Below are 72,089 nucleotides of genomic sequence, written 5' to 3' on the forward strand. Positions count from 1 at the left end.
AATATGACACAATTGTGAACTGTTCAAAGGAGAAATGAACAAAATCGTCACTCTGTTCATCAAACTCAACGAGTTGATCTTTGAACTCGACGAGTTGGCATGCAACTCGACGTGGTATTTGCCCAACTCGACGAGTTGCACTGTCAGATCCAATATTTTCGGTTTTGATAATTATCTCATGGATTGATTAGGATAATTACCTAAAATTCATTTTAATTGTTTAAAATTGGTTATTTTAATCATTAATTTGTATCCTTATCATGATTTAACGATTGGGTTAAATTTTTATGATAAAGAAAAAATTAATTTGTTAATTTAAATTATTAAAAAACTTAACCTTGTATTTTTTGAAAAGTTTTAAAAATACATCCTTGAGATATATTGGTTTTAAAATTTAAATTAAATAGTTTAATTTTGAAATCTTAAATTTTAGAACCCTAGTATTTTAAATGTTTAAAATACACTCTTGTATATTGTCAAATTAAAAATTAATATATATATATATATATATATATATATATATATATATATATATATATATATATATATATAAAAGAAAAGTCAGTCTTACCGTTAGTAGGCCTCATTCACGAAGCTGGTCTATAAGGGGAGTTTAAGGAAGCGGCCTATAATATGACCGCCATTGGGTATCCACTCTTACCCACTGGTCCCTTGACTAGTGGAGGGTCGTTAGCCGAACGGGTTTGATAGGACACTAAACTCTCATTAATAAGTATAATGACATATATAAAGTAACTAAACGTTTTGTAAAATTCTCAATCTTAGTTACTTTAGGAAAATGTGAATTTGATGCTAATCAATGAAATGACACATTGCACTTTATAAAAGTCGTTAGTGGAGCGTGTGTGGTAAACCGGCACACTAATAGGGACTAATAAAGGGTGGCAATGGGTAGCTCGTAAATTGTCATTGATTGATGGAGCGTTAGTGGTTAACCGTCACATTAATTAGGTGATAAACAACATCGAGAGTACCAAGCTAATTTGCATGGTTATTCACACCTTGTTTGTGATCGTCGGTATCCTAGTTACAAATGGAAAGGGCATAATCGAGATTAAGCATGCCATTGAATAGTTCGATGAATCTCAAAAGATCTAGGAAATTCATTTAAAAGTTAATTCATTTAAATTTCGTTTTTCGTGGTGGTGAAATTGGTAAATCGTCATTTACTTACATTTAAATAATTTGGAATTAGATTACGGCATCCATCTTTTGAATTGTGAATTATTTAGTTGGATCCTAGCCTTAATATTTCATTTGGGTGTCATGTTAAGGTTTTTCTTATCGAATCAAAACTTGTCTTTCTTTTTTTTGTAGATGACAACTTCCAACAACGCTTCTGGCTCCTCAGATAACAACTCCAACCACTTCTCGCTCTTGAGCATCTGCTCAAAAGTCACTTTCGATGGTATCAATTAGAATGATTAGATACGCAACATCAAGATGGCTTTGCTCTTCGAGGACAAGGAATATTTTCTCGAAAAGGAGCTGAATGAGATCGATGAAACTAAAGCTACTCCTGAAGAAATATCTGAGTATAGGCGAAACTTCAACGATGCGAGCAAAGTGTCATGCATCATGGTTGCCACTATGACTCCTGAGCTACAACGGTTCTATGAGGACTATTGGCCATATGATATGAACAAGGACTTGATGGAAAAGTAGCATCAATGAGCTCTTCAAAAGAGGTATGAAATTGTGAAGTCACTTATTACCAGCAAGATGAAGGACGGAGAGTCTGTCACGGCCCAGTTGCAACGCATGCAACGATATGTTGATTGTCTGTTGAAGCTCAATGTTAACTTCGATTAGGAATTGGCTATTGACATAGTCTTGCACTCATTGCCTAGCTATTATGATCATTTTGTTATGACTTATCATCTAAACAAGGAGGAAAATACATTGAGTTAACTCCAAAGCTTGCTGAGAACCGCCGAAAGTGGGGTGAAGGGAAAGAGTATTGCCTCCACTCCTACTGTTGCTGCTTCTCCCATCTTGGCCATTGGGAAAGGGAAGGGGAAGAAGAGGAAAGCTCCTTCGAAACAGAACTGGAAGGGAAAGTCTCAAGTCGGGTCGTCAAGTAATGACCCTAAAGGCAATTCTAGTTTTGAAGCTCCTCCCGCCTCTGACCTCAAAGAGGCTACTTGCTTCTACTGCCATGACAAGAAGGATTGGAAACGAAGCTGCCCCAAGTACTTGCAAGATATAAAGGATGGCAAGGTTAAACCAACCTCGACAGGTATTTACACTATTCTATCTAAAAACTCATCACATTAGAATTCTTGGGTTCTTGATACAGGGTGTGGTTTTCAAATTTGCTCTGACTTGCAGGGACTAAAAAGAAGTGAAGATGTGGAGCATGGGAAGATGAACCTGATTAAGGGAAATAGGATATCATCACCTGTTACCAAGATTGGTGTTTATTCTTTAGTGCTTAGTAGTGGGTTATGTTTAGATTTAAATAATTGTTGCTACTCGTCAGAAATGACAAGAAATATTATTTCATTTCATGGTTTATATAGACAAGGTTGTAGATATTCTTTTAATAATGAGAATGGTTCTATTCATGCTTATTATAATGGTGTATTTTAATTTGAAGCACTACCTTGTGATGGCGTGTATGAAACTGTGATGGTTGCATACAATTTAGGAAATAGTGTGTTGAAAATTGATTCGTCTAATATTTTATACAAAGCATGCTTGTGGCATTGTAGTCTTGGAAATGTCAACAAGAAATGTATTGCCCAACTCCAAAAGGATGGAGTGTTGGAATCATTTGACTTAAGGTAAGATGATTCATGCAAATCTTGTTTGCTTGGAAAGATGACTAAATCACCTTTCACTGGTTCTTGTGAAAGAGGTGAAGGATTGTTGGATCTCATATACGCGGATGTGTGTGGGCCCTTTAGATCCACCACAAGGGATGCAAATCGATTTTATGTGACTTTTACCGATGATTATAGCAGATATGGATATATCTACTTAATCAAGCATAAGTCAGAAACCTTTGAAAAGTTCAAAGAGTTCAAGCATGAAGTCGATAATCAATTGGGCAGGAATATGAAGATGCTCAGATCTGATAGAGGTGGTGAGTATCTTAGTATCGATTTTCACGACTATCTTAAGCAATGTGTAATTGTTTCACAATTGACTCATCCTAGGACACCACAACTTAATGGTGTGGCTGAGAGGCGTAATCGAACCTTGTTGGACATGGTTCGTTCCATTATGAGTCGGTATTCACTTCCAATCTCATTCTGGGGGTATGCGTTAGAGACTGCCACCCATATTCTTAATCTAGTCCTGTAACATCCCGTTATTTACTGTTTATAAAGTCAACACTAGTCAAACAAAAGTCAAACAGAGGTCAACTAAAACCCTTTTTAGTGTTTGGGTTTCAATTTAGGTTATAATAATAACCTTTATTTGTTAAAATCCTTAAAATATCTACATTTGAAATTGAAAGGAAAAAGGCTTGAAAATCCGAGAAACTTCGCTTCAGACCGCAAACACTTCGGGCCGCAAACAGTTTACGGTCGTACACTCTTCGAACCGTAAACCCCTCGCAGTCGTAAACGAGGCTTCGGCCGTAAACGTTAAACCGACTTCGGACCGTAAACGAAGTTGACGGCCGTAAACCCTCGGACCATGAACCCTCGCATATATATATATATATATATATATATATATATATATATATATATATATATATATATATATATATATATATATATATATATATATATAATTTCTTCATTTTTCCTTCATTTCTCATATCCTCCAGTCAAGAACTCTCAAATTCTCTCAAGTATCATCAAGAACACTTCTAATTCTCACCAAAATTTGTAAGTGATTCTTCCATTTATAAGTTGATATCCTTCTTGATCTAATAAAACCCCTTGATTTCATCCTTGAATTCATCTCTTTTGGGTTAGATCTTCAAGAACATCAAGAACACACTAGTTCTTTAGACTGTGAATACCCCCTTCAAAGCTTCAAAACGTAAGTAATCTTCCATATACTAGTTATCCTATAGAGGCTCTTAACTTACAACCTTGAAAACAACCTTTTCCCAAGAACATAAGAGTTTACGGCCATGAGCATCTCCCTTGGCCGTAAACTCAATATCTTCTTAGGCCATGAACATCTCCCTTGGCCGTAAACTCCTATGAAGAACATCATTGGCCGTAAACTCCCCTTGGTCGTAAACACCAAAGGTGTGGCCGTAAACTCCAAGGAGTGGCCGTAAACTACATTTGATTCAATCACATGTGATTGTAACACTTAAATTCAAGTGTTTCCTAGTCCCTAAAGTGGTTTCCTATCATAATTAGTTGTTATATACACTAATTATATCCATATATGTATCATTATATGTTTAATAGGATCCGTTATGTTCAAGACTTCACTTGACACTTAGCATCCTACACCGACCTTACATTTGAATAACTTAGTACAGGTGAGTTCATACCCCCGTATTTTCATAGTTTTTACTGTTTTAGGGGGGGGGGGGGAATACAAGTCTAACTAAAAGATTTTGTGTTATAAACAAGTGATTTTCAAACATCTTATCAAAATGGATTTCAGTTATTATCAAATCAAATAATTTTATATGCTTGTTTCAAAATGACATCAAGTCACTAAAATGAATTTCAAAATATCAAACTTCTTTTAAATGTTTTTATAAACTTATATTTCTCCCAAAAATCATACTAGTATACATATATTTATATAAATAAGATTTAAAAGGTTTGGGACTGATAACTCACTTTGGTTCCTTTTCCTTGTTTGGATGTGGGATTATAAGTATCAGTTATTTTTCCGAGTGTCATTTAAATTTTACTTATATATAATTGTATATGTATACAAGTATAAAAGTTTGTTCAATTAGTTTCAATTACCCTTTGTAACAAGTTGAGCAAAGGGTTGCATTCATACTAAGTATCAATACAGAAAGTACTTATAAATTATAATAGGTATAATTTATGATTCACAGAATATTAATTCACGATTCAAATATACTAGAATACATTGTTTTACAAGAACAAAGGTTTGATTCAAAACTAGTCAAGACTATACATTCTTTCAGATACATGTTAAGAATACTAATTCAAGAACATACTATCAGTCATTTATTTCAGAATGATTGGATTTTTTTCATAACTATTATACAAGTAACGTTTATATGCTTTTATGAGTCAAGTAGTACAGGTTGTTTAATTCATTTAAACAATATAGTAAAGTCCTGACATTATAATCAGAATCTCCAGCCGGGGATCGAAACAATGTGTGTATAGATCTATATTGGGATTGACAACCCCGCACTCGGACTGCTAGCTACAATCAGGCATACACGCCTGTGAGTGACAAATTGTTATCAACATGTTTTCAGCGCACTAATGGCGTTGGGTCAGGCCATCTAGTCAATATGGTTATAATAACTGATTAAAAGATATTAACAATACGTTAGTGTATAATTAAGTAAACTGATGTACTTTTTTTCAAAGTACTAGTTTACGAGATATAGTTTACAGTAATACATTATAGTTTACAATAACAGTTGATGAAATCAGATATAATCTCAGATACAAGTTTACAAAAGAATTACAAATATAAAACATTGGTTTACAATTAAAACAATTTTATACAACAAAAACTACTTTTCATATACATCAGAAAATATAGGATTTTCTAGAAACAGTTTACATATTCAAGAAACAGAAAACTTTCTTCCAAACATAAATACTTATGCACTCACTCAACTTTATGTTGATACTCTCTTTTCAAATTACTTGTATTCTCAGGGAACCAGTAGACAAGTACATCCCGAGCTTTTGAGAAGATGGAGCTATTTATGTTTTGTCTTATTTTTTCGTACAACTATTTAGTTTCTGTATACAATGTTGAAACACATGTAAATATTTATACTTTTTAAATACAATGGTTGTTTGTACTCTGATTACTATAATGCATGTGTTGTGATACTACAAATGAAGTCCTCCACCCCGGACGTTTCCACCATCTGGTTTGGGGGTGTGATAGATTGGTATCAGAGCATTGTTTATAGTGAACTTAGTATATCAATCCACAAAAGATATACAAACTATAAATATATTTGGGGCTAAGAGCTCTAACTACAAGTATACTTTTAAAAATTTAAGTATTTTTACAAGAAGTATACTAACTCTCATATCTACAAGTACAATATCACAATCATAAGAACTTAAAAGTATTTGGATGTTGAACATTACAGTCAAACCTGGACAGTTATGTAATCATATCTGGGATTAATATAGCCTGATCAACTATATTGATTTGAGATATGACCAACATGTGTTTGGGAGTGATAGTGGTGTTTTGACATGTCTAAAACTTACCATACATATTCAGAAGAACTGTAGAACAAAACATAAAGATTAAAATACTATAGGGGTGTTTTAGGCACTATATACTAAAAACAAACATGTGAAAACAATAGAACAATTAAGGGTAGAACTATAAATATTAAGGGTATATTACAATTATATATAATTAAAGTTATATAGACTTAGAATATGTGATCTAGCTTCATTTCCTGTTCCTTGTTTGGTTGTGGATTTAGAGCAGGGTCATTTAATCAAAGGTCGATTATATCCAAGTTATATATAATTAGTATACACTTTATAGTTATAGTAAGACCTAGAACAAGTTATACATAATACATTACTTGTTAACTATAGGTCTCCCTCGTAGAAACTTGTATTTTAAATCATTCGTTACTAACTATATTCTATATCTCTTATCCCTATTCTCGCTTAGATAACAATGGATGGATTTCACTTACCCAGAGACCTGTACTTTCCCGATCAAGGACAAGATGTAGAGCCAGAAGAAAATCATGAAATTCACTTAGATGATGATTTTGCAGAACATTTTCCTGAAGACAATGATTCCGAATCAGAAGCCTATAATCCACCACCAGTAGCTCAAAATCCTAACACTCGTCCGGTTTTCCAAGGTCCGACACCTCCGTGGGTAGAAAGCTTAGAAATATGGAGTCAAGAACAGGGTCAACCATGTTGGATTAATGTCTAAGTCCATAACTATAATTGGTAAGACTTGACCCGACCCGGCATGGTCCATTTGGGTTGCATGGCATCATGCATTTGGATAGACTATAATGAGAGAAATAACACTTAAGGTTTGTTAATATATTATAAGTTATAATATATTAATAAGATTATTAAATTAGTATTGATCAAGAATTAGTTTGGAATTAATTAAGTGATCAAAAGAAGACTAATTAAATATATAGGTTGATTGTGTAAATCACGCATACTTGTATAGTGGGCTAATGCTTCATGGATTGTCAAGTTGGGCTAAAACCCATAAGATACTCCATGGATGCTCCATGAAGTATTTGAACCCATGGATCCAAGGAAATGGAAAGCCATGACAATTAGGGTTTACCCTAATTGTCACTAACTATATAAGCATCTTATTGTTGACAAAATCGGTCACTAGAGTATGAACATGAGGGCTAGCCGATTTTCATGAAGTGTGTATGTTCTCTCAAGTTATTCCAAGTGTATTTGGTGTTGTGTGAAACATTTGAGGTGTCACACTTGGGGCACTAGGCACTCAAGCTTCATGAAGTCATTCTACATCAAAGAGGTATGTAATTCTAACTTGATATATTCATATGAATCAATGTTATTATGCTAGATAGGATGAATACCTTGGAAAGTTCATATTTGCATGTATAATAGAGAAAACATAGATCCAAGGTATTTAGGGTTGCATGTACACTTAGGAGTGTTAGAATGCTCATAACCCAATAGTGGTATCAGAGCCTAGGCTTGTTTTCTTGTTATACTTGCAAAAATGGCTGAAAAATCGAATTTTGTTGCTGTCTGAACAGCAGACTCACCGAGTCCATGGAGGGACTCGACGAGTCCATGGAAAATTGCATCCAACTCGCCGAGTTGGTTCATGCAGTCGACGAGTTGGACCCCCAGACAGCATATATTCGACTGGTTTGGCTGGAATTGGACTAGGAACATTACCCTAAGCTGTTTTTGACCTTATAAACTTGTTTTTATATGTGGTAATGTTCATACTAATCCAATTTCAAAGATAATTGTCAATAGATTCATGTTTTGTATTAGTTTAAGTGTTATGCTAATTACATGAAAAAGTTTGATTCCAATTATCTAGTTCATATGAGTTGCTTAGATTAATAGAAAAGGTTGATTGATTATGTGTCTTTGATCCATTTTAATCTAAGAGTGGATTCTAAAATGTGTCTGTGTAACTTGTCCTCAAGTTACATGAAAAGTCACATTTAAGGTTCTTAAAACTCATAAAAGTTGGCAATGGTTACAAAAATGAAGAGTCTTGTCCTCATTAAATGGTTTTATGACTCCATAACTTGTCCTCAAGTTATGGAGGTTCAAGAGTCAGTTCATTTAGTAATAAAATGTGTAACCTTAATTAGTTCCATAAGTTACAAAAATAAAGAAAAGTTACATTCTTTTATTAGTTTAAAGTCTTCCATAACTTGTCCTCAAGTTATGGAACTTGAAGAGTTTGTTAATTAAAACTACTTTAAACACATAAGTTATGGAATTAATTAGTTTTGAATATTTTCAAAACTTCCCCTCAAGTTTTGGAATTTGCAAAGTTTTCTCTAATCAATACTTTAATTCCAAGTTAAGCCCTTAGAATTTTAAAAGTTAAAATTCAACCCTTATACTTTATAATATTATAAGTTAATAATAATAATAATATATATATATATATATATATATATATATATATATATATATATATGGGTGTGTGTGTGTATAAGAGCAAGTCAGTCTTACCATTAGTAGGCCTCATTCACGAAGCCGGTCTATAAGGGGGGGTATAAGGTTGTTGCCTATAAAATGGCAGCTTAATGGGTGTCCACTCTCAACCACCGCTTCCTTGACTGGTGGAGGGTCGTTAGCCGAACAGGTAGGACAAGGACTATAATTCTCCCTTCACTAAAAGTATTAATGATAAATACTAAGTAACTAAACCTTTTATTAATTCCCAATCTTAGTTACTTAGGAAAATGTGAATAAGGTGCTAATCCATGAAATTACACTTTGCACTTTGTATAAATCGTTAATGGAGCTCGTGTGGTTAACCGACACACTAACCTGGATTTAACAAGGTGGGCAAATGGTAACTTAATATTTATCATAGTATCGGTGGAGCTCGTGTGGTTAACCGGCACATCGATTGAGGGGTAAATATTAAGGGTACCAAGTATATTTGCATGGTTACTTCACACCTTGTTTTGTGATCCTCGGCATCCCAGTCACAAAACCTGAAGGGCACACCCGAGATTGAAACATGTCATTGAACAGTTCAATGAATCTTAAAAGATATAGGAGTTTCAAATCCAATTAAAAACCTAATAAATTATTTCGTTTATCTTGGTGGAAATTGGTGAATCGTCATTCACCTACCTTGAAATATTGTATAGCTTGGATTGCGGCATCCCTCTTCCAAGTTACAAAAGTATTGTGTTGGGTCCTAGCCTTAATATCTCATATTGGGTGTTATATTAAGGACTTTAAATCAACTATCTTGAATATCTCCCAAAAGATGTCTAGCTCAGACATCTATGATCTTCCCAAATCTCTTGGAACTTTACTTCCTCCACCTCCTCCAATTATTCTCCCTAACCCACAAGTTCAAGGTCACTCAAGCCCTAATGGCAAGCAAGGTCTATGTGTGATCACATCTTAGAGATGAAGTCACATATTGACAAGCCGGGAGAGTTGGGTGTCAAAGTCTTGAGAAAGTTGGATGTTTAATCACTTTCTAAGTCACATAGTGAGTTCCTTTGGGACTACTATGAAACAGACTATGACATGAACCTTAATGATCATATCTATTTGCTTGGTGCTGCTGAATCAGCAATGATTTGGAACGATAGTAAAGCAAATTTGATTAGAAGATCAACTTCCCAAAAACTTTATGGACAGTGACAATGGTGACACTGGAAATCCAGAAAAAGCATTCTCTTCCCAATGGAAAGGGATTGGCCATAGTCAACCCGGTTGACCAAATGGTAAAGAGAAAGGCTAAGTCTGAGATAGTCCCATTACCAAAGGGTCCATATGTTTATTTTGCCAAAGGAAGGGGTGTTGATTGCAAAGCTGCCAAATTTACCTAAGGATGTTAAAGTCAATAAGTTTGACTCTACATCAGGTAGAGCCCATTATCTAACTCTGTTAAGTTTCTATTTTGAGATTCTTATTACATGATGTGACTGGGTCACATGTTGATGTTTTAAGAATCAAAGAAATGTGAAGAAACTTAAAGGAAGTATATGCTGATTCTGATCGTGAAGATAGATTTCAATCGCATGGTTCGATGATCAGAATTTTTGAGCTACTGCTTAAGAGTTGTGATAGATTGCTTAGGATTAGATAACAACATAGTTTTCATATGCATTTGCATTGTAAGGATAAGTTTTCCGCAAAGTTTAAAATAAAAGAAAAAAGTTTTGATTTTATTTATTTTAAGTATCCTTACAATGGCATTTGTGAAAAATTGTTGGTTATATGATTCCAGTAATAGCAATATTGGAAAATGGATTTGATTCTTTCAAATTATGGTAGTGTCTAAATTTACCAAATAAGGAAAGACTCTCATCAACCAAGTTTCAAATTGGACAGAAACTTGGAATCATGCAAGTTGTATAGTATGATGAATGAGAACCTTCAGCTTTGGAAAAATTAAGACTAATTCCTTGTTCACATGTATATGTGATTCAAGTGAAGGACTAAAGGGATCGAGTACACATTCTTGTGCACTGGTCAAGTCCACCACAAAGATTGATAAGACTGTTCGTCATGATTTACTAAAGTTTAGTAAATATGGTTATACTTATAAGTTTAAGGATAATTCTGAAGCATTGGAAAAGTCTCGATGTATGGCAGAACGAATGAGAAGAATCAAATTAGGCAGACAGATAAAAGTTTCTCAAATATGAAAAGATGGGAGAGTACTTTAGTATCATGTTTTGTGATCATCTTAATGATTAAAGAACCACATCACAATTGGTCTTCTAAGGACATCTTAGTGCATTCTTATGACTAAGAAGAGGAGTCATGAATTGGTGAAATGGTTAAATCAAGAAGATGAGTCATACTTCGTTTCAAAAACAAATCTTAGAGTCATACTCCAAGACTGTAAGCTGAGTGACATATCTTAAAGAAAGGTTAAAACACTTGTCAAATGTAAGAGTAAAAGTGTCCTACTCTTGTACATTTGAAATTGGTAAGTTGTGATGTTTTGGATAAAACAAAGACCAACTTAGGCCAATTGTGTGAAGTGTTTGTCTTGATAAAGAATCCACATTATCCCTTGAATATTTGACAAGAGAGTCTTATATGTCAAGAGGACAGTGGGAGTCTTAAAGGTATTGAAAGTCTCAAGAACTAATCAAGAATAAAACTTGAGGTTCTTCACTAGCACACGACTTGAGGTTTATAACCTATCATGTTGACATAATCTGTGCCCATTCCAGTTAAAGTTGTCTTTGCATAGGAGTTATGGAAGTTCTCAATTGGTTGCATAACAACTTGGAAGCAATGGCAGGCCCTTGAGCTGCCAGGTGGTAAGAAATTCAGATTGAGTTCAGTCCATATGAGTTTGGATTTGTCATTAACCGTGTCTTGTGATTATGGTTTTGACAGATTCACATGGATAAGAACACATACACCATAAAATCTAAGGATCATAAGGTTTCCCTCCGATTCATGAAAATGATGGTGAGGAAACACTTCCACCAAGTAGATTTGAAGCAGATGGCAAAAGGTCTAAACAATTGAGACTATGATTACGTCATCCCTTTTCATAGTTCTGATATTGTTTAGACACACATGCATGCTATCTAAGGAAAGGTGTATGAGTTTGATAAAGTTTTATCAAAGCAATCTCGTATCAGAAGTCTGAACTTTGGTAAGAAAGTCAATAAAGTATTGATTTCTAGAAGTCCAGCTGATTTCTGAGTACATGTTAAAGCTAGTGGGAGCATAAGTGTTATGCTAATAATCATCATGTTAGTGGGAGCATGATAATTATTGTTAGTGTTGCAAGTTAGCAATGTTAATTATAGAAAACAAAAGTTTCAATTCGTGAGGCTGCAGGGATAGAAAAAGTTGTTTTGCTATAATTAAGGGAGAGGATATACTTCATTTCAGTTCTAAAGGCTTAGATTGAGACCTTAATCATCTTTAGTCAAATATATATATATATATATATATATATATATATATATATATATATATATATATATATGAATTTCATGTTGGATTGGTTCAACTTAAGGAAATTCTATATATTGCGTTCTCAAAATTCGATTATGATTACGACATCCCTCTTCATAGTCAAATTTTGAAAACATGGCAAATAAAAATATTATAGCAAAAGACTGGTCTAGAATCATGTCTTTATGTGAGACATCATGAATCGTGTACCATTTGCTTTGGGTACAGGATCGATTGCATGTGCTATAATATTTGTCCTTTCTAAAATTTTCCAAATGCCTGGGGCATTAAGAAGGGAAAAGGTCTAGAATTGGATATGACTGAAAGGATTAAGCAATTATCGAGGACAATCTAAGGTTTACCAAAGATTGGTTGCTCAGGGACAGTTAGAAGTATAGTGTTAATTTTGGAAGGACCATATTGACATATTCTGAAAAAAGGCATCTCTTGTTCAGAAGTGATAGTCAAAATGAGAATATGGAGCTGTCTCCATAGGTGGAAGTTATCTGTGTAAGATTAGAAAACTTAATGCAAGAAGCATGTCCAAAGCAATGTACTTTGAATATGAGACTTAGTTTCCATGGAGTTGAACTCCGTTGGAATACCTTATAATGATTGTTGACAAGTCTTTGTGACTTTGTACATATTCATTATAGGAGGGTCAGTGCATATAAGTTTAAAATCTAAACAGATTTCGATAAATGATAGGAATTTGAAATTCTCACATTTTTCGATAAGGATTTGGAAGTGTGAAAAGAGAATCATTGAAAGTATGTTCAATCGATCTAGTTCACAAAGTAAGGATCATAGACAAACATAGAGTGCATACTTGGTGTATGGCAAAGCTATTGTTTAAGAAAAACATAGTGTACATGCTTGGAGCATGGGACAACTAGTGTTTTTAATTCAAGTATAAAGTTGATAAAACTGAAACAATGAATAATGAGTAATCAGTATGGTGATAAATAAAAGTGTTTATTTATATTCATGGGGTTTGATACCATATTTGATTCATTTATTCTTGTGTTTCTGTTTGCATGTTTTGACTTCCAGAATAACTAAGTCGCTCTTCCTGAATGATTAAGTTATTCAAACCATCCACAGTCGGTCATATGTTGGAAGTAGATATGAATCAAGATTGCCATGAGTTGGCTTGTAGAGGTCCAAGTTGGTGGACAAAGTGGTGCTACGACACTCATGAGTGCTCATAAGTTCTGAGTATTGGATTCAACCCACGCTCATTTGAATCACTTCATGGATTTTATCACGAGTGATCATGAGAAGATAATATCTTATATTCTTTAAACCTACAGATATGAGTTGTTACTATGAGTTGGTTATACATTGATTGCACGAAAACGCATTGGTAACTCGATGTTATAAAACGTGTCTTTGTGTATGATTCAACAAGTAGTAGAACAAGCCATATGAGTCGAAGTTTATCCATTCCTTTTACCTTCAGGATAAAAGCGATATCTGTGGGCCCCTCGATGATTTAAAGATGATACATGTGAGTGCTTGGCCAAGCCAGGACTGATTTGATTTGTTCAATCAGTCAGTCATCATAAATCGAAAATCAGGAAACAACAAATGGACAGAGAGAATGATTGATAATACATGTCTCAGTCCATATGATATCTAGAATGGAGGAATATATGATCACTTATCTAATGGACAAGTCATTGACAAAGGTCAGAGATCATCGACAAGGTCAGAGTTCGACGAAACTTTTGAGAGCTACGATTGCCAGTCGGTTCTTGAAGTCATACGCAATAATAGTTTTAGACTTATCCAAGTGGGAGACTGTTGGATTAATGTCTAAGTCCATAACTATAATTGGTAAGACTTGACCCGACCCGGCATGGTCCATTTGGGTTGCATGGCATCATGCATTTGGATAGACTATAATGAGAGAAATAACACTTAAGGTTTGTTAATATATTATAAGTTATAATATATTAATAAGATTATTTAATTAGTATTGATCAAGAATTAGTTTGGAATTAATTAAGTGATCAAAAGAAGACTAATTAAATATATGGGTTGATTGTGTAAATCACCCATACTTGTATAGTGGGCTAATGCTCCATGGATTGTCAAGTTGGGCTAAAACCCATAAGATACTCCATGGATGCTCCATGGATGCTCCATGGAGTATTTGAACCCATGGATCCACGGAAATGGAAAGCCATGACAATTAGGGTTTACCCTAATTGTCACTAACTATAAAAGCATCTTATTGTTGACAAAATCGGTCACCAGAGTATGAACATGAAGGCTAGCCGATTTTCATGAAGTGTGTATGTTCTCTCAAGTTATTCCAAGTGTATTTGGTGTTGTGTGAACCATTTGAGGTGTCACACTTGGGGCACTAGGCACTCAAGCTTCATGAAGTCATTCTACATCAAAGAGGTATGTAATTCTAACTTGATATATTCATATGAATCAATGTTATTATGCTAGTTAGGATGAATACCTTGGAAAGTTCATATTTGCATGTATAATAGAGAAAACATAGATCCAAGGTATTTAGGGTTGCATGTACACCTAGGAGTGTTAGAATGCTCAAAACCCAACAAACCTATCCCATACAATGGAGACAGAAGCTTCTACAACCTGAGCGAAGGAGGCTCAGCAGACAGAGTCCTACCAATTCTAGTTCGCATGGTTGCTCGAAATGAAATTCAGGGTAGAACCGCCATCAACCAAATCAGGGAAGTAGATGAAAATGCAAGAATTAATACAATCCGCATTTGTCGTCTTTAATATGCTGGTGAGAGAGCTACGAGAGACAATAAGTATTTACTGCAAGAGTTAGCTGAAACTCGAGCTGAAGTCATAGAACTCCGAGCACGTCTGATAGTATATGAAAGACATATGCTTGCTATGGAGAGTCAACTGGCTGAGTTGAGGTTTCATCCAAGAGATACCCGTCGCCAGTAGAAGATGCTCTACTCGTTTCCAAATTACTCTTTTGGTTATAGTCAAGTCTACGGATAGGTTCTAGCGTTATTTTTCATGTTTTTTAGTAAGACCACGAAAATTTTATTTTCAGTACGTCTGTATGATGTCGATGTTTTCCCAGAATTTGGTGTATTGTAGACCTGTTTAGGGTCAAGTTTTCCAGACTTTATGTATTCAATATGCCAATTTAAACCGACATGCATTTTCATAACCTTTGAAAAATAATCATTCAATTTCATATCATTCTGTTACAAGTTGTACTTGTCGTAGACTTCTATTTCCATTTCATTTCAACATTCATGTTGAACTATATGTTTTAGTTCAAGAGATATCAAAATTCATATTCACTCTTGATAACTTACCATCTTTGTATCTTTTGACTTTTATAGAAAATAATGCCTCCTCGTAGAAATCCAAGACGTCACAATGTAAATGAACCGCCCGTACCACCTCCGCCACCACCTCCTCAGTTCGACCCCGCTAGGTTCCAAGCGGCGGTCACGGTGGCTGTAGCGGCTGCCATGTCTCATATTAATACTCCAGGTGCTAGTGGGTCTGGAGCTGGTGCAAATCCTTCTAACCATGGCGAGAGTCATGGGCACTCACGAGAGTGCACTTATAAAGATTTTTCTAATGCCAAACCCAAGACCTTGAATGGAACTGGAGGAGTTATGGCATTAAGACAGTGGATAGAAAAGACAGAAGCAATTTTCGAAATCTGCTCCTGTCCTGAGGGCAGCAAGGTCAAGTTCGTTGTTTGTACTTTTTCATATAAAGCTTTAACGTGGTGGAATGGCCATGTTAAGTCACTTACTTTGGTAGTGGCTAATTCTATAAGCTGGGAGAACTTCAAAGCCATGCTTATGTGGGAATATTGTCCGCGAGGAGAAGTTCATAAACTTAACCAGGAGCTCTGGCGTCTTACGATGGTTGGTTCTGATATATCAACCTATACTAGTAGATTCTGTGATCTGGCAATTCTTTGCCCGGATATATGGTTGCTCTGGAGAGCAAGAAGATTGAGAGATATATTTGGGGACTGTCGCCCCAAATTTGGTCAAGTGTTTTAGCTTCGAGGCCTGTTACTTTTGACAGTGCCAAAGAGCTGGCACAATCTCTTATCGACCACGAAGTCCGTTAAAACTCAGTGGTTGCTGTGCCAGAACAACAAAAGGGAAACAACAACAACAACAATGACAACAATAACAGCAAGAAGAAGGGTCGGAACAAGAGGAAGGGCAAGTTTTTACAGGATTCCTCAAAGAAACAACAGCTAGTTACAGTTAATGCCTCTACTGTACCTGCTGCTGTTCCTGTTAATCCAATACCAGCTAAGCCTTATGCTGGTAATCTCCCCAAGTGCAACAAGTGCAATTTTCACCATAATGGAAAATGCAGGGAAATGCAGTGTCGTAACTGCAACAGAAAAGGGCATACTGCCCGATTCTGTAGAGCACCACCCCAACCACTAACCAAGTACCTGCCGTTGGAGTAGGTCAAGCGTGCTACAATTATGGTGAAGTAGGACATTTCAAGAAAGATTGTCCTAAAGCTGGAAATGCTGGTGGAGTTGGGAGAATTTTAGCCTTGGGTCACGAAGAAGCAGTGGCAAACCCAGCTGTAGTCACGGGTACGTTTCTTCTCAAAAATACTTATGCGTGCATTCTATTTGATTGTGGTGCTGAGAAGAGCTTTGTGAGCCATAATTTCAAACACGTACTAAATCAAAACTCCCAACCATTAAAAGAAACATTCACGGTCGAAATGGATAACGGGAAATCCGAATCCACCAACGATATATACATAGGATGTACTCTTACCTTGAATAACTTTTCGTTCTCAATAGACCTTATGCCGGTCTCTATCAAAAGTTTCGACGTCATAATAGGTATGGATTGGTTGTGTCCTAACCATGCAGACATTCTATGCTATGAAAGAGTCATTCGTCTGAACTTGCCAACTAACGAAACTCTTGTTATTTACGGCGAAAAACCCGAAACGAACCTCCAAATCATTTCTTGCATCAAAGCATAGAAGTACCTTCGTAAAGAGTACTGTGATTTCTTAGCTCACGTGGTAGACAAGAAGCAAGAAGTGAAAGACATGGCAAGCATTCCTGAGGTCTGCAATTTTCCTGACATATTTCCCGATGATCTTCCAGGAGTGCCTCCTAAATGACAAGTCGAATTCCGAATCGACTTAATTCTAGGGGCTACCCCAGTAGCCAAATCTCCCTATCGTCTTGCACCTTCTGAAATGCAAGAATTATCCATCCAGCTTAACGAACTCGTTAGCAAAGGTTTTACAAGACCAAGCTTCTCACCCTGGGGAGCACCGGTTTTGTTCGTGAAGAAGAAGGATGGATCATTCTGTATGTGCATAGACTACCGCGAGCTGAATAAACTTACCATTAAGAATCGATACCCTCTGCCTCGTATTGATGATCTGTTCGACCAACTTCAAGGTGCTAGCTACTTTTCCAAAATAGACTTAAGATCTGGGTATCACCATTTACGGATTTTGGAGGATGACATTCCCAAAACCGCGTTCAGAACTCGTTATGGTCATTATGAATTCGTAGTGATGCCATTCGGATTGACGAATGCACCTACTGTGTTCATGGATCTAATGAACAGAGTGTGTCGTCCATTTCTGGATAAATTCGTCATAGTCTTCATTAATGACATCCTTATCTACTCAAGAAGTGAAGAGGAACATGACCAACATCTTCGTTAAGTTTTGCAAACACTTAGAACCGAGAAACTCTATGCGAAGTTTTCAAAGTGTGAATTTTGGATCAGGAAGGTTGAATTCCTAGTCACGTGGTCAGTTCAGAAGGAATACACGTCGACCCTTCCAAAATTAAGGCAATTGAAAACTGGTCAGCACCCAAAACACCTACAGAAATTCGTCAAAACTTAGGTCTTGCTGGCTATTACCGTAGATTCATCCAGAATTTCTCTCGAATAGCTAAACCTCTTACCATCCTGACGCAAAAGGGTGTAACTTTTAGTTGGGGAGAAAAACAAGAAACAACGTTCCAAACGCTGAAGCGAGCTTTGTGTAGTGCACCGATCATGTCTCTCCCTGAAGGGATAGAGCATTTCGTAGTGTACTGTGATGGTTCTAATCAAGGACTTGGATGTGTTCTTATGCAAGGAGGAAAGGTTATTTCCTATGCCTCAAGACAGCTAAAGACACATGAAGTCAATTATACAACACATGACCTTGAACTAGGAGCAGTAGTATTTGCTCTGAAGATCTGGAGACATTATTTATATGGCACGAAATGCACAGTATTCACGGACCATAAAAGTCTCCAGCATATCTTCAATCAGAAAGAGCTGAACATGAGACAACGACGATGGGTGGAGCTACTGAATGACTATGATTGTGAGATTCTTTATCACCCTGGTAAAGCTAACGTAGTAGCTGACGCCCTTAGTAGAAAAGAATACTTGGGACGCCGAGTAAAGTCGTTGATCATGACAATCCATTCACATCAGTCCACACAGATCAGAGAGGCTCAACTTGAGGCCTTAAAACCTGAAAACGTGACAGGAGAAGCCTTGAGAGGAATGGATAAAAACTTCAGAGTCATGGATGATGGAGTCTATTGTTTCAAGAAGCGGATCTGGACACCAAAGTTCGGTGGTTACAGAGACGTAGTCATGAATGAAGCACACAAAACCCGATACTCCATTCATCCAGGTTCAGAAAAGATGTACCTGGACCTCAAGAAACTATACTGGTGGCCAAACATGAAGGCCGAAATTGCTATCTTTGTGGGCAAGTGCCTTACTTGTGCCAAAGTCAAGGTAGAATACCAGAAACCTTCAGGTTTATTGCAACAACCTGAAATCCCCGAATGGAAGTGGGAGCGGATTACAATGGATTTCATAACGAAGTTACCCAAGACATCGGGTGGTTATGATACTATTTGGGTAATCGTCGATAGATTAACCAAATCCACACACTTCTTACCAATCAAAGAGACTGACAAGATGGAGAAGCTAACAAGAACCTATCTCAAGGAAATCGTTAGACTGCAAGGTGTGCCAATATCTATTATTTGACCGAGATAGTAGATTCACTTCTCGTTTCTGACAGTCTTTACAAAAATCTTTGGGAACTAGGCTGGACATGAGTACATCCTACCATCCATAAACTCACGGACAAAGTGAGAGGACGATTCAAACTTTAGAAGATATGTTGCAAGTTTGCATGATAGACTTTGGTAAGGCATGGGATATTCATTTACCCCTTGTCGAATTCTCTTACAACAATAGTTATCACACTAGCATAAAGACTGCTCCTTTCGAAGCTCTCTATGGCCACAAGTGCAGATCACCTTTGTGTTGGGCTGAAGTGGGTGACACACAGCTAGCTAGAAGTCAAGTTCCTGACGGTGCTCTCACTGGTCCAGAAATCATACGCGAAACCACAGAGAAAATCGTGCAAATCCGGGAGCGGCTTAAAGCTTCCAGAGATAGACAGAAAAGCTACGCCGACAAAAGAAGAAAACCTTTGGAGTTCCAGGTTGGTGACCGCGTCATGTTGAAGGTCTCACCTTGGAAGGGCATGATACACTTTGGAAAGCGTGACAAGTTGAATCCAAGGTATATAGGTGTTGGGTTATGAGCATTCTAACACTCCTAAGTGTACATGCAACCCTAAATACCTTGGATCTATGTTTTCTCTATTATACATACAATTACGAACATCCAAGGTATTATCCTAATCTAGCATACAAAATAATAAATATAACAAGATAGAATACATACCTCTTTGATGTAGAATGTCTTCATGAAGCTTGAGTGCCTAGTGCCCCAAGTGTGACACCTCAAATGGTTCACACAACACCAAATACACTTGGAATAACTTGAGAGAAACTTGAACACTCCTTGAAATCGTCTAGCCCTCACACTCACACATTAGTGCATGATTTCTTGAGCCATGGGATTCTTTTATATGGTGGCTATTAGGGTTACACCATGTAACTCATAACTTTACCCATTCCTTATGCTCCATGGATTTTAACCTCCATGGAGTATCCATGGGTCACCCCATGGACTTAGTCCAACATAAGGAATCTTAGATCACAAGCCCACATATATAAGAATGAATGATTTACAGAATCAACCCATATATTTAATTAGTCTCCTTTTGATCACTTAATTAATTCCAAATTAATTCTTGATCAATACTAATTAAATAACCTTATTAATATATTAGAACTTATAATAAATTAACCAACCTTAAGTGTTATTTCTCTCATTATAGTCTATCCAAATGCATGATGCCATGCAACCCAAATGGACCATGCCGGGTCGGGTCAAGTCTTACCAATTATAGTTATGGACTTAGACATTAATCCAACAGTCTCCCACTTAGATAAGTCTAAAACTATTATTGCGTATGACTTCAGGAACCGATCAGCAATCGTAGCTCTCAAAAGCTTCTGTCGAACTCTGACCTTGTCGATGAACTCTGACCTTTGTCAGTGACTTGTCCATTAGATAAGGGATCATATATTCCTCCATTCTAGATATCATATGGACTGAGACATGGATTATCAATCATTCTCTCTGTCCATTTGTTGTTTCCCGATTTCCGATTCATGATGACTGACTGATTGAACAAATCAAATCAGTCCTGGCTTGGCCAAGCACTCACATGTATCATCTTTAAATCATCGAGGGGCCCACAGATATCGTTTTTATCCCGAAGGTAAAAGGAATGGATAAACTTCGACTCATATGGCTTGTTCTACTACTTGTTGAATCATACACAAAGGCACGTTTTATAACATCGAGTTACCAATGCGTTTTCGTGCAATCAATGTATAACCAACTCATAGTAGCAACTTATATCTCTAGGTTTGAAGAATATAAGATATTATCGTCTCATGATCACTCGTGATAAAATCCATGAAGTGATTCAAATGAGCGCGGGTTGAATCCAATACTCAGAACTTATGAGCACTCATGAGTGTTGTAGCACCACTTTGTCCACCAACTTGGACCTCTACAAACCAACCCATGACAGTCTTGATTCATATCTACTTCCAACATATGACCGACTGTGGATGGTTTGAATAACTTAATCATTCAGGAAGAGCGACTTAGTTATTCTGGAAGTCAAAACATGCAAAGTGAAACACAAGAATAAATGAATCAAATATGGTATCAAACCCTATGAATATAAATAAACACTTTTATTTATCACCATACTGATTACTCATTATTCATTGTTTCGGTTTTATCAACTTTATACTTGAATTTAAAACAATAGTTGTCCCATGCTCCAAGCATGTACACTATGTTTTCTAAACACTAGTCATGCCATACACCAAGTATGCATACTATGTTTGTCTATGATCTTTACTTTGTAAAATAGATAAATTGAACATAACTCCAATGATCCTCTTTTCACAGTCCCAAATCCTTACTGCAAATGCAAGAATTCGAAATTCATGCCATTTACTGAAATCTGTTAGATTCTAAACTTATATGCATTGATCCTCTTAATGATTATACACGAAGTCAGAAAGACTTGACAACAATCATTACAGAGCATTCCAAAGGAGATCAGCTCCTTGGAAACATCCTTCTTTCATTAAGTTTCCTAATCTTACACAGATTGAATAATTTCTAACTTTGAAACATTTCCATATTCCATTTTGACTATCACTTCTGAACAAGAGTTGCCTCCTTACAGATTATGTCAATATGGTCCTTCCAGAATTAACATTATACTTCCAACTGTCCTTGAGCAACCAATCTTTGGTAAACCTTAGATTGTCCTCGACAATTACTTAATCATTTTAGTCATATCCAATTCTAGACCTTTTCCCTTCATAATGCCCCAGGCATTTGGAAAATTTTAGAAAGGATGAATATAGCACATGTAATCGATCCTATATCCGAAGCATATGTGACACGATTCATGATGTCTCACATAAATACTAAACCAGTCTTTTGCTATAATATTTCCATTTCAATTTGCCAAGTTCTCAAAATTCAGATTATGAAAAGGGATGTCGTAATCATAATCGAATTTTAGAACGCAAATAATGGACCCATATATAGAATTTCCTTATGTTGAGCCATTCCAAAATGAAATTCATATATATATATATATATATATATCCTTGATTAAATACGATTAAAATCTCAATCTAAGCTTTTAGAATTGAAATGAAGTATAATTTCCTCTCCCTTAATTATAGCAAAACAACTTCTTCAACCCCTGCAACCTCACGAATTGAAACTTTTGTTTTCTATAATTAACATTGCTAACTTGCAACCTTTGTCATAATTATCATGCTCCCACTAGCTTTGACATGTACTCAGAAATCAGCTGACTTTCTTACCAAAGTTCAGATTTCTGATACTAGATTGTTTTGATAAAACTTTATCAAAATCATACACCTCTCTTAGATAGCTCACATGTGTGTCTAAACAATTTTAGAACTATGAAAAGGGATGTCGTAATCATAGTCTCAATTGTTTAGACCTTTGCCACTTCTCACAAGTCCATGTTAGTGTGCCGGTAAACCACACACGCTCCACTAACGACTTTGAGAATGCAAATATCACAATTGCTATCTAGCTAAAATCTACTTAGTGAAAGTGTTTCCTCACCATCATTTTCATGAATCGGAGAGAAACCTTATGACAGTTAGATTTAATAGTGTATGTGTTCTTATCCATGTGGATTTGTCAAAACCATAATCACAAGACAAGGTTAGTGACAAATCCAAACTCATATTGATTAAACTTGTGCAATCTTAAATTCTTGCCATTTGGCAGCTCAGGTGCCTGCCATTGCTTCCAAGTAGTTGTGCAACCAATTGAGAACTCTCAGAACTCCTATGCAAAGCCAACTTGAATAGGCACAAAAATTTCAACACGATAGGTTATAAACCTCAAGTCGTGTGCTAGTGAAGGACTTTAGGTTTTATTCTTGATTAAGTCTTGAAACTTTCAAGAGCTTTAAGACTCCCACTGTCCTCTTGACATATAAGACTCCCTTGTCAAATATTCAAGAGATAGTGCGGATTCTTTATCAAGACTAACACTTTACACAATTGGCCTAAGTTGGTCTCTGTTTTATCCAAAACATCACAACTTACCAATTTCAAATGTACAAGAGTAGATAACCTTTTACTCTTACATTTGACTTGTGTTAACAAACCCTCTTTTAGATATGTCACTCAAGTTACAATCTTGGAGTATGACTCTAAGAATTGTTTTGGAACGAAGTATGACTCATCTTTTTGATTTAACCATTTCAACAATTCATGACTCCTCTTCTTAGTCATAAGAATGCACTAAGATGACTTTAGAGGACCAATTGTGATATGGTATCTTAATCATTAAGATGATCATAAACATGATACTAAAGTACTCTCCCATCTTTTCAGATTTGAGAAACTTTTATCTTTCTGCCTTTCTTTGATTCTTCTTATTCGTTCTGTCTCACATTGAAACTTCTCCAATGCTACAGACTTATACTTAAACTTATAAGTATAACCATATTTACTGAACTTAAGTAAATCATGACGAATAGTCTTCTTGATCTTTTGTGGTGGACTTGACCAGTGCACAAGAATGTGTACTCGATCCCTTAGTCCTTTCCTTATTCACATAAGGAATTAGTCTTAATTTTCCAAGCTGAAAGTTCTCATTCATCATACTATACAACTTGCATGATTCCAAGTTTCGGTCCAATTGAACCTTGGGTGATGAGAATCTTTCCTTATTTGGTAATATTAGACACTACCACAACCGAAAGAATCAAATCCATTTTTCCAATATTGCTATCAATGGAATCTTATAAGCAATAACTTTTCACAAATGACATTGTAAGGATACTTAAATAAATAAAATCAAAACCTTTTTCTTTTATTTTAAAACTTTGCGGAAAAACTTATCCTTACAATCCATATGAAAACCTTGTTGTTATCTATTCCTAAGCAATATAAATATCATAACTCTTAAGTAATAGCCCAAAATTCTGATCACCGAACCATGCGATTGAAATCCATCTTCGCGATCAGAATCAGCATGTACTTAATAGAGTTAGACAATGGACTTTACCTGAAGTAGAGCCAAATTTATTGACTTTAACATCCTTAGGTAAATTTGGCAGCTTCGTAACCAATGCCCCTTCCTTTGGCAATAGTTACCTATGGACCCTTGATAATGGGACTAGCTCAGACTTCGCCTCTCTCTTTACCATTGGGTCAACCGAGTTGACTATGGCCGATCCCTTTCCATTGGGAAGAGAGAGCTTTACTGGATATCCAATGTCATCATTGTCAATTTCCATAGTGTTTTAGGAAGTTGATCTTAGCAAATAGATAAGATCATTAAGGGTCTTGTCTTAGTCTATTTCATAGGATTCCCAAAAGAACTCACTATGTGACTTAGAAAGTAGTTGAGCCACCAACTTTCTCAAGACTTTGACACCCAACTCTCCCGGCTTGTCAATATGTGACTACATCTCCAAGATGTGATCACACCTAGACCTTGCCTTGCCAATAGGGCTTGAGTGACCTTAAACTTTTTAGGAACTTGTGGGTTAGGGAGAATAATTAGAGGAGGTGAAAGAAGTATGATATCCATGGGACATCATCTTCATTTAGGAAAGCTTGTTTCAAGAGATTTGGGAAGATCATAAATGTCTAGACCAGACATCTTTTTGGGAGGTATTCAAGATAGTTGATTTAAAGTCCTTAATATGACACCCAATATGAAATATTAAGGCTAGGACCCAACAAACTACTTTATAACTTAGAAGAGGGATGCCGTAATCCAAGCTATAAAATATTTGAAGGTAGGTGAATGACGATTCACCAATTTCCACCATGAAAAACGAAATAATTTATTAGGTTTTAATTGGATTTGAAAGTCCTAGATCTTTGAAATTCATTGAACTGTTCAAAGGCATGTTTCAATCTCGAGTGTGCCCTTCAGGTTTGTGACTGGGATGCCGAGGATCACAAAGCAAGGTGTGAATAACCATGCAAATATACTTGGTACCCTTAATATTTATCCCTTAATCAGTGTACCGATTAACCACACACGCTCCACCGATACTATGATAAATATTAAGTTACCCTTTGCCTACATTGTTAAGTCCAGGTTAGTGTGCCGGTTAACCACACACGCTCCAGTAACGACTTAAGCAAAGTGCAAAGTATAATTTCATGGGTTAGCACAAAATTCACATTTTCCAAAGTAACTAAGATTGGGTATTAATAAGAGTTTAGTTACTTAGTATTTATCATTAATACTTTTAATGAAAGGAGAATTATAGTCCTTGTCCTACCCGTTCGGCTAACGACCCTCCACCAGTCAAGGAAGCGGTGGGTGAGAGTGGACACCCATTAAACTGCCATTTTATAGGCAGTAACCTTATACCCCCCTTATAGACCGGCTTTGTGAATGAGGCCTACTAACGGTAAGACTGACTTTACTCTTATACATATATATAAATATTATTAACTTATAATATTATAAAGTATAAGGGTTGAATTTACCTTTTAAAATTCTAAGGGCTAACTTGGAATTAAAGTATTCATAAGTGAAAACTTTTCAAATTCCAAAACTTGAGGGCAAGTTTTGAAACTATTCAAAACTAATTAATTCCATAACTTATGAGTTTAAAGTAGTTTTAATTAAAAAAAAACTCTTCAAGTTCCATAACTTGAGGACAAGTTATGGAAGACTTTAAACTAATTAATAAAAAAATAACTTTTTTTATTGTAACTTATGGAACTAATTAAGGTTACACTTTTTTTTTAGTTTAATGAAGAGACTCTTCAACCTCCATAACTTGAGGACAAGTTATGGAGTCATAAAACCATTTAATTAGAACTAGACTCTTCATTTTGTAACCTTTGCCAACTTTTATGAGTTTTATGATTCTTAAATGTGACTTTTTGATGGTTTTTATGCATAAGAAACAATCCTATGTGCTCATACAAACCCTAATGCTTGGATCTAGGTTTCTCTATTGTACATGCTTTGAATCCAAGTCTTGCAAACCCTAATCTAGCATACATATTATCAAAATAACAAACAACATCAGATCTAGATGTTTACCTATTCAAATAGCTTGAATCTTCTTTGCTTGAGCTTAGAATCACAATTGTAATTCCTCTAATGGATCACAAACACCAAGTAGCAAGAAGGCAATAAGAGAGAGGAGGGAGGATGCTAGAAATCGGCTCTAGGGTTTCTCTTCCAGAAGTGGTAGCCAAAAATCACATGCATGGGTCTCTATTTATACTTGCAGGCTACTAGGGTTTCAATCTAAACCCTAATGGACAGCTTAACCACCAAGCAGCCCAAGGAACCTTCTGGAATGAGGCCCTTGGATGAAAATATGATGGATACCCATCATAATTTCGTTCCCCCTTAAGTCCATTAGGATTCCTTAACCCAAAATCTAACTATCACACTTTTGACAGTTTATACCACTTTATTTAATTAATATCTTTTAGTCACCAAATTAATTCATAATTAATTTATGACTAATACTAATTAAATAAATATGATTTCTCCTTTAATATATTATTCTTATAATATATTAATAAACCATAATATTCTCTCTTTCATATCAAATTACCTTGTCAAGTTGCTTTGGTGAAGGCAACCCAGAAGGACCATGCATAACCGGGTCAAGTACATACCAAATATAGTTACGGGCTTAGACACTAATCCAACAGTCTCCCACTTGAATAAGTCTAGTAACTATATCTCACATACGTCTTCAGAATCCGATTAGCAATCGTAGCTCTTATACGTTTCTGTCACTCTGATCAAAATCCTGTCCTTCAGATAAGGGATCGTATAATCCTCTGTTCTAGACATCATGCAGACAATACTTATTGTCTAGCATTTTGTTTCTCGATCTCTGATTCGTTCGACATAGAATTCAGTTGAACACATCAACATCATCCTGATCGGGCCCGACACATAAGTCAAACCAAATCATCGAGTGGCCAAGATATCGCTTTTATCCTCTTAGAATAAAAGGAACAGATAAACTTCGACTTATATGCTCTTATTATCTACTAGCTAAGTTACACACAATAATACGTTTTATAACATCAAGTTACTGATGCATTTTCGTATTAGCAATATATAATCAACTAGCAAACAACAACCATATCTCTAGGTTTTAAGATTATATGATATTATCATCTTGCGATCACTTATGATAACATTCAAGAAGTGATACTAGAAAGTGCGGGTTTATTCCAATGCTCAAAACATATTTCATAAGCACTCATATACTTTGCAGCAAACCTTTGCTATGTCTAAAACCTTTTAGACAATCTACAAACTAATTTATGACAATCTTCTTTTATATCTACTTCCAACATATGATCGATTGTGGACTGTTCGAATAATCTTATTATTCAGGAAGTTAAAACATGCAAAATTGAAACAATAGATAAATAATCAACATAGGATAGTAACTTTCTTATAAATAAAACACCTTTATTTAATCATCAAATGTTGAATATAAAATTATCTATTACAAGTTTCCTACCTATCTAATCTAAACTAATATCGTCCTTTAGCACAATGCTCCTAGCGTGCTTCAAATGCTTGACCCTACTCAGTCCCTTCGTAAGGGGATCTGCTGAGTTATCTTCTGACGATACCCTCTTCACAACGAGGAGTCCCTCTTCTACCCGATCTCTAATAAAATGATATTTCCTGTCGATATGTCGAGATCTGCCATGATCCCTTGGTTCCTTGGTCAAGGCAACCGCTCCTTCATTATCACAGAAAATTTCCATGGGCTCCTTTATGGTTGGCACAACTCCAAGGTCTCCTATGAAGTTCTTCAACCATATAGCCTCCTTTGACGCTTCGCTTGCCGCAATGTACTCCGATTCGCACGTTGAATCAGCTACGGTCTCTTGCTTGGAACTCTTCCAAGTCACTACTCCTCTATTCAGAGTAAAGACCCAGCCCGACTGTGATCGGTAATTATCCCGATCTGTCTGGAAACTAGCGTCACTGTACCCTCACACCCTTAAGTCATCACTCCCACCGAGGACTAGAAACCATTCCTTGGTTCTTCGTAGGTACTTAAGAATATTCTTGACAGCAATCCAATGTGCTCTACCAGGGTTCCCTTGATATCTGCTGATCATGCTCAAGGCGAAGGCCACATCAGGGCGAGTACAGGTCATAGCGTACATAATCGAGCCAACTGCGGAAGCGTTAGGTACTCGGCTCATATCTGCTATCTCTGCCTCTGTACTTGGGCTCTGAGTCTTACTCAGTTTGGTATTGCATTGGATTGGTAACTCCCCTTTCTTGGAATTTTCCATACTAAAACGTTTTAGTACCTTTTCCAAGTATGTATCCTGACTGAGTCCTATCAGACTCTTACTTCTGTTTCTCACTATCCTTATTCCCAGAATATATGCAGCTTCTCCAAGGTCCTTCATAGCGAAAGACTTCCCAAGCCAGGACTTTACCTCCTGCAAGGTTGGGATGTCGTTTCCTATGAGTAGTATGTCATCGACATACAATACGAGGAAGCTCACTATACTCCCACTGGCCTTGACATACACACATGACTCATCCTCGTTTCGCAGAAAACCAAACTCTTTGACTTTCTCGTCAAAACAAAGATTCCATCTGCGAGATGCTTGCTTTAATCCATAAATGGATTTCTCAAGCTTGCACACTCTATTTGGATGCTTCGCATCGACGAAACCCTCTGGCTGATTCATGTAAACATCCTCAGCCAACTTCCCATTTAGGAAAGCGGTTTTTATGTCCATCTGCCAGATTTCATAATCATGAAACGCAGCTATTGCGAGCATTACCCTAATAGACTTTATTTTGGCAACTGGCGAAAAGGTCTCATCATAGTCAACTCCAGGAGTTTGAGTAAAACCCTTTGCGACCAATCGCGCTTTGTAAGTGTGCACTTTCCCATCCATGTCTGTCTTCTTCTTGAAGATCCACTTGCACCCGACCGTCTTACGACCTGGTACATTATCAACCAAATTCCAAACTTGGTTGTCATACATGGACTGAATCTCGCTTTCCATTGCCTCTTTCCATTTATCAGACTCTGGGCCTGCCATGGCTTCCTTGTAGCTGTTAGGTTCGTCCAGATTTACTAGTGTACTATCACTAATAAATGTGTCCCCGTCAGTAGTAATATGGAAACCATAAAACTGGGGTGGAACAACAACTCTACTTGAACGTCTGAGAGGTAAGGACTGGTCAATTGGTTCAACAGGAGTTTCCTCCTCAGGTTGCATGCCAGTGTCAGAGGTTCCTTCATCTCCTGACTCTTGAAGCTCTTCAAGGTCAATCTGACTCCCACTGTCTCTTTGACTTATGAGTTCTCTCTCTCTAAAAACCCCTCTCCTAGCAACAAAAACAACATTGTCACTTGGTCTATAGAAGAGATAGCCAAAGGACTTCTGTGGGTAACCGATGAAATAATAGTTCTCACTACGAGGTTTTAGCTTGTCGTGAGTCTCTCGTCTTACGAAAGCTTCACAACCCCAAACCTTGATATGTGCTAATGAGGGAGCTTTCCCTGTCCACATTTTGTGAGGTGTCTTGGTAACCTTCTTGGTGGGAACTAAGTTAAGGGTATGGGCGGCAGTCTCTAAGGCATACCCCCAGAATGAGATTGGTAACGAAGCACGACTCATCATAGAACGAACCATGTCCAACAAGGTTCGATTACGTCTCTCAGCCACACCATTCAATTGTGGCGTTCTAGGAGGCGTCAATTGCGAAACTATTCCGCATTCTTTTAGATAGTCGTGAAATTCAAGACTTAGGTACTCTCCTCTTCGATCAGATCGAAGCATCTTGATTTTCCTTCCCATCTGATTCTCCACTTCATTCTTTTACTCTTTGAACTTTTCAAAAGTTTCTGACTTCTGTTTGATTAAGTAGATATATCCATATCTTCTATAATCGTCTGTAAAAGTCACGTAGAAGCGACAAGCGTCCCTTGTGGTGGATCTAAAGGGTCCACATACATCTGTATGTATGAGATCCAATACACCCTCACCCCTTTCACATGAGCCAGTAAAGGGTGACTTGGTCATCTTCCCAAGCAAACAAGACTCGCACACGTCATCGTCCCTAAGGTCGAATGACTCCAAGACTCCATCCTTTTGGAGTTGGGCTATACGTTTCTTGTTAACATGGCCAAGGCGACAATGCCACAAGCATGCTTTGTCCAAACTTATCGACGAATCAATATTTAAAACATCATTTCCTAAATTATCAATAACTAACACAGATTCATAAATCCCATTACAAGGTAATGCATTGAAATAAAAGACACCATTCAAATAAGCATTAATAGAACCATTACTATTATCAAACGAATATCTGAAACCTTGTCTAAACAATCCATGAAAAGAAATGATGTTCCTTGCCATATCTGGCGAATAGCAACAATTATTCGAATGTAGTCCTAACCCATTACTCAACACTAAGGAATAAACTCCGATCTTGGTTACTGGTGAAGACTTCTTGTTTCCCATGATCAAGCTTATCCTTCCATGCTCCACTTCCCTACTTTTTCTTAGCCCCTACAAATCAGAACAAATGTGGTAACCACATCCTGTATCAAGGACCCATGAAGTAGCAAGTGATGAGTTATTAGATTTAATTAAATACATACCTGCGAAGAGGGTTTAATAGAACCTGCTTTGGTCCCACTAGAAGAGGAACCATCTTGGGTCTTACCCTTATGGTGGCTCTTGGAAGGAGCCTTCCTCTTCTTACCCTTTCCTTGGCTAATTGCCAACACAGGAGCAACTACAGTAGAGGATGATGCAACAGATTTGTCCTTGAGGTTGCTCTCAGCTGTCCTCAGGAGCCCTTGGAGTTTGCTCAGGGTGACCTCTTCCTTGTTCATGTGGTAGGTCATCCTGACTTGGTTGTAGCAGGAAGGCAAGGAGTGGAGGATGATGTCGATAGCCAAATCCTCATCAAACTTAACATTAAGTTTGTGAAGACGATCAACATACCTTTGCATTCTTTGCAAATGAGATGTTAGGGATTCTCCACTTCCCATCCTAGCGGTGATCATGTTGGTGATGATCTCATAGCGCTCTTGCCTCGCTCTCTGGTGGTACCTGTCCAGCAAATCTTGATGCATTTCATATGGATACATGTCCTCATAGGACTTTTAGAGTTCGAGGTTCATGGTGGCCAACATGATGCAATGAACTTTCGTTGCATCACGCTCGTGGGCCTCAAAGGCGGCCAGCTCTTCAGGAGTAGCTTCTTCTGGGTTAATCTTCTCTAGCTTCTCGTCGAGGACATATTCTTTGTCCTCGTAGCGAGTTATCATGCGAATGTATCTCATCCACTCGTTGAAGTTCGAGCCATCAAATGTCACCTTTTGACACATGTTCATCAATGAGAACGACCCAGAAGTGTTGTTGTTTGCGTTTGCATTAGACATCTGAAATAGAAAGGAACAAGGTTTGATTAGAAATGAATCCCCAATTAAACACCCAAATGAGAAATTAGGGCTATGATCCAACAACATTATATACAACATAGAAAAGGGATGTCGTAATCTAAAAGTAAATAATATTGAAGGTAAGTGAATGACGATTCACTAATTTTCACCATGCAAAACGAAAAGAATTAAGTTTTAAATGTATTTGAAAATTCCTAGATTTCTTTTGAGATTCATTGAACATTTCAATGGCATGTTTAAATCTCGATATGCACTTCAGATTTGCGACTGGGATGCCGAGGATCGCAAATAAGTTTGTGATTAACCATGTGAATCAACATGGTGCACTCAATGTCTTCATCACCTAATCAATGTGCTGGTTAGCCACGCACGCTCCATTGATCTATGATAAAACCTCGAGCCACCCTTTGTCACCAATGTCAATCCCAAATTAGTGTGTCGGTTAACCACGCATGCTCCACTAACGTTTGACAGGGGTACAAAGTGTAATTCCATGGAGTAGCATCATTTTCACATTTTACCCTAAAGTAACTAAGATTGGGAATTTATAAAACAATGTAGTTACTTTAATATTTCCATTATAATTATAATGATGAATTAAATGCCCTATCCTATCCGTTCGGCTAACGACCCTCCACCAGTCAAGCAAGCGGTAGGTGTGAGTGTACACCCATTAAGCGCCATTTTATAGGCAGCAACTTTATACCCACCTTATAGACTGGCTTCGTGAATGAGGCCTACTAGCGATAAGACTAGCTTATTCTTATACATATTATTAATTAATCTTGTAATAATATAATAGCATAAGGTTGAATTTTAAACTTGTAAAATTCTAAGGGTTTGAAATTTAAATTATTCAAATTAAACTTTTAATCACAAAATTCAAATTTCAAAACTTGAGGGCAAGTTTTGAACTTTTCAAAACATAAGGGATCAAATAACACATAATTTAAATTAAACAATTAATTTCATAATTATCTATATTTGATCTAACTTTATTTAGTCATTAGATAATTACCAAATAATTTTAAATAATCCATATTTATCATATAAACAACCAATATTCAAAAGATTTGAAATATCTATTGTTTTGGCAAGGATAATCATTTAATTAAGATAAAATTCGGATTTTAACTTCAAAAAACGATTTAGGCATTGTATCCAAGTCAAAACAGCAACTAAATCCCGAAATATCCTCTGTCTGACGCTCGAACTCGCCGAGTCAGCTCTGAACTCGCCGAGTAGGGGCCAACTCGCCGAGTCCAGATACTGACTCGCCGAGTTGAGTCGGGCAGAGGCAAAAAAAACTCGATTTTCAGCAAGCAAAACAGTTAAGCATCACATACAATTGAAACCAATCAAGGCTCTGATACCACTGATGGTTTTTATGCATAAGAAACAATCCTATGTGCTCATACAAACCCTAATGCTTGGATCTAGGTTTCTCTATTGTACATGCTTTGAATCCAAGTCTTGCAAACCCTAATCTAGCATACATATTATCAAAATAACAAACAACATCAGATCTAGATGTTTACCTCTTCAAATAGCTTGAATCTTCTTTGCTTGAGCTTAGAATCACAATTGTAATTCCTCTAATGGATCACAAACACCAAGTAGCAAGAAGGCAATAAGAGAGAGGAGGGAGGATGCTAGAAATCGGCTCTAGGGTTTCTCTTCCAGAAGTGGTAGCCGAAAATCACATGCAGGGGTCTCTATTTATACTTGCAGGCTACTAGGGTTTCAGTCTAAACCCTAATGGACAGCTTAACCACCAAGCAGCCCAAGGAACCTTCTGGAATGAGGCCCTTGGACGAAAATATGATGGATACCCATCATAATTTCGTTCCCCCTTAAGTCCATTAGGATTCCTTAACCCAAAATCTAACTATCACACTTTTGACAGTTTATACCCCTTTATTTAATTAATCTCTTTTAGTCACCAAATTAATTCATAATTAATTTATGACTAATACTAATTAAATAAATATGATTTCTCCTTTAATATATTATTCTTATAATATATTAATAAACCATAATATCCTCTCTCTCATATCAAATTACGTTGTCAAGTTGCTTTGGTGAAGGCAACCCAGAAGGACCATGCATAACCGGGTCAAGTACATACCAAATATAGTTACGGGCTTGGACACTAATCCAACACTTTTCATATAACTTGAGGACAAGTTACAAAAACACACTTTGGAATCAACTCTTAGATTAAAATGGATTGAAAACAACTATTTCACACAACTTTTCTATTAATCTAAGAACCTCATAAGAACAAGATAATTCAAATCATCAATCTTCAAGAAATTAGCATGAACATACAAACTAATACAAATCTTGAAATTATGACAATTATCTTAGAAATTGGATTAGCATGAACATTACCACATCAAAAACAAGTTTATAAGTCCAAAAACATCTTAGGGTAATGTTCCTAGTCCAATTCCAGCCAAAACAATCGAATATATGCATCCACCTCGATTTTTCAGCTACTTTTGCAAGTATAACAAGAAAACAAGCCTAGTCTCTGATACCACTGTTGGGTTATGAGCATTCTAACACTCCTAAGTGTACATGCAACCCTAAATACCTTGGATCTATGTTTTCTCTATTTTACATACAATTATGAACATCCAAGGTATTATCCTAATCTAGCATACAAAATAATAAATATAACAAGATAGAATACATACCTCTTTGATGTAGAATGTCTTCATGAAGCTTGAGTGCCTAGTGCCCCAAGTGTGACACCTCAAATGGTTCACACAACACCAAATACACTTGGAATAACTTGAGAGAAACTTGAACACTCCTTGAAATCGTCTAGCCCTCACACTCACACATTAGTGCACGATTTCTTGAGCCATGGGATTCTTTTATATGGTGGCTATTAGGGTTACACCATGTAACTCATAACTTTACCCATTCCTTATGCTCCATGGATTTTAACCTCCATGGAGTATCCATGGGTCACCCCATGGACTTAGTCCAACATAAGGAATCTTGGATCACAAGCCCACATATATAAGAATGAATGATTTACACAATCAACCCATATATTTAATTAGTCTCCTTTTGATCACTTAATTAATTCCAAATTAATTCTTGATCAATACTAATTATATAACCTTATTAATATATTAGAACTTATAATATATTAACCAACCTTAAGTGTTATTTCTCTCATTATAGTCTATCCAAATGCATGATGCCATGCAACCCAAATGGACCATGCCGGGTCGGGTCAAGTCTTACCAATTATAGTTATGGACTTAGACATTAATCCAACAATAGGACCATTCGAGATTCTTGCTAGAATCGGTCCCGTAGCTTACAAACTCCGACTACCTCAAGAACTAAATAACATACATCCTGTTTTCCACGTCTCAAACTTGAAAAAGTGTCTGTCCGACGAGACTCTTGTTATCCCTCTCGACGAAATCAAGATTGACGAGAGCCTCAACTTCGTGGAAGAACCAGTAGAAATCATGGACCGAGAAGTCAAACAAACAAAGCAAATCCGTATTCCTATAGTGAAGGTTCGTTGGAATGCCAAGCGGGGACCTGAATTCACCGGGGAGCGCGAGGATCAAATGAAACTGAAATATCCTCATCTTTTTGTTTAGTTGTTTGTAATTGCTTATTTGCTTAAACTCTAATTTCGGGACGAAATTCTCTCTAACGGGGGGATAATGTAACATCCCGTTATTTACTGTTTATAAAGTCAACTCTAGTCAAACAAAAGTCAAACAGAGGTAAACTAAAACCCTTTTTAGTGTTTGGGTTTCAATTTAGGTTATAATAATAACCTTTATTTGTTAAAATCCTTAAAATATCTACATTTGAAATGGAAAGGAAAAAGGCTTGAAAATCCGAGCAACTTCGCTTCGGACCGCAAACACTTCGGGCCGCAAAGAGTTTACGGTCGTACACTCTTCGGACCGTAAACCCCTTGCAGCCGTAAACGAGGCTTCGACCGTAAACGTTAAACCGACTTCGGACCGTAAACGAGGTTCACGACCGTAAACCCTCGGACCGTGAACCCTCGCATATATATATATATATATATATATATATATATATATATATATATATATATAGAATTTCTTCATTTTTCCTTCATTTCTCATATCCTCCAGTCAAGAACTCTCAAATTCTCTCAAGTATCATCAAGAACACTTCTAATTCTCACCAAAATTTGTAAGTGATTCTTCAATTTATAAGTTGATATCCTTCTTGATCTAGTAAAACCCCTTGATTTTATCCTTGAATTCATCTCTTTTGGGTTAGATCTTCAAGAACATCAATAACACACTAGTTCTTTAGACCGTGAATACCCCCTTCAAAGCTTCAAAACATAAGTAATATTCCATATACTAGTTATCCTATAGAGGCTCTTAACTTACAACCTTGAAAACAACCTTTTCCCAAGAACATAAGAGTTTACGGCCATGAGCATCTCCCTTGGCCGTAAACTCAAGATCTTCTTAGGCCATGAACATCTCCCTTGGCCGTAAACTCCTATGAAGAACATCATTGGTCGTAAACTCCCCTTGGCCGTAAACACCAAAGGTGTGGTCGTAAACTCCAAGGAGTGGCCGTAAACTACATTTGATTCAATCACATGTGATTGTAACACTTAAAGTCAAGTGTTTCCTAGTCCCTAAAATGGTTTCCTATCATAATTAGTTGTTATATACACTAATTATATCCATATATGTATCATTATATGTTTAATAGGATCTGTTGTGTTCGAGACTTCACTTGACACTTAGCATCCTACACCGACCTTACATTTGAATAACTTACTACAGGTGAGTCCATACCCCCGTATTTTCATAGTTTTTTACTATTTTAAGGGGGGGGGGGGGATACAAGTCTAACACAAATATTTTTTGTTATAAACAAGTGATATTCAAACATCTTATCAAAATGGATTTCAGTTATTATCAAATCAAATGATTTTCTATGCTTGTTTCAAAATGACATCAAGTCACTAAAATGAATTTCAAAATATCAAACTTCTTTTAAATGTTTTATAAACTTATATTTCTCCCAAAAATCATACTAGTATACATATATTTATATAAATAAGATTTAAAAGGCTTGGGACTGATAACTCACTTTGGTTCCTTTTCCTTGTTTGGACGTGGGATTATAAGTATCAGTTATTTGTCCGAGTGTCATTTAAATTTTACTTATATATAATTGTATATGTATACAAGTATAAAAGTTTGTTCAATTAGTTTCAATTACCCTTTATAACAAGTTGAGAAAGGGGTTGCATTCATACTAAGTATCAATACAGAAAGTACTTATAAATTATAATAGGTATAATTTATGATTCACAAAATATTAATTCACGATTCAAATATACTAGAGTACATTGTTTTACAAGAACAAAGGTTTGATTCAAAACTAGTCAAGACTATACATTCTTTCAGATACATGTTAAGAATACTAATTCAAGAACATACTATCAGTCATTTATTTCAGAATGATTTGATTTTTTTCATAACTATTATACAAGTAACGTTTATATGCTTTTATGAGTCAAGTAGTACATGTTGTTTAATTCATTTAAACAATATAGTAAAGTCCTGACATTATAACCAGAATCTCCAACCGGGGATCGAAACAATGTGTGTATAGATCTATATTGGGATTGACAACCCCGCACTGGGACTGCTAGCTACAGTCAGGCATACACGCCTGTGAGTGACAAATTGTTATCAACATGTTTTCAGCACACTCATAGCGTTGGGTCAGGCCATCTAGTCAGTATGGTTATAATAACTCATTAAAAGATATTAACAATACGTTAGTATATAATTAACTAAACTAATGTACTTTTTTTCAAAGCACTAGTTTACGAGATACAGTTTTAGAGTAATACATTACAGTTTACAATAACAGTTGGTGAAATCAGATATACTCTCAGATACAAGTTTACAAAAGGATTACAAATACAAAACATTGGTTTACAATTAGAACAGTTTTATACAACAAAAACTACTTTTCATATATAGCAGAAAATATAGGATTTTCTGGAAACAATTTACATATTCAAGAAACAGAAAACATTCTTCCAAACATAAATACTTATGCACTCACTCAACTTTATATTGATACTCTCTTTTCAAATTACTTGTATTCTCAGGGAACCAGTAGACAGGTACACCCCGAGCTTTTGAGAAGATGGAGTTATTTATGTTTTGTCTTCTTCTTTTGTACAACTATTTGGTTTCAGTATACAATTATGAAACACATGTAAATATTTATACTTTTTAAATACATTGGTTGTTTGTACTCTGATTACTATAATGCATGTGTTGTGATACTACAAATGAAGTCCTCCACCCTCGGACGTTTCCGCCGTCTGGTTTGGGGGTGTGACAAGTCCCAACAAAGAAGGTTGCCAAAACACCTCACGAGATTTGGACAGGGAAGGTTCCCTCGTTGGAACATATCAAGGTTTGGGGTTTGAAGATTTCGTTATACGAGAGACTCACGACAAGTTTAAACCTCGAAGTGAGCGATGTATTTTCATCGGATACCCACAAAAGTCCTTTGGATACTTGTTCTACAGACATAGTGAAAACGTGGTTTTCGTAGCAGGAAGGGGAGTCTTTCACAAGAGAGAGCTCATATGGAAAGAGGACAGTGGGATTGGAATTTATCTAGAAGAAATTTAAGAGTCAAACGATGAAGGATCCTCTAACACTAGCGCTCAAACCGAGGAAGAAATTCATGTTGAACCAATTTACGAGTCGTTACCTCTTAGACGTTCCAATAGAGTTAGAATGACACCAGATTTTTATGGATTTCATATAACTACAGATGGTGATACATTTATTAGTGATAATACACTGATAAATTTGGATGAGCTATCTAACTACAAGGAAGCCATGGTGGGCCCTGAGTCTACTAAATGGAAAGAGGCAATGGACAACGAGATCAAGTCTATGTATGACAATCAAGTTTGGAACTTGGTTGACAATGTACCATGTCGTAAGACAGTTGGGTGCAAATGGATCTTCAAGAAGAAGACAGACATGGATGGAAAGGTACACACTTTCAAGGAACGATTGGTTGCGAAGGGCTTCACTCAAACCCCAGGGGTTGACTATGATGAGACCTTCTCACCAGTGGATAAGATTAAATCTATTAGGGTTATGTTAGCCATAGCTATGTTTCATGATTATGAAATCTGGCAGATGGATGTCAAAACCGCTTTCCTTAATGGAAAGTTGGTTAAGGATGTTTACATGAGTTATTCGGAGGGTTTTGTGGATGCTAAATACCCCAATAGAGTGTGTAAGCTTAAGAAATCAATCTATGGATTGAAACAAGCTTCTCGCAGATGGAATCTTTACTTTGATGAGAAAGTTAAAGAGTTTGGCTTCTCTAGATATTGAAGATGAATCTTGTGTATATGTCAAAGCTAGTGGGGGTATAGTAACTTTCCTGGTATTGTATGTTGATGACATACTACTCATAGGAAACGACGTTCCAACCTTGCAGGATATTAAGTCCTGGCTTGGAAAGTGTTTTGCTATGAAGAATCTGGGAGAGGGTGCTTATATTTTGGGAATAAGGATCTTGAGAAATAGGAGTAGAAGACTAATTGGACTTAGTCAAAGCACGTATTTGGATAAGGTGTTAAAGCGTTTTAGCATGGAAAATTCAAAGAAATGAGAGTTGCATATCCAAAGTAATACCAAGCTGAGTAAGACTCAGAGTCTGAGCAACGATGCAGAGATAGCAGAAATGAGTCGAGTTCTATATGCTTCCGCCGTTGGATAGATCATGTATGCTATGACATGTACTCTCCCTGACGTGGCTTTTGCTTTGAGAATAATTAGTCGATATCATGGAAATCCGGGTAAAGCTCATTGGATAGCGGTCAAGAACATTCTTAAGTATCTGCGAAGGACTAAGGACTGGGTCCTTGTGCTTGGTGACAGTGATGAATTAAGAGTTACCGGGTATAGCGACGTCAACTTTCAGACAAACAGAGACAACTTCCGTTCTCAATCTGGCTGGGTGTTTAGCCTTAATGGAGGTGCTGTGACTTAGAAAAGTTACATGCAGGAGACCGTAACTGATTCTACATATGAATCAGAGTATACAGCTGGGAGTGAAGCGTCAAAGGAGGATATGTGGTTGAAGAACTTCATTGGATACCTTGGAGTTGTGCCAGCCATTAAGGAGCCGATGGAGATTTTCTGCGATAATGAAGGAGCGTTTGCCTTAAAGAACCAAGAGATCATGGGAGATCTAGACATATCAACAGAAAATATCACTTTATTAGACATCGAGTAGAAGAAGGACACCTAGTCGTAAAGAGTGTCATCTGAAGAGAATCCAGCAGATCCCCTCACGAAGGTTCTGAGTATGGTTAAGCACTTTCATCATGCGAGGAGCATCGGCCTGAAGGATGATATTAGTTTTAGTGATTAGATAGATATTTAGAAACTTGTAAAAAATAAATGTAATTGACATTTGATGATTAGATAATGGAGATTTATTTATAAGTGTTGTTTACTATCTTTTGTTAATTTTTTATCATTGTGTTTCTTTTGTATGTTTTACTTCTCGAATAATTATATTATTAAAATATCCACATGCGATCTTACTTTGGAAGTAAGTAGTGTATTAAGATTTTCATGAATTGGATTGTAGATTGTCTAAGGGATTAGACATAGAAATGGTGTGCTGCAATATTCATGAGTACTTTTGAAATAGGGATTTAAGTATTGGATTAAACCCAAGCTCAATGAATTACTTCATGGAATTATCACGAGTAATTCTAAGACGATAATATCATATAATATTTAAACCCAGATATATGAGTTGTTTTTTACGAGTTGGTTGTGCATTGATAATGCGTAAACGCATCAGTAACTTGGTGTTATAAAATGTATTGTTGTGCATGATTTGATGTGTAAATAGTGCAAGCATTTGAGTCAAAGTTTATCTATTCCTTTTGCCCTAAGGGGGAAAAGCGATATCTTGGGCCCCTCGATTATTTGGTGTTGACTTATGTGTCGGGCCCGGTCAGGACTGAATTGATGTGTTCAATTAAGTTCTTCATAATTACAAATCAGAAATCAGGAAAGAGACGGTTAGACAATGAGAATGATTCCATGTCATTTTTCCACATGATATCTTGCAAAACGGAGGATTATATGATTTCTTATCTTAGGACACGCAACTGACTGGGTCATAGTTCGACAAAAAGCATTGAGAGCTACGATTGGTTATCAGTTTTTTAAGTCATACTTGCAACTATAGTTATTAGACTTATCCAAGCGGGAGACTGTAGGATTAGGTATCTAAGCCCATAACTATATTTGGTATGTACTTGAATTGGTAGTGGCATGGTCCTTTTGGGTTGCCTTCACACTTGCAACTAGACATGATGATTAATTGAGAAAGATAAAGAATTTATTAATTTGATTAATAAATTGCAATATATGATTTATTAGTATGTTATGGAAATAATATATTAATTATTAATCATATTGTTAATTAATATTTAATCATAAATTAATATGGAATTAATTTCGGGATTAAAGGAATTAATTAAAAGTGCGGGGACTAAAAGTGCAGTTGTTCAATAGTTGAGAAAAAGGGTCCAGAACCTTCCTAGGGAAGGTGGTGGACGAAATTGCATGTTATATGTAAGATTATTCTAGAATTTCTATAATATTTTATCATATATGGATAATCAAAGGAGGTGGATAATTACCATAATTGAGATTAGGGTTATCCATAGCATCCTTGGTGCAATATATAAAGGGTTCTAAACCCTTGGAATTTTGGCCACTCATTAGAAGAAGCAAGAACCGAAAATTTGATCCCTTCCTCCTCTCTCATATCATTCTCTTGCATTGTGTGTTTGTGAGCCCCTAGAGGTGTTACACTTGTGACACTAAGTTCTCAAACTTCAAGATCTACAAGGGAATCATTGTTATTACAATATAACAATCAAGGTATGTAACTAAATCCTAGTTTTATATAAATTTTGAAATTTTTAGACACTTCCTAGGGTTTCTCCTTTTGTGTTCAAGTTTGCATGTTCAATTAGAGAGACCTAGATCCAAAGCATTAGGGTTGCATACACACATATTAATTGTTGTTATGCTCAAAACCCATCAGTTTGACACTTCATTCCATAAAGCATTTCAAAGGGAGGTCTACCAATACTGGTATGTTAGTTGTTGTTGTATGATAATTCTGCTAACGGTAGATAAGTATCCCAACTCCCACCAAAATCAAGCACACATGTCATTAACATGTATTCAAGTGTTTGAATAGTCCTTTTGCTCTGCCCATCGGTCTGAGGATGGTAAGTTGTGTTGATATGCATTCGGGTGCGTAGCTCATCATGGAACCTTTTCCAAAACGGAGAAGTGAAACAAACATCTCTATCATAAACTATTGAGACTGGTACTCCGTTCCTAGAGACTACTTCCTTAACGTACACCTCTGCAGGCTTCTCTGCCAATGAGCTTTCTTGGATGGGCACGGAGTGGACACTCTTGGTTAATCTATCCACTATCAACCAGATAGTTTCTACTCCATGAGGAGTCTTCGACAACTTGGTGATGAAGTCCATCATTATTTGTACCCATTTGCACATCGGGATATCTAGAGGTTGCATCTTCCCATGGGGCATTTGGTGTTCGGTCTTGACCTTCCTACACGTTAAACACCTTTTGACGTACCAATATACATCTCTCTTTTGGTTTTTGAGCATTCTAACACTCCTATGGTGTACATTCAACCATATAAACCTTGGATCTATGTTTTCTCTATTATACATGCAATATTCAATATTCCAAGGTTTCATCCTAACTAGCATAATATGATATATATACAATACAAGAATCTATTAGAATGACATACCTCTTTGTTGTAGCTTGATTCCATGGAGCTTAAGAGCCTAATGCCCCAAGTGTGACACCTCAAATGGCTCACACAACACCACCAACAACTTGGAATAACTTAAGAGAAAAGTTCTTATGCTCAAAATCGGCTAGCCCTATCATATGAATCCTTAAGGCCGATTTCTTTAGCTATGGGGTCTTTATATATTGTGGCTATTAGGGTTACAGCATGTAACTCATGATTTTCCATATTCCTCATAATCCATGGGTTTTAACCTCCATGGAGTATCCATGGGTTACCCCATGGGTTTAGCCTAACATAAAGAACTATGGATCATAAGCCCACATATATAAGAATGAATGATTTACATAATCAATCCCCATATATTTAGTTAGTCTCTTTTGATCACGGAATAAATACCAAATTAACTCTTGATCAATACTAATTAAATAATATGATTTCATATTAATATATTAGAACTTATAATATATTAATAAATCATAAATATCCATTTCTCACAAAAGTTATCCAAATTGTTCCGATGCCATGAAACCCAAATGGACCACGCCAAATCGGGTCAAGTACATACCAATCATAGTTATGCCAAACCGAGTCACACACAACAAAGCGTTTTATAACACCAAGTTACTGGTGCGTTTTCATATTATCAATGTGTAACCAACTTGTAGACAGCAACTCATATCTCTCTGTTTGAAGAATATAAGATATTATCGTCTCATGATCACTCGTGATAAAATCCATGAAGTGATTCAAATGAGCGTGGGTTTAATCCAATACTCAAATTTTATTCCAGGAGCACTCATGAATAATGCAGCTGTGTCTAGGCCACCTAGACAAACTACAAACCCATTCATGACAGTCTCGCCTCAATACCTACTTCCAAAGTATGATTGATTGTGGACTGTTTGAATAACCAAACTATTCTTGAAGTCAAAACATGGAAAGTGAAACACAAGAATAATACTAATCCTATATGGCCCCGAACCTTTTGAGCCATATTGATTACTCACTATTCATTGTATAATGTTTCGAATAATCAACTTAATACTTGAATTGAAACAATAGTCATGTCATGCTCCAAGCATGCACACTATGTTTGTCTAAACAATAGCTATGCCATACTCCAAGTATGCACACTATGTTTGTCTATGATCCTTACTTTGTGGAATAGATCAATTGAACATAATTCCAATGATTCTAATTTCACAATCCCAAATCCTTATTGTAAATGTAACACCCATAAAATTCAAACCAATTTAAAACTTTTTAAACAATCCAAAAACCATTAGTTATTACAAAACTTGTTTTCAAAAGGTATAATATCAGAGTATCCCAGAAACATAAACATAAATATGAGGAGTTGTACGATCACGCCTTCGCCTTGCCGCGATCCCCTGATGTACCTGAAACAATAAACTGAAACTGTAAGCCCGATGCTTAGTGAGTTCCCCAAAATATCGATACACTACACATAATACATATACAAATAACAGCATGTACTGGGTCTACAGCTTTACAGACTGGAATACCCCTGGGCCCACAGTGTGAGTCTGGATTGCCTACCGGGCCCACAGTTCACATTTGTATTGCCACCGAGCCCACAATACGAGTCTGGATTGCCTACCGGGCCCACAACTCGTATCTGGAATGTTCCTAGGGTGTGTTGTTCACCGCACGAAGCAGTACATCCTCAACCCATCCCACATAACATCTCAACATATAACATAACTACTGAGCATGTAAATAATCATATAACTGTTAGGTTTTGAGCATTCTAACACTCCTATGGTGCACATGCAACCCTATAAACCTTGGATCTATGTTTTCTCTATTATACATGCAAATATTAACTATTCCAAGGTTTCATCCTAACTAGCATATTATGAAGCACCTATACTACAAAGTTCTAGTTAGATGACATACCTTTTGATGTAGCTTGATGTCTTCAAGCTTTAAGAGCTTAACCCCAATAGTGTGGAAGCCTCAAATGGAATCACAAATCACCAAAACACCTTGGAAGAACTTGAGAGAATATGTATGCACACTAAAATCGGTCCACTCTTATTTTCACACACTTGTTTCAATTTTGTGAGCCAAGGAACCCTTTATATATTATGGAGGATTAGGGTTACATCCATGTAAACGCTAATACCCATGACCTTTCATTTACATAGGATCCATGTGTTAAAAGCTCCATGGACCATCCATGAAAGCTTAGCCCAACCTAAATGAACTTGGCCCATTCCATATATATAAGAGTCTATATTTAATTAGTTCTTTTTGATCACTTAATTAATTCTAAATTAATTCTTGATCAATACTAATTAAATAATATGATTCCATATTAATATATTAGAACTTATAATATATTAATATAAATCATAAATATACTATTCTCAAAAGACTATCCATATAAATTGTGTCGGTGAAGTGCAACCCAAATGGACCATGCCGGGTCGGGTCAAGTCTTACCAAATATAGTTATGGACTTAGACATTAATCCAACAGTCTCCCACTTGGATAAGTCTAAAACTATTATTGAGTATGACTTCAAAACCTAACTGGCAATCGTAGCTCTTAAAGCCGCTGTCGAACTCTGACCTTGTCAATGACTTGTCCATTAGATAAGGGATCATATATTCCTCCATTCTAGATATCATATGGACTGAGACATGGATTATAATCATTCTCTCTTTCCATTTCTTGTTTCCCGATTTTCGATTTATGATGACTGACTGATTGAACAAATCGAATCAGTCCTGGCTTGGCCAAGCACTCACAAGTGTCATCGCTAAATCATCGAGGGGCCCACAGATATCGCTTTTATCCCGAAGGTAAAAGGAATGGATAAACTGCGACTCATATGGCTTGTTCTACTACTTGTTGAATCATACACAAAGGCATGTTTTATAACATCGAGTTACCAATGCGTTTTCGTGCAATCAATATATAACCAACTCATAGTAACAACTCATATCTCTAGGTTTGAAGAATATAAGATATTATCGTCTCATGATCACTCGTGATAAAATCCATGAAGTGATTCAAATGAGCGCGGGTTGAATCCAATACTCAGAACTTATGAGCACTCATGAGTGTTGTAGCACCACTTTGTCCACCAACTTGGACCTCTACAAACCAACCTATGACAGTCTTGATTCATATCTACTTCCAACATATGACCGACTGTGGATGGTTTGAATAACTTAATCATTTAAGAAGAGCGACTTAGTTATTCTGGAAGTCAAAACATGCAAAGTGAAACACAAGAATAAATGAATCAAATATGGTATCAAACCCTATGAATATAAATAAACACTTTTATTTATCACCATACTGATTACTCATTATTCATTGTTTCGGTTTTATCAACTTTATACTTGAATTAAAAACACTAGTTGTCCCATGCTCCAAGCATTTACACTATGTTTTTCTTGAACAATAGCTTTGCCATACACCAAGTATGCACTCTATGTTTGTCTATGATCCTTACTTTGTGAAATAAACCAATTAAACATAATTTCAATGATTCTAATTTCACACTCCCAAATCCTTATCGAAAAATGTGAGAATTTCAAATTCCTATCAGTTATCGAAATCTGTTTAGATTTTAAACTTATATGCACTGACCCTCCTGTAATGAATATGTACAAAGTCACAAAGACTTGTCAACAGTCATTATAAGGTATTCCAATGGCGATCAAATCCATGGAAACTAAGTCTCATATTCAAAGTACATTGTTTTGGACATGCTTCTTGCATTAAGTTTTCTAATCTTACACAGATAACTTCCACCTATGGAGACAACTCCATATTCTCATTTTGACTATCACTTCTGAATAGGAGATGCCTCTTTTCAGAATATGTCAATATGGTCCTTCCAAAATTAGCACTATACTTCCAACTATCCCTGAGCAACCAATCTTTGGTAAACCTCAGATTGTCCTCGACAATTGCTTAATCATTTTAGTCATATCCAATTTTAGACCTTTTCCCTTCTTAATGCCTCTGGGCATTTTGGAAAGATTTAAAAATGACAAATATTATAGCACATGCAATCGATCCTGTACCCAAAGCAAATGGTACACGATTCATGATGTCTCACATAAAGACAAGATTCTAGACCAGTCTTTTGCTACAATATTTTTATTTTCCATGTTTTCAAAATTTGACTATGAAGAGGGATGCCGTAATCATAATCGAATTTTGAGAACGCAATATATAGAATTTCCTTAAGTTGAACCAATCCAACATGAAATTCATATATATATTCTTGACTAAAGATGATTAAGGTCTCAATCTAAGCCTTTAGAACTGAAATGAAGTATATCCTCTCCCTTAATTATAGCAAAACAACTTTTTCAATCCCTGCAGCCTCACGAATTGAAACTTTTGTTTTCTATAATTAACATTGCTAACTTGCAACACTAACAATAATTATCATGCTCCCACTAACATGATGATTATTAGCATAACACTTATGCTCCCACTAGCTTTGACATGTACTCAGAAATCAGCTGGACTTCTAGAAATCAATACTTTAATGACTTTCTTACCAAAGTTCAGATTTCAGATACGAGATGCTTTGATAAAACTTTATCAAAATCACACACCTTTCCATAGATAGCATGCATGTGTGTCTAAACAATTTCAGAACTATGAAAAGGGATGCCGTAATCATAGTCTCAATTGTTTAGACCTTTTGCCATCTGCTTCAAATCTACTTGGTGGAAGTGTTTCCTCACCATCATTTTCATGAATCGGAGAGAAACCTTATGACCCTTACATTTTATGGTGTATGTGTTCTTATCCATGTGAATCGTCAAAACCATAGTCACAAGACAAGGATAATGACAAATCAAAACTCATATGGACTGAACTTATGCAATCTTAACTTCTTGCCACCTGGCAGTACAGGGCCTGTCATTGCTTCCAAGTTGTTATGCAACCAATTAAGAACTTTCAGAACTCCTATGCAAAGCCAACTTTAACTGGAATGGGCACAGAATATGTCAATACGATAGGTTATAAACCTCAAGTCGTGTGCTAGTGAAGAACCTCAGGTTTTATTCTTGATTAGTTCTTGAAATTCTTTTTAGGATCTTTAAGACTCCCACTATCCTCTTGACATATAAGACTATCTTGCCAAATATTCAAGAGATAGTGTGGATTCTTTATCAAGACAAACACTTCACACAATTGGCCTTAGTTGGTCTTTGTTTTATCCAAAACATCACAATTTACCAATTTCAAATGTACAAGAGTATGACACTTTTACTCTTACATTTGACAAATGTTTTAAATCTTTCTTTAAGATATGTCACTCAAGTTACAATCTTGGAGTATGACTCTAAGAATTGTTTTGGAACGAAGTATGACTCATCTTCCTGATCTAACCATTTCAACAATTCATGACTCCTCTTCTTAGTTTGGGAAGCTTGGTTTGGGAAGATCATTGTTGTCTAAACCAGACATCAACAATGGGAGAAATTCACGTAAAGTTGATTTAAGTCCTTAATATAACACCCAATATGATATATTAAGGCTAGGACCCAACAAACTATTTTATAACTTGGAAGAGGGATGCCGTAATCCAAGCTATAAAATATTTGAAGGTAGGTGAATGACGATTCTGTTGGATATAGTGTCTAAGTCCATAACTTTATTTGGTATGTACTTGACCCGACCCGGCATGGTCCATTTGGGTTGCATGGAATTGCAATACTTGGATAGACTAAATGAGAGAATAAGGCACTTATGATTATTAATATATTATAAGTTCTAATATAATAATAATAGTATTATTTAATTAGTATTGATCAAGTATTAATCTAGGATTAATTTGGTGATCAAAGTGAGACTAATTAAATATATAGGGTTGATTATGACAATCATCAATTCTTTTATTGTGGATTAATGATCCATGGTTTATGGGTTATGGATGTAACCAAATGGAGCTCCATGGATAGTCCATGGGAGTTACAAATCCATGGGTCATGGGAAATCAAGAGTCATGACAATTAAGGGCATTCATGTGTAAACCCTAATTGTGACAACACTATAAAAGGAACCCTATGGCTAGCAAAATGGTGACCTAGTAGAGCTAGTGGACCTAGTGTTACTAGAGAGGGCATAACCGATTTTGAGTGCTAGAAGTATTCTCTCAAGTTATTCCAAGTCTTGTGGTGTTGTGTGAAGCATTTGAGGCACAACATTTGGGGTGCTAGGCTCACAAAGTCTTGAAGGAATCCAAGCAACAACAAGGTATGTATTTCTACTAGTATTTATGTTTTATGTAATCCCCATGCCATGCTAGTTAGGAAATAACCTTGAAAAAGAAATATGCATGTATATAGAGAAAACATAGATTCAAGGTTATTAGGGTTGCATGTACACTTAGGAAGTGTTAGAATGCTCAAAACCCATCAGATTCACCAATTTCCACCAAGATAAACGAAATGTATTATTAGGTTTTAATTGGTTTTGAAACTCCTAGACTCTTTTGAGATTGATTGAACTTTTCAATGGCATGTTTCAATCTCGAGTGTGCCCTTCAGGTTTTGTGACTGGGATGCCGAGGATCACAAAACAAGGTGTGAAGTAACCATGCAAATATACTTGGTACCCTTAATATTTACCTCTCAATCGATGTGCCTGTTAACCACACACGCTCCAATGATACTATGATAAACATTAAGTTACCCTTTGCCTACCTTGTTAAGTCCAGGTTAGTGTGCCGGTTAACCACACACGCTCCACTAACAGCTTAAACAAAGTGCAACGTGTAATTTCATTTATGGATTGAAGCAAGCATCTCGCAGATGGAATCTTTGCTTTGATGAGAAAGTCAAAGAGTTTGGCTTTTCTAGGAGTGAGGATGAGTCTTGTGTGTATGTCAGGGCTAGTGGGAGCATAGTTAGCTTCTTGGTGTTGTATGTGGATGACATACTTCTCATAGGAAACGACGTCCCAACCTTGCAGGAGGTTAAGTCCTGGCTTGGGAAGTGTTTCGCTATGAAGGACCTTGGGGAAGCTGCCTATATCCTAGGGATAAGGATATTGAGAGATAGGAGTAAGAGACTAATTGGACTTAGTCAAAGTACTTATGTGGATAAGGTACTGAAGAGGTTCAGTATGCAAGATTCCAAGAAAGGAGAATTACCAATCCAGAGTAATGCCAAGCTAAGTAAGACTCAGAGTCCGAGTACAGAGGCTGAGATAGCTGAGATGAGTCATATACCATATGCTTCCGTTGTGGGCTCGATCATGTATGCTATGACTTGTACTCGCCCTGATGTGGCCTTTGCTTTGAGCATGGTCAGTAGATATCAAGGGAACCCTGACAAGGCACACTGGACAGCGGTAAAGAACATTCTCAAGTATCTACGGAGGACTAAGGATTGGGTCCTTACCCTCGGAGGCAGTGATGACTTGAGAGTGGAAGGATATAGCGATGCTAGCTTCCAGACTGATTCTACTTGTGAATGGAGGGGCATTTACTTGGAAAAGTTCCAAGCAGGAGACAGTAGCTGATTCTACTTGTGAATCAGAGTACATAGCAGCAAGTGAAGCAGCTAAGGAGGCGATATGGCTAAAGAACTTCATCAGAGACCTTGGAGTTGTACCAGCTATAAAGGAGCCAATGGAAATTTTCTGTGACAATGAAAGTGCGGTTGCTTTGGCTAAGGAACCAAGAGATCACGGGAGATCTCGGCACATTGACAGAAAATACCATTTCATCAGACATCGAATAGAAGAAGGACTCCTCGTTGCTAAGAGGGTATCATCAGATGAGAACCCGACAGATCCCCTCACGAAGGGACTGAGCAGGGTTAAGCATTTACAGCATGCAAGGCGCATTGGGCTGAAGGATGATATTAGTTTCAATAATTAGATTCCTGAAACTTGTAAAATGTAATTGACATTTGATGATAAATAAAAGTTGTTATTTATTTATGAGTAAGGTGTTACTATCTTGTGTTGATTGTTTACTATGTTTCAATTTTGCATGTTTTTACTTCCAGAATAATTATGTTATTATTCAAACCATCCACAGTCAGTCAAACTTTGGAAGTAAGTATTGATTTAAGACTGTCATGAATTTGGCTTGTATGATTTGTCTAAAAGTGCTTTGGACAATGCAATGGTTGCTACAACATTCATGAGTACTCATAAGGGCTGAGTATTGGATCCAACCCATGCTCACTTGCATCACTTCATGGAATTTATCTCGAGTGATCGTGAGACGGTAATATCATATAAATCTTCAAACCTAGAGATATGAGTTGTTGACTATGAGTTGGTTATTCATTGATTGCACGAAAATGCATTGGTAACTCGATGTCATAAAACGTGCCTTTGTGAGTAATTCAACAAGTAGTTAGTACAAGCATATCAGTCGAAGTTTATCTGTTCCTTCTAGAAATAGAAGCGATATCTGGGCCCCTCGATGATTTGGTTTTGACCTATGTACCGGGCCCGGTCAGAACCTAATTGATGTGTTCAATTTAGTTCTATGTCGAAACAAATCAGAGATCGAGAAACAAATGCTGGACAATAAGTAAGACCATGTTCCATGTATTTGTCCGGCTGATATCATGAGAACAGAGGATTATATGATCACTTATCTTAAATGGCGTATCATCATCATCTCAGTTCCGAGAGACTTTGAAAGAGCTACGATTGCTAGTCGGATTTTGAAGTCGTATTTGCAAATATAGTTATTAGACTTATCCAAGTGGGAGACTGTTGGATATGGTGTCTAAGTCCATAACTTTATTTGGTATGTACTTGACCCGACCCGGCATGGTCCATTTGGGTTGCATGGCATTGCAATACTTGGATAGACTAAATGAGAGAATAAGGCACTTATGATTATTAATATATTATAAGTTCTAATATATTAATAATAGTATTATTTAATTAGTATTGATCAAGTATTAATCTAGGATTAATTTGGTGATCAAAGTGAGACTAATTAAATATATAGGGTTGATTATGACAATCATCAATTCTTTTATGGTGGATTAATGATCCATGGTTTATGGGTTATGGATGTAACCAAATGGAGCTCCATGGATAGTCCATGGGAGTTACAAATCCATGGGTCATGGGAAATCAAGAGTCATGACAATTAAGGGCATTCATGTGTAAACCCTAATTGTGACAACACTATAAAAGGAACCCTATGGCTAGCAAAATGGTGACCTAGTAGAGCTAGTGGACCTAGTGTTACTAGAGAGGGCATAACCGATTTTGAGTGCTAGAAGTATTCTCTCAAGTTATTCCAAGTCTTGTGGTGTTGTGTGAAGCATTTGAGGCACAACATTTGGGGTGCTAGGCTCACAAAGTCTTGAAGGAATCCAAGCAACAACAAGGTATGTATTTCTACTAGTATTTATGTTTTATGTAATCCCCATGCCATGCTAGTTAGGAAATAACCTTGAAAAATAAATATGCATGTATATAGAGAAAACATAGATTCAAGGTTATTAGGGTTGCATGTACACTTAGGAAGTGTTAGAATGCTCAAAACCCATCAGATTCACCAATTTCCACCAAGATAAACGAAATGTATTATTAGGTTTTAATTGGTTTTAAAACTCCTAGACTCTTTTGAGATTGATTGAACTTTTCAATGGCATGTTTCAATCTCGAGTGTGCCATTCAGGTTTTGTGACTGGGATGCCGAGGATCACAAAACAAGGTGTGAAGTAACCATGCAAATATACTTGGTACCCTTAATATTTACCTCTCAATCGATGTGCCTGTTAACCACACACGCTCCAACGATACTATGATAAACATTAAGTTACCCTTTGCCTACCTTGTTAAGTCCAGGTTAGTGTGCCGGTTAACCACACACACTCCACTAACAGCTTAAACAAAGTGCAACGTGTAATTTCATGGATTAGCACCTTATTCACATTTTCCTAAGTAACTAAGATTGGGAATTTATAAGTGTTTAGTTACTTAGTATTTATCATTATACTTATAATTAAGGGAGAATTATAGTCCTTGTCCTACCTGTTCGGCTGACGACCCTCCACCGGCCAAGGAAGCGGTGAGTGAGAGTGGACACCCATTAAACTGCCATTTTATAGGCAGTAACCTAATACCCCCCTTATAGACCGGCTTCGTGAATGAGGCCTACTAATGGTAAGACGACTTGCTCTTATACATATAATATATTAAACTTTTATTATTATAATAGTATAAGGGTGTATTTTAGACATTTAAAATACTTGGTGGTTTAATCTATTAATTAAACTATACTCTTAATTTAATTAAATTTAAACCATGTCATTATGGAATTATTAATTCTCTTTTAATTAAACACTTTAATTATCTATTAATAAAGTTCATAAGAGTTAATTGAATCATTCAATAAAAACATCATAATTCCAATTATTAAATTCAAAATTAAAACCATTTAATTAATTGTTTAAGTTATGAACCCAAGAGTTTTAGAATTCATTTTTTTTTTTATCATAAAAAACTTTTTCCAAATTCCAAAACTTGAGAGCAAGTTTTGTAACTCTTGAAAACTTTTGGATTCCATAACTTATGGAGTTAAATACTTGTTTTATGATGAAACTTTTCATGTTCCATAACTTAAGAACAAGTTATGGAATTCTTTAAAACATTAAGACCAAGTTTTGTAACTCCATAAAAAACTTTCAATCAATTTTTTTAAAACCTTTTCATATCCATAACTTATGGAGGTTTCAAAAAACTCTTTAGGTCAAACTTTTAAAACTAATAAAATAATCATATCATTTTATCTTTTACTAAATTTGACCTAATTCAACTCATATAGCAAATGATTTAAATTTTACAAATAATTAGTTTTTCAAAAAAACAAGTAATTATCTTAAAATTTGACAAACGTCATGTTTTTTTTTCCTTTTTTTTCAACTTGAAAATAAAACATTTGCATCAATATAACAGAAAACAACCCATGGCTCTAATACCACTGTTGGGTTTTGAGCATTCTAACACTCCTATGGTGTACATGCAACCCTATAAACCTTGGATTTATGTTTTCTCTATTATACATGCAAATATTAACTATTCCAAGGTTTCATCCTAACTAGCATATTATGAAGCACCTATACTACAAAGTTCTAGTTAGATGACATACCTTTTGATGTAGCTTGATGTCTTCAAGCTTTAAGAGCTTAGCCCCAATAGTGTGGAAGCCTCAAATGGAATCACAAATCACCAAAACACCTTGGAAGAACTTGAGAGAATATGTATGCACACTAAAATTGGCCCACTCTTATTTTCACACACTTATTTCAATTTTGTGAGCCAAGGACCCCTTTATATATTATGGAGGATTAGGGTTACATCCATGTAAACCCTAATACCCATGACCTTTCATTTACATAGGATCCATGGGTTAAAATCTTCATGGACCATCCATGAAAGCTTAGCCCAACCTAAATGAACTTGGCCCATTCCATATATATAAGAGTCCATATTTAATTAGTTCTTTTTGATCACTTAATTAATTCTAAATTAATTCTTGATCAATACTAATTAAATAATATGATTCCATATTAGTATATTATAACTTATAATATATTAATATAAATCATAAATATACTATTCTCAAAAGACTATCCATATAAATTATGCCGGTGAAGTGCAACCCAAATAGACCATTCCGGGTCGGGTCAAGTACATACCAAATATAGTTATGGACTTAGACATTCATCCAACAATAACAACACAGGTAGTCCTACCGATCTACCTAATTGGCATAATCACTAGCATGCAGCACTAACTCATACTCAACATCTAACACTGCTAGGATAACATATCCAATGGGCCGGCCTTGGTGCCTTAGACCCCTTAGTATAGTGAGGATAACTCACTTGGCACTACTGAAGTCCTGCAGATAAAACTCCAGCTGCTGGTTGACAAATCCCCAAACTGTCAACATCAAACAATACCCAAATAATAATTAGGTTCCAAGCCCCAAGGTCCAACTCACACTACAAAAACCCAAAAGTCAGATAATAGGCCAAAGCCCAACATATGGCCCAATTTTCCAAATTAGGCCCAGACCTCAACATAGTCTTTCCTTAAGGCCCATCCAATTATTCCAATCCAATTCCCATGGCCCAATATCACATAATCATTAAGGCTCAACTATGGCCCATATATGGCCCAATTTTCCAAATTGGGCCCAAGTCCTCACATGGGCCTTATCCTAAAGCCCATCTAATTACTTTGGTCCATTAACTTGTTCTTGGATGGCCCATCAATAGTCCAATTGCCAAATCCCAATAAGAAGACCCAACTCAAGGCCCAAGTGAAATTAGGGTTTTCACATGAAATGACGATTAGGGTTAAGTGCTCCTACTTAACCCATTAAGGACTTAATCCATTAAGTCCATCATTGCCTTAGGTTAGTTTGCCAATGATTATTAATTATTATTTTAGGTTTAATTATTAATTCTCGTGTGTGTCCCAAACAATTCCCACAATTAGGGTTTTATGCTCTTAGGGTTTTCCAAACCCTAATTAGGGTTTACCAACCCAATGCTAGCCCATTAGTCCATTGGTTGGGCGTTTAGGTCACTTTAGGCCTTATTGGGCCCATTAAGGTCTCTTTGGGCCCACTAGGGTTTCATTGGGCCCATTCTTGTCCAATCATCCCAAACAAGGTCCAAATGCAATCAAAGCACACCGCCACCCGACACGGCGGCCGGTGGCGGCAGGAGGCGGCAACCACCACCCTACGACGGTGGTTAGGTTTTCTTTTCATTATTCCCATTCTAATTACACATTACAATGTTGAATTTCAAATAAAAACACACACAACCACTAAGATACACACACCCACGGTGATGCATGGTGGCAGCCACCACCTCACGGTGGTGGCGGCGGCCTTCTCTTGCTTTTCTGGATATACAAAACACACACAACACATATTGAAACAAAATCACACACCCACACAACTCACAGCCACATCCACGGTGGCTGGTGGTGTCAAGACACGGCGGTAGGGAATAGAAACGACGGCAGGCGGCTGATTCCCGTTGGCAGCAACAAATCCTAGCGGCCACAACGATGGTGGAGTGAAAATGCGTCCGGGAGCGACGTCAAAATAGTTGACGAAATGACGAGCAACAAGGTAGCAACGATGACCTCCCAAGGGTCTCTTCCGGTCGTCAACTGCCAGCGCTCCATGGCGGCCTTCGTCTCAAGGTCTCCGGCGTCCCACCGGAAGCTCCTCGCTGTTCACAACATCCGGCAGCAGCGGTAGAAAACTGGAGAAGGGAGGGGGCGCAAACCGACCACGAACCGCAACAGCCTCCACGGTAGCTGGTCTTCGATCTCCAACAGGTGACGTCTCTTTCTGGTCTCTCGTCGGCAGCTGGACGGCAACGGAGCGGAATGGCGACTCCAGTTAACGGCATGGACCGTGGCAGTCGTTTGGTGCTTCGCCTAGCCGGAAAATTGTGAGGGAATAGGGTGGTGGTGGCCGAAGGTGAGGAGGGTGGTGGCTGCATTAGATTTAGGGTTAGGGTTCCAAGTGAGGAGAATGGCACGCCTTTTATACCCGGTTCTCACACATATTCCCATAATAACATAACTAGTCCCTCATTGTAAAATTCTTTTCAAACAAAATCCAAAATGTTACCAATCAGCCCCTCCTCCACAAAATCTTATCATCCAAGGTCCAGAATTTACTCTCTAGTCCTTGCTTCCACAAATATTTACATATAAGTCCATATAATACCAAACACACCCTATCTTCTAAAAATCTTTACACAATACAAATATTTACATATAAGTCCCTGCTTCCCGAAACCAACTCCCAACTAATTATTATTTGCTTTTGGATTATTATAATATTAAATAATAATTAGAATTACTTCCCAGGGTCCTAGATTTATTATTTAAATTATTCTATTTAAAAACGGGATGTTACAGTAAATATAAGAATTCCAAATTCCTGCCATTTACCGAAATCTGTTAGATTCTAAACTTATATGCATTGATCCTCTTGTAATGACTATGCACAAAAGTCACAAAGATTGGCAACGGACATTTACAAAGTATTCCAATGAAGAGCAATTCGATGGAAACGAAGTCTCAAATTCAAAGTACATTCCTTTGAACATCCTTCTTGCATTAAGTTTTCTCATCTTACACATATTTAATGAATAACTTCCACCTATGGAAACATTTCCACATTCCCATTTTGACTATCACTTCTGAACAAGAGTTGCATCCTTTCAGAATATGTCAATATGGTCCTTCTAAAATTAACACTATGTTGGGTTATGAGCATTCTAACACTCCTAAGTGTACATGCAACCCTAAATACCTTGGATCTATGTTTTCTCTATTATACATACAATTATGAACATCCAAGGTATTATCCTAATCTAGCATACAAAATAATAAATATAACAAGATAGAATACATACCTCTTTGATGTAGAATGTCTTCATGAAGCTTGAGTGCCTAGTGCCCCAAGTGTGACACCTCAAATGGTTCACACAACACCAAATACACTTGGAATAACTTGAGAGAAACTTGAACACTCCTTGAAATCATCTAGCCCTCACACTCACACATTAGTGCACGATTTCTTGAGCCATGGGATTCTTTTATATGGTGGCTATTAGGGTTACACCATGTAACTCATAACTTTACCCATTCCTTATGCTCCATGGATTTTAACCTCCATGGAGTATCCATGGGTCACCCCATGGACTTAGTCCAACATAAGGAATCTTGGATCACAAGCCCACATATATAAGAATGAATGATTTACACAATCAACCCATATATTTAATTAGTCTCCTTTTGATCACTTAATTAATTCCAAATTAATTCTTGATCAATACTAATTAAATAACCTTATTAATATATTAGAACTTATAATATATTAACCAACCTTAAGTGTTATTTCTCTCATTATACTCTATCCAAAAGCATGATGCCATGCAACCCAAATGGACCATGCCGGGTCGGGTCAAGTCTTACCAATTATAGTTATGGACTTAGACATTAATTCAACAGTCTACCACTTGGATAAGTCTAAAACTATTATTGCGTATGACTTCAGGAACAGATCAACAATCGTAGCTCTCAAAAGCTTCTGTTGAACTCTGACCTTGTCGATGAACTCTGACCTTTATGACTTGTCCATTAGATAAGGGATCATATATTCCTCCATTCTGGATATCATATGGACTGAGACATGGATTATAATCATTCTCTCTGTCCATTTGTTGTTTCCCGATTTTCGATTTATGATGACTGACTGATTGAACAAATCAAATCAGTCCTGGCTTGGCCAAGCACTCACATGTGTCATCGCTAAATCATCGAGGGGCCCACAGATATCGCTTTTATCCCGAAGGTAAAAGGAATGGATAAACTTCGACTCATATGGCTTGTTCTACTACTTGTTGAGTCATACACAAAGGCACGTTTTATAACATCGAGTTACCAATGCGTTTTCGTGCAATCAATGTATAACCAACTCATAGTAACAACTCATATCTCTAGGTTTGAAGAATATAAGATATTATCGTCTCATGATCACTCGTGATAAAATCCATGAAGTGATTCAAATGAGCGCGGGTTGAATCCAATACTCAGAACTTATGAGAACTCATGAGTGTTGTAGCACCACTTTGTCCACCAACTTGGACCTCTACAAACCAACCCATGACAGTCTTGATTCATATCTACTTCCAACATATGACCAACTGTGGATGGTTTGAATAATTTAATCATTCAGGAAGAGCGACTTAGTTATTCTGGAAGTCAAAACGTGCAAAGTGAAACACAAGAATAAATTAATCAAATATGGTATCAAACCCTATGAATATAAATAAACACTTTTATTTATCACCATACTGATTACTCATTATTCATTGTTTCGGTTTTATCAACTTTATACTTGAATTTAAAACAATAGTTGTCCCATGCTCCAAGCATGTACACTATGTTTTCTAAACACTAGTCATGCCATACACCAAGTATGCATACTATGTTTGTCTATGATCTTTACTTTGTAAAATAGATCAATTGAACATCACTCCAATGATCCACTTTTCACAGTCCCAAATCCTTACTGCAAATGCAAGAATTCCAAATTCATGTTATTTACTGAAATCTGTTTAGATTTTAAACTTATATGCACTGACCCTCCTGTAATGAATATGTACAAAGTCACAAAGACTTGTCAACAGTCATTATAAGGTATTCCAATGGAGATCAACTCCATGGAAACTAAGTCTCATATTCAAAGTACATTGCTTTGGACATGCTTCTTGCATTAAGTTTTCTAATCTTACACAGATAACTTCCACCTATGGAGACAACTCCATATTCTCATTTTGACTATCACTTCTGAATAAGAGATGCCTCTTTTCAGAATATGTCAATATGGTCCTTCCAAAATTAGCACTATACTTCCAACTGTCCCTGAGCAACCAATCTTTGGTAAACCTCAGATTGTCCTCGACAATTGCTTAATCATTTTAGTCATATCCAGTTCTAGACCTTTTCCCTTCTTAATGCCTCTGGGCATTTGGAAAAATTTAGAAATGACAAATATTATAGCACATGCAATCAATCCTGTACCCAAAGCAAATGGTACACGATTCATGATGTCTCACATAAAGACATGATTCTAGACCAGTCTTTTGCTACAATATTTTTATTTGCCATGTTTTCAAAATTTGACTATGAAGAGGGATGTCGTAATCATAATCGAATTTTGAGAACGCAATATATAGAATTTCCTTAAGTTGAACCAATCCAACATGAAATTCATATAGATATTCTTGACTAAAGATGATTAAGGTCTCAATCTAAGCCTTTAGAACTGAAATGAAGTATATCCTCTCCCTTAATTATAGCAAAACAACTTTTTCAATCCCTGCAGCCTCACGAATTGAAACTTTTGTTTTCTATAATTAACATTGCTAACTTGCAACACTAACAATAATTATCATGCTCCCACTAACATGATGATTATTAGCATAACACTTATGCTCCCACTAGCTTTCATATGTACTCAGAAATCAGCTGGACTTCTAGAAATCAATACTTTATTGACTTTCTTACCAAAGTTCAGATTTCTGATACGAGATGCTTTGATAAAACTTTATCAAAATCATACACCTTTCCTTAGATAGCATGCATGTGTGTCTAAACAATTTAAGAACTACGAAAAGGGATGTTGTAATCATAGTCTCAATTCTTTAGACCTTTTGCCATCTGCTTCAAATCTACTTGGTGGAAGTGTTTCCTCACCATCATTTTCACGAATCGGAGAGAAACCTTATGACCCGTAGATTTTATGGTGTATGTGTTCTTATCCATGTGAATCGTCAAAACCATAGTCACAAGACAAGGATAATGACAAATCCAAACTCATATGGACTGAACTTATGCAATCTTAACTTCTTGCCACCTGGCAGTACAGGGCCTGCCATTGCTTCCAAGTTGTTATGCAACCAATTGAGAACTTTCAGAACTCCTATGCAAAGCCAACTTTAACTGGAATGGGCACAGAATATGTCAACACGATAGGTTATAAACCTCAAGTCGTGTGCTAGTGAAGAACCTCAGGTTTTATTCTTGATTAGTTCTTGAAATTCTTTTTAGGATCTTTAAGACTCCCACTATCCTCTTGACATATAAGACTATCTTGCCAAATATTCAAGAGATAGTGCGGATTCTTTATCAAGACAAACACTTCACACAATTGGCCTTAGTTGATCTTTGTTTTATCCAAAACATCACAACTTATCAATTTCAAATGTACAAGAGTAGGACACTTTTACTCTTACATTTGACAAGTGTTTTAAACCTTTCTTTAAGATATGTCACTCAAGTTACAATCTTGGAGTATGACTCTAAGAATTGTTTTGGAACGAAGTATGACTCATCTTCCTGATCTAACCATTTTAACAATTCATGACTCCTCTTCTTAGTCATAAGAATGCACTAAGATGACTTTAGAGGATCAATTGTGATATGGTATCTTAATCATTAAGATGATCATAAACATGATACTAAAATACTCTCCCATCTTTTCAGATTTGAGAAACTTTTATCTTTCTGCCATACTTTGATTCTTCTTATTCGTTCTGTCTCACATTGAAACTTCTCTAATGCTACAGACTTATACTTACACTTATAAGTATAACCATATTTACTGAACTTAAGTAAATCATGACGAATAGTCTTTTTGATCTTTTGTGGTGGACTTTACCAGTGCACAAGAATGTGTACTCGATCCCTTAGTCCTTTCCTTATTCACATAAGGAATTAGTCTTAATTTTCCAAGCTGAAAGTTCTCATTCATCATACTATACAACTTGCATGATTCCAAGTTTCGGTCCAATTGAACCTTGGGTGATGAGAATCTTTCCTTATTTGGTAATATTAGACACTGTTGGATTAGTGTCTAAGTCCATAACTATAATTGGTATGTACTTGACCCGACTCGGCATGGTCCATTTGGGTTGCATGGCATCAGAACATTTGGATAGACCGTTTATGAGGAGAAGACATTTTGTGACATATTAATATATTATAAGTTCTAATATATTAATATGAAATCATGTTATTTAGTTAGTATTGATCAAGAATTAATTTGGACTTAATTTAGTGATCAAAAAGAGACTAATTAAATATATGGGGATTGATTGTGTAAATCATTCATTCTTATATATGTGGGCTTATGATCCAAGATTCCTTTATGTTGGGTTTAACCCATGTGGTGATCCATGGATACTCCATGGAGGTTAAAACCCATGGAGCATAAGGAATGGGTAAAGTCATGAGTTACATGGTGTAACCCTAATAGCCACACTATATAAGAACCCCTTTAGTTCAAGAAATTGGTACTAGTGATACATATTTTGAGGGCTAGCCAATTTGAACATGTAAGTCTTCTTCTCATGGTTATTCCAAGAGTTCATGATGTTGTGTAAACCATTTGAGGTGTCACACTTGGGGCACTAGGCTCTCAAGCTTCATGGAGTCAAGCAACAACAACAAGGTATGTATTCTATCTATTTTATTATCCTAGTATCAATGTTTTGGTATGCTTGTTAGGATAATACCTTGGATAATCATATTTGCATGTATAATAGAGAAAACATAGATCCAAGGTATTTAGGGTTGCATGTACACTTAGGAGTGTTAGAATGCTCAAAACCCAACAGTGGTATCAGAGCCTAGGCTTGTTTTCAATTATACTTGATGCAAATTGCTGAAAAATGCTGAAAAAGTCGAATTTCGGGCATTCTGGGCACTGTACTCGCCGAGTCCACTGATGAACTCGCCGAGTACATGAAGAAAATCATCCTACTCGGCGAGTAGGTTGATACACTCGACTAGTAGGAGCCCCAGACAGCATATTTTCGCGGTTTTTGGCTAGAAATGGACTAGAAACATTACCCTAAGATGTTTTTGAACTTATAAACTTGTTTTTGATGTGGTAATGTTCATACTAATCCAATTTCAAAGATAATTGTCAATAGATTCATGTTTTGTATTAGTTTAGTGATTAGGCTAATTACATGAAAAAGTTTGATTTGAATTATCTTGTTCTTATGAGTTGCTTAGATTAATAGAAAAGTTAATTGATTATGTGTTTTCAATCCATTTTAATCTAAGATTTGATTCTAAAATGTGTTTTTGTAACTTGTCCTCAAGTTATATGAAAAGTCACATTTAAGTTTCATAAAACTCATAAAAGTTGGCAATGGTTACAAAAATGAAGAGTCTTGTCCTCAAGTTATGGAGGTTCAAGAGTCACTTCATTAAGTAATAAAATGTGTAACCTTAATTAATTCCATAAGTTACAAAATAAAGAAAAGTTACATTCTTTTATTAGTTTAAAGTCTTCCATAACTTGTCCTCAAGTTATGGAACTTGAAGAGTTTTTTAATTAAAACTAATTTAAACACATAAGTTATGGAATTAATTAGTTTTGAATAGTTTCAAAACTTGCCCTCAAGTTTTGGAATTTGAAAAGTTTCACTTATGAATAATTTAATTCCAAGTTAGCCCTTAGAATTTTAAAAGTTAAAATTCAACCCTTATACTATTATTATAATTTTAATTATATAGATATGTATAAGAAAAGTCAATCTTACCGTTAGTAGGCCTCATTCACGAAGCCGGTCTATAAGGGGGGTATAAGGTTACTGCCTATAAAATGGCAGTTTAATGGGTGTCCACTCTCACCCACCGCTTCCTTGACTGGTGGAGGGTCGTTAGCCGAACGGGTAGGAAAGGACTATAATTCTCCCTTCATTAAAAGTATTAATGATAAATACTAAGTAACTAAACATTTATAAATTCCCAATTCTTAGTTACTTAGGAAAATGTGAAATTGGTGCTAGCCCATAAAATTACACTTTGTACCTTACCAAATCGTTAGTGGAGCGTGTGTGGTTAACCGGCACACTAACATGGACTAGTAAGCGTGGCAAAGGGTAACTTAACTTTATTATAGATCGGTGGAGCGTGTGTGGTTAACCGGCACATCGATTAGGTAATATTGTTGAGGGTACCAAGTCAATTTGTATGGTTATTCACACCTTGTTTGTGATCCTCGGCATCCCAGTCACAAACTTGAGAGGGCACAATCGAGATTCAAACATGCCATTGAAAGTTCAATGTATCTCAAAAGATCTAGGAGTTTCAAATCCAATTAAAACTTAATTATATTTCGTTTTTCTATGGTGGAAATTGGTAAATCGTCATTTACCTACCTTTAACTATTTTATAACTTGGATTACGACATCCCTCTTCTAGTTATAAATAGGTTGTTGGGTCCTAGCCTTAATATTTCATATTGGGTGTTATATTAAGGACTTTAAATCAACTATCTTGAATATCTCCCAAAAGATGATCTTCCCAATCTCTTGAAACAAGTTTTCCTAAAATGAAGATGATGTCCCATGGAAATCATACTTCTTTCACCTCCTCCAATTATTCTCCCTAACCCACAAGTTCCTGAAAAGTTTAAGGTCACTCAAGCCCTATTGGCAAGCAAAGGTCTATGTGTGATCACATCTTGGAGATGTAGTCACATATTGACAAGCCGGGAGAGTTGGGTGTCAAAGTCTAGAGGAAGCTGATGATCAATCACTTTCTAAGTCACATAGTGAGTTCCTTTGGGACTCCTATGAAACAGACTATGACAAGACCCTTAATGATCTTATCTATTTGCTAAGATCAACTTCCTAAAACTTTATGGACATTGACAATGATGACATTGGATATCCAGTAAAGCTCTCTCTTCCCAATGGAAAGGGATCGGCCATAGTCAACTCAGTTGACCAAATGGTAAAGAGAACGGCTAAGTCTGAGATAGTCCCATTATCAAGGGTCTATTGCCAAAGAAAGGGGCATTGGTTGCGAAGCTGCCAAATTTACCTAAGGATGTTAAAGTCAATATGTTTGACTCTACTTCGGGTAAAGTCCACTATCTAACTCTGCTAAGTTTCTATTATGAGATTCTTGATACATGATGTGACTGGGTCACATGTTGATGTTTTAAGAATCAAAGAAAAAGTGAAGAAACTTAAAGAAAGAATATGCTGAATCTGATGGCATAGATGGATTTCTATCGCATAGTTTGAAGATCGGATTCTTGAGCTACTTCTTAAGAGTTATGATATATTGCTTAGGAATAAATAACAACAAAGTTTTCATGTGCTTTTGCATTGTAAGGATAGTTTTTCCGCAAAGTTTTAAAATAAAAAAAAAAATTTTATTTTATTTATTTTAAAATATCCTTACAATGGCATTTGTGAAAACTTTTGTTGCTTATAAGATTCCATTAAGAGCAAGAGTGGAAATATGAATTTGATTCTTTCATTTGTGGTAGTGTCTAAATTTACCAAATAAGGAAAGATTCTCATCACCTAAGTTTCAGTTGGATAGAAACTTGGAATCATGCAAGTTGTATAGCATGATGAATAAGAACTTTCAGGCATTGGAAAAATTAAGACTAACTACTTGTTCACATGGATGTGTGAGTCAAGTAAAGGATCGAGTACACATTCTTGTGCACTGATCAAGCCCACCACAAATAATCGTTAAGACTATTCGTCATTATTTACTAAAATTCAGTAAATATGGTTATACTTACAAGCTTAAGTGTAATTCTGAGACATTGGAAAAGGTTTCAATGTATGGCAGAGCGAATAAGAAGAATCAACTTAGGCAGAAAGATAAAAGTTTCTCAAATCTGAAAAGATGGGAGAGTACTTTAGTATCATGTTATATAATCATCTTAATGATTAAGAGACCTTATCACAATTCATCCTCTAAGTGTATTCTGGTAGCTAAGAAGAGGAGCTATGAATTGTTGAAGTGGTTAAATCAAGAAGATGATTTATACTTCGTTCCAAAAACAATTCTTAGAGTTATACTCTAAGATTGTAAGTTGAGTGACATGTCTTAAAGAAGGTTTAGAACACTTGTCAAATGTAAGAGTAAAAGTTTTCTACTCTTGTACATTTGAAATTGGTAAATTGTGATGTTTTGGATAAAACAAAGACCAACTAAGGCCAATTGTGTGAAGTGTTTGTTTTGATTAGAATCCACACTATCTCTTGAATATCTGACAAGAAAGTCTTATATGTCAAGAGGACAGTGGGAGTCTTAAAGGTCTTGAAAGTCTCAAGAACTAATCAAGAGTAAAACCTAAAGTTCTTCACTAGCACACGACTTGAGGTTTATAACCTATCGTGTTGACTATTTCTGTGTCCATTCCAATTATAGTTGGCTTTGCATATGAGTTCTTAGAGTTCTCAATTGGTTGCACAGCTACTTGGAAGCAATGGCAGGCCCTTGAGCTGCCAAATGGCAAGAATTTAAGATTGCACAAGTTTAATCCATATAAGTGTGGATTTGTCAGTAACCTTGTCTTGTGATTATGGTTTTGACAAAATTCATATGGATAGGAACTCATACACCATTAAATCTAAGTGTCATAAGGTTTCTCTCCGATTCATGAAAATGATGGTGAGGAAACACTTTCACTAAGTAGATTTTAGCTAGATAGCAATTGTGATATTTGCATTCTCAAAGTCGTTAGTGGAGCATGTGTGGTTAACCGGCACACTAACATGGACTTGTGAGAAGTGGCAAAGGTCTAAACAATTGAGACTATGATTACGGCATCCCTTTTCATAGTTCTTAAAATTGTTTAGACACACCTGTGAGCTATCTAAGATAAGGTGTATGTTATTGATAAAGTTTTATCAAAGCAATCTAGTATCAGAAATCTGAACTTTGGTAAGAAATTCAATAAAGTATTGATTTCTAGAAGTCCAGCTGATTTCTGATTACATGTCAAAGCTAGTGGGAGCATAAGTGTTATGATAATAATCATCATGTTAGTGGGAGCATGATAATTATGATAAAGGTTGCAAATTAGCAATGTTAATTATAGAAAACAAAAGTTTCAATTCGTGAGGCTGCAGGGGTTGAAAAAGTTGTTTTGCTATGATTAAGGGAGAGAAAATTATACTTCATTTCAATTCTAAAAGCTTAGATTGAGATTTTAATCGTATTTAGTCAAGGATATATATATATGAATTTCATGTTGGAATGGCTCAACATAAGGAAATTCTATATATGGGTCCATTATTTGCTTTCTAAAATTCGATTATGATTACGGCATCCCTTTTCATAATCTGAATTATGAGAACTTGGCAAATAGAAATGGAAATGTTATAGCAAAAGACTGGTTTAGTCTTTATGTGAGACATCATGACTCGTGTCCCATATGCTTCGGATATAGGATCGATTACATGTGCTATATTTATCCTTTCTAAAATTTTCCAAATGCCTGGGGCATTAAGAAGGGAAAAGGTCTAGAACTGGATATGGCTAAAAGGATTAAACAATTGTCGAGGACAATCTAAGGTTTACCAAAGATTGGTTGCTCAAGGACAGTTGGAAGTATAGTGTTAATTCTGGAAGGACCATATTGACATAATCTGTAAGGAGGCAACTCTTGTTCAGAAGTGATAGTCAAAATGGAATATGGAAATGTTTCAAAGTTGGAAATTATTCAATCTGTGTAAGATTAGGAAACTTAATGCAAGAAGGATGTTTCCAAGGAGTTGATCTCCTTGGAATGCTCTGTAATGGTTGTTGTCAAGTCTTTCTGACTTTGTGCATAATCATTACAGGAGGATCAATGCATGTAAGTTTAGAATCTAACAGATTTCAGTAAATGGCATGAATTTGGAATTCTTGCATTTGCAGTAAGGATTTGGGACTGTGAAAGAGGATCATTGGAGTTATGTTCAATTGATCTAATTCACAAAGTGAAGATCATAGACAAACATAGTATACATACTTGGTGTATGACATGACTAGTGTTTAGAAAACATAGTGTACATGCTTGGAGCATGGGACAACTATTGTTTTAAATTCAAGAATAAAGTTGATAGCTGAAACAGTATACAATGAATAATGTGTAATCATATGGTGATAAATAAAATGTGTTTTATTTATGTTCATAGGTTTTGATACCATATTAGATTCTATTATTATTGTGTTTCATTTTGCATGTTTTGACTTCCAGAATAACTAGGTCGTTCTTCCTGATTGACTAAGTTATTCAAACTATCCACAGTCGGTCATATGTTGGAAGTAGATATGAATCAAGACTGTCATGGGTTGGCTTGTAGAGGTCTAAGATGTTGGACAAGGGGCTACAACACTCATGAGTGCTCATAAGTTCTGAGTATTGGATTCAACCCGCGCTCATTGGAATCACTTCATGGATTTTATCACGAGTGATCATGAGACGATAATATCTTATATTCTTCAAACCTAGAGATATGAGTTGTTACTATGAGTTGGTTGTACATTGATTGCACGAAAACGCATTCGGTAACTCGGTGTTATAAAACGTGTATTTGTGTATGATTCAACAAGTAGTAAAACAAGCCATATGAGTCGAAGTTTATCCATTCCTTTTACCTTCGGGATAAAAGCGATATCTGTGGGCCCCTCGATGATTTGGTGATGACAAATGTAAGTGCTCGGCCGGGCCTGGACTGATTTGATTTGTTCAATTAGTCAATCGTCATAAATCGGAAATCGGGAAACAACAAATGGATAGAGAGAATGATTATAATCCATGTCTCAGTCCATATGATATCTAGAATGGAGGAATATATGATCCCTTATCTAATGGACAAGTCATTGACAAAGGTCAGAGTTCATCTACAAGGTCAGAGTTCGACATCGGCTTTTGAGAGCTACGATTGCCAGTTGGTTCCTGAAGTCATACGCAATAATAGTTTTAGACTTATCCAAGTGGGAGACTGTTGGATTAGTGTCTAAGTCCATAACTATAATTGGTATGTACTTGACCCGACTCGGCATGGTCCATTTGGGTTGCACGGCATCCGAACATTTGGATAGACCGTTTATGAGGAAAAGACATTTTGTGACATATTAATATATTATAAGTTCTAATATATTAATATGAAATCATGTTATTTAATTAGTATTGATCAAGAATTAATTTGGACTTAATTTAGTGATCAAAAAGAGACTAATTAAATATATGGGGATTGATTGTGTAAATCATTCATTCTTATATATGTGGGCTTATGATCCAAGATTCCTTTATGTTGGGTTTAACCCATGTGGTGATCCATGGATACTCCATGGAGGTTAAAACCCATGGAGCATAAGGAATGGGTAAAGTCATGAGTTACATGGTGTAACCCTAATAGCCACACTATATAAGAACCCCTTTAGTTCAAGAAATTGGTACTAGTGATACATATTTTGAGGGCTAGCCAATTTGAACATGTATGTATTCTTCTCATGGTTATTCCAAGAGTTCATGATGTTGTGTGAACCATTTGAGGTGTCACACTTGGGGCACTAGGCTCTCAAGCTTCATGGAGTCAAGAAACAATAACAGGGTATGTATTCTATCTATTTTATTATCCTAGTATCAATGTTTTGGTATGCTTGTTAGGATAATACCTTGGATAATCATATTTGCATGTATAATAGAGAAAACATAGATCCAAGGTATTTAGGTTGCATGTACACTTAGGAGTGTTAGAATGCTCAAAACCCAACAGACACTACCACAACCGAAAGAATCAAATCCATTTTTCCAATATTGCTATCAATGGAATCTTATAAGCAACAACTTGTCACAAATGCCATTGTAAGGATACTTAAAATAAATAAAATCAAAACCTTTTTCTTTTATTTTAAAACTTTGCGGAAAAACTTATCCTTACAATCCATATGAAAACCTTGTTGTTATCTATTCCTAAGCAATATAAATATCATAACTCTTAAGTAATAGCCCAAAATTCTGATCACCGAACCATGCGATTGAAATCCATCTTCGCGATCAGAATCAGCATGTACTTAATAGAGTTAGACAATGGACTTTACCTGAAGTAGAGCCAAACTTATTGAATTTAACATCCTTGGGTAAATTTGGCAGCTTCGTAACCAATGCCCCTTCCTTTGGCAATAGTTACCTATGGACCCTTGATAATGGGACTATCTCAGACTTCGCCTCTCTCTTTACCATTGGGTCAACCGAGTTGACTATGGCCGATCCCTTTCCATTGGGAAGAGAGAGCTTTACTGGATATCCAATGTCATCATTGTCAATGTCCATAGCGTTTTAGGAAGTTGATCTTAGCAAATAGATAAGATCATTAAGGGTCTTGTCTTAGTCTGTTTCATAGGATTCCCAAAAGAACTCACTATGTGACTTAGAAAGTAGTTGAGCCACCAACTTTCTCAAGACTTTGACACCCAATTCTCCCGGCTTGTCAATATGTGACTACATCTCCAAGATGTGATCACACCTAGACCTTGCCTTGCCAATAGGGCTTGAGTGACCTTAAACTTTTTAGGAACTTGTGGGTTAGGGAGAATAATTGGAGGAGGTGAAAGAAGTATGATATCCATGGGACATCATCTTCATTTAGGAAAGCTTGTTTCAAGAGATTTGGGAAGATCATAAATGTCTAGACCAGACATCTTTTTGGGAGATATTCAAGATAGTTGATTTAAAGTCCTTAATATGACACCTAATATGAAATATTAAGGCTAGGACCCAACAAACTATTTTATAACTTAGAAGAGGGATGCCGTAATCCAAGCTATAAAATATTTGAAGGTAGGTAAATGACGATTCACCAATTTCCACCATGAAAAACGAAATAATTTATTAGGTTTTAATTGGATTTGAAAGTCCTAGATCTTTGAGATTCATTGAACTGTTCAAAGGCATGTTTCAATCTCGAGTGTGCCCTTCAGGTTTTGTGACTGGGATGCCGAGGATCACAAAACAAGGTATGAATAACCATGCAAATATATTTGGTACCCTTAATATTTACCCCTTAATCAGTGTGCCGGTTAACCACACACGCTCCACCGATACTATGATAAATATTAAGTTACCCTTTGCCTACCTTCTTAAGTCCAGGTTAGTGTGCCGGTTAACCACACACGCTCCACTAACGACTTAAGCAAAGTGCAAAGTGTAATTTCATGGGTTAGCACCAAATTCACATTTTCCTAAGTAACTAAGATTGGGTATTAATAAGAGTTTAGTTACTTAGTATTTATCATTAATACTTTTAATGAAAGGAGAATTATAGTCCTTGTCCTACCCGTTCGGCTAACGACCCTCCACCAGTCAAGGAAGCGGTGGGTGAGAGTAGACACCCATTAAACTACCATTTTATAGGCAGTAACCTTATACCCCCCCTTATAGACCGGCTTCGTGAATGAGGCCTACTAACGGTAAGACTGACTTTACTCTTATACATATATATAAATATTATTAACTTATAATATTATAAAGTATAAGGGTTGAATTTTAACTTTTAAAATTCTAAGGGCTAACTTGGAATTAAAGTATTCATAAGTGAAAACTTTTCAAATTCCAAAACTTGAGGGCAAGTTTTGAAACTATTCAAAACTAATTAATTCCATAACTTATGAGTTTAAAGTGGTTTTAATTAAAAAAAAACTCTTCAAGTTCCATAACTTGAGGACAAGTTATGGAAGACTTTAAACTAGTTAATAAAAAAAATAACTTTTTTTATTGTAACTTATGGAACTAATTAAGGTTACACTTTTTTTTTAATTTAATGAAGAGACTCTTGAACCTCCATAACTTGAGGACAAGTTATGGAGTCATAAAACCATTTAATTAGAACTAGACTCTTCATTTTGTAACCTTTGCCAACTTTTATGAGTTTTATGATTCTTAAATGTGACTTTTCATATAACTTGAGGACAAGTTACAAAAACACACTTTGGAATCAACTCTTAGATTAAAATGTATTGAAAACAACTATTTCACACAACTTTTCTATTAATCTAAGAACCTCATAAGAACAAGATAATTCAAATCATCAATCTTCAAGAAATTAGCATGAACATACAAACTAATACAAATCTTGAAATTATGACAATTATCTTAGAAATTGGATTAGCATGAACATTACCACATCAAAACAAGTTTATAAGTCCAAAAACATCTTGGGGTAATGTTCCTAGTCCAATTCCAGCCAAAACAATCGAATATATGCATCCAACTCGATTTTTCAGCTACTTTTGCAAGTATAACAAGAAAACAAGCCTAGTCTTTGATACCACTGTTGGGTTATGAGCATTCTAATACTCCTAAGTGTACATGCAATCCTAAATACCTTGGATCTATGTTTTCTCTATTATACATACAAGTATGAACATCCAAGGTATTATCCTAATATAGCATACAAAATAATAAATATAACAAGATAGAATACATACCTCTTTGATGTAGAATGTCTTCATGAAGCTTGAGTGCCTAGTGCCCCAAGTGTGACACCTCAAATGGTTCACACAACACCAAATACACTTGGAATAACTTGAGAGAAACTTGAACACTCCTTGAAATCATCTAGCCCTCACACTCACACATTAGTGCACGATTTCTTGAGCCATGGGATTCTTTTATATGGTGGCTATTAGGGTTACACCATGTAACTCATAACTTTACCTATTCCTTATGCTCCATGGATTTTAACCTCCATGGAGTATCCATGGGTCACCCCATGGACTTAGTCCAACATAAGGAATCTTGGATCACAAGCCCACATATATAAGAATGAATGATTTATACAATCAACCCATATATTTAATTAGTCTCCTTTTGATCACTTAATTAATTCCAAATTAATTCTTGATCAATACTAATTAAATAACTTTATTAATATATTAGAACTTATAATATATTAACCAACCTTAAGTGTTATTTCTCTCATTATAGTCTATCCAAATGCATGATGCCATGCA

The sequence above is a fragment of the Lactuca virosa genome, chromosome 1, assembly GCF_052849685.1.
Source record: "Lactuca virosa cultivar CGN04683 chromosome 1, Lactuca_virosa_CGN04683_v6, whole genome shotgun sequence".
Taxonomy (NCBI): domain Eukaryota; kingdom Viridiplantae; phylum Streptophyta; class Magnoliopsida; order Asterales; family Asteraceae; genus Lactuca; species Lactuca virosa.